The sequence below is a fragment of the Populus euphratica genome, unplaced genomic scaffold (assembly GCF_000495115.2).
Source record: "Populus euphratica unplaced genomic scaffold, PopEup_1.0 scaffold23.1, whole genome shotgun sequence".
NCBI classification, from domain to species: Eukaryota; Viridiplantae; Streptophyta; class Magnoliopsida; order Malpighiales; family Salicaceae; genus Populus; species Populus euphratica.
In genome coordinates this window covers 1,012,956-1,082,357 of record NW_011499892.1, presented here as the reverse complement: position 1 = coordinate 1,082,357, position 69,402 = coordinate 1,012,956, and the positions used below count along the sequence as shown (strand labels likewise).

At 33.1% G+C, this 69,402-nt stretch overlaps 8 protein-coding genes across 15 annotated transcripts; 3 read left to right on the top strand and 5 right to left on the bottom strand.

Moving 5' to 3' along the window:
- Positions 1-10,858: 10,858 nt before the first annotated feature.
- Positions 10,859-17,918, bottom strand: LOC105131442 (uncharacterized). The gene is made up of 11 exons (XM_011034418.1): positions 17,416-17,918; positions 16,601-17,157; positions 16,414-16,482; positions 15,522-15,719; positions 14,365-14,496; positions 13,804-13,890; positions 13,262-13,702; positions 12,976-13,143; positions 12,513-12,740; positions 11,628-11,743; positions 10,859-11,287 (listed from the first exon to the last, which is right to left on the bottom strand). The coding sequence occupies exons 1-11, from the start codon at positions 17,915-17,917 to the stop codon at positions 11,005-11,007; spliced, it is 2,781 nt and encodes a 926-aa protein (XP_011032720.1). The 5' UTR covers position 17,918; the 3' UTR covers positions 10,859-11,004.
- Positions 17,919-24,949: 7,031 nt separating this feature from the next.
- Positions 24,950-28,553, top strand: LOC105131439 (uncharacterized). 2 transcript variants are annotated; one of them, XM_011034414.1, is made up of 5 exons: positions 24,951-25,078; positions 26,027-26,440; positions 26,539-26,622; positions 26,728-26,799; positions 28,071-28,553. In XM_011034414.1, the coding sequence occupies exons 1-5, from the start codon at positions 25,028-25,030 to the stop codon at positions 28,227-28,229; spliced, it is 780 nt and encodes a 259-aa protein (XP_011032716.1). In that variant the 5' UTR covers positions 24,951-25,027; the 3' UTR covers positions 28,230-28,553. The 2 variants fall into 2 exon arrangements, with proteins under 2 accessions (XP_011032717.1, XP_011032716.1); XM_011034415.1 differs by lacking the exon at positions 26,728-26,799 and having other exon boundaries at positions 24,950-25,078.
- Positions 28,475-30,270, bottom strand: LOC105131440 (GRIP/coiled-coil protein). The gene is made up of 6 exons (XM_011034416.1): positions 30,171-30,270; positions 29,908-30,075; positions 29,678-29,800; positions 29,271-29,501; positions 29,012-29,176; positions 28,475-28,948 (listed from the first exon to the last, which is right to left on the bottom strand). Exons 1-6 carry the CDS (start codon positions 30,216-30,218, stop codon positions 28,637-28,639), a joined length of 1,047 nt encoding a protein of 348 aa, XP_011032718.1. The 5' UTR covers positions 30,219-30,270; the 3' UTR covers positions 28,475-28,636.
- Positions 30,271-32,854: 2,584 nt separating this feature from the next.
- On the top strand, positions 32,855-35,575 carry LOC105131441 (chloroplast stem-loop binding protein of 41 kDa a, chloroplastic-like). Its single transcript, XM_011034417.1, has 6 exons — positions 32,855-33,321; positions 33,433-33,554; positions 34,149-34,251; positions 34,335-34,473; positions 34,674-34,951; positions 35,282-35,575. The coding sequence occupies exons 1-6, from the start codon at positions 32,935-32,937 to the stop codon at positions 35,462-35,464; spliced, it is 1,212 nt and encodes a 403-aa protein (XP_011032719.1). The 5' UTR covers positions 32,855-32,934; the 3' UTR covers positions 35,465-35,575.
- A 1,995-nt stretch (positions 35,576-37,570) lies between these two features.
- LOC105131438 (cyclin-P3-1-like) lies at positions 37,571-51,251 on the top strand. Of its 5 annotated transcripts, none has more exons than XM_011034409.1 (4): positions 37,571-37,583; positions 49,819-49,865; positions 50,092-50,494; positions 50,780-51,251. In XM_011034409.1, exons 2-4 carry the CDS (start codon positions 49,844-49,846, stop codon positions 51,036-51,038), a joined length of 684 nt encoding a protein of 227 aa, XP_011032711.1. In that variant the 5' UTR covers positions 37,571-37,583; positions 49,819-49,843; the 3' UTR covers positions 51,039-51,251. The 5 variants fall into 5 exon arrangements, with proteins under 5 accessions (XP_011032711.1, XP_011032710.1, XP_011032715.1 ...); XM_011034408.1 differs by lacking the exon at positions 37,571-37,583 and adding an exon at positions 48,791-49,289 and having other exon boundaries at positions 49,818-49,865; XM_011034413.1 differs by lacking the exons at positions 37,571-37,583; positions 49,819-49,865 and adding an exon at positions 48,793-49,289.
- LOC105131436 (RAN GTPase-activating protein 1-like) lies at positions 40,281-43,122 on the bottom strand. Of its 2 annotated transcripts, XM_011034407.1 has the most exons (3): positions 42,982-43,122; positions 42,813-42,855; positions 40,281-42,182 (listed from the first exon to the last, which is right to left on the bottom strand). In XM_011034407.1, exon 3 carries the CDS (start codon positions 42,169-42,171, stop codon positions 40,543-40,545), a length of 1,629 nt encoding a protein of 542 aa, XP_011032709.1. In that variant the 5' UTR covers positions 42,172-42,182; positions 42,813-42,855; positions 42,982-43,122; the 3' UTR covers positions 40,281-40,542. The 2 variants fall into 2 exon arrangements, with proteins under 2 accessions (XP_011032709.1, XP_011032708.1); XM_011034406.1 differs by having other exon boundaries at positions 42,813-43,122.
- Positions 51,252-51,534: 283 nt separating the features above from the next.
- EMB3129 (GTP-binding family protein) lies at positions 51,535-55,319 on the bottom strand. Its single transcript, XM_011034405.1, has 9 exons — positions 55,105-55,319; positions 54,886-55,017; positions 54,668-54,784; positions 54,162-54,305; positions 53,995-54,081; positions 53,334-53,449; positions 52,649-52,830; positions 52,480-52,537; positions 51,535-52,174 (listed from the first exon to the last, which is right to left on the bottom strand). Exons 1-9 carry the CDS (start codon positions 55,243-55,245, stop codon positions 52,051-52,053), a joined length of 1,101 nt encoding a protein of 366 aa, XP_011032707.1. The 5' UTR covers positions 55,246-55,319; the 3' UTR covers positions 51,535-52,050.
- Positions 55,320-56,262: 943 nt separating this feature from the next.
- Positions 56,263-62,087, bottom strand: LOC105131434 (ARM REPEAT PROTEIN INTERACTING WITH ABF2-like). 2 transcript variants are annotated; one of them, XM_011034404.1, is made up of 20 exons: positions 61,732-62,087; positions 61,447-61,604; positions 60,925-61,097; positions 60,713-60,833; positions 60,554-60,628; positions 60,370-60,464; positions 60,182-60,257; positions 59,961-60,068; positions 59,305-59,433; positions 59,126-59,194; positions 58,894-58,953; positions 58,619-58,742; positions 58,376-58,515; positions 57,940-58,003; positions 57,729-57,808; positions 57,319-57,383; positions 57,116-57,233; positions 56,892-57,016; positions 56,460-56,530; positions 56,263-56,404 (listed from the first exon to the last, which is right to left on the bottom strand). In XM_011034404.1, exons 1-20 carry the CDS (start codon positions 61,961-61,963, stop codon positions 56,397-56,399), a joined length of 2,091 nt encoding a protein of 696 aa, XP_011032706.1. In that variant the 5' UTR covers positions 61,964-62,087; the 3' UTR covers positions 56,263-56,396. The 2 variants fall into 2 exon arrangements, with proteins under 2 accessions (XP_011032706.1, XP_011032705.1); XM_011034403.1 differs by having other exon boundaries at positions 56,263-56,530.
- Positions 62,088-69,402: the final 7,315 nt, after the last annotated feature.

Here is a 69,402-nt window from a genome sequence, read left to right as displayed (position 1 = left end):
AAACATAAAAAAGAACAAATAAAAAGAAAAATGATCAAACCTCAAAAAAAGGTAACCAAGTTGTTGCAAGAAGGCCTGAAAAAAAAAACTAAAACAAATAGAGCAACGTTGATGGAAGCAAAATACACAAATGCAAAAGAGTTACATATGAAACATACATATGGGAGTCATTTCTACCTATCTTATTGTTTGAAAAAAAAAAACATAAAATGAAAGGAAAAGAGAGAAATCAAAAGACAACTTGAGCAATAAGCCTTTCCTAAAAACCAATCAAATAGTGTAAAAAAAGCAAAGATCTTAGAAAACATAAACCTGAAAGTCAAATGAAACGAGAAAAAAAAGTCTTAATGTGTTGACCAAGCCGATCGAGGTTGTTTTTCATTGCTACTCCCTTCCCCTCCTTTTGATCTAAGATCTAACCCTTACTCTCAGGCTTGCAAAAGGGATTGAAAATCATCGACCCTCTCTGTCTCTCTCTATCTTTTTTCATGATTTATAAGACTTGTAACCCCCTTTTCAAGCCCTTTCTTTTGTCCTCTCCACCATTCTCTTCAACAAAAGAAAAAAAATAAAAAAAAATATATTGATACAGTAGTCATGTCCTCCGCACCCAATTCTAGTCTTTTAGAACAACCTAGCAACCTAAGAAGATGTAAGCATAAAAATGTCAAAATACTATTATAATCCAGTAAAATAATTTCATGTATATAGTGAAATAATCACTGTTGTTACTAGTTTTTTTATTTTTAATTGTTAATAAATGAAACTATCAAAAACAAAGGTACACAATGCAAATAAATAAAGAAGAGATTGAATTCAATGCAACAATTATATTATTGACACTGTTTATCATATTTATACAAGAAGATTGTTATGTTATAGGTTGTTTACAATAAAAAGGATAAAACTTTGCAGATCTCCTATTCTAAGTAGGAAACATAATTACAATAAAAAAAAACTAATATCTACATATCTTCTATTTTAAATAGGATACTTTGATCTCCTAACACTCCCCCTTAAATTAGAGAGTAAATATCTTGCACTCCCAACTTGCGAACCATAGGCATAAAGATTTCTTTTCCAAGGGGCTTGGTCAAGATGCCTACTAATTGATGTGCAGAATCCACATGTCTTGTAGTTACATATCCATCTTGGATTTTATCTCTAATAAAATGGCAATCCATTTTAATATGTCTAGTTCTCTCATGAAAAACTGGATTGGCTGCAATATGTAAGGCAACTTTATTATCACAATACAATAGAGCTGATTCTTAGAGCAAAATTCCCAAATTCCTCAATAGATGGCGGAGCCATGTCAATTCACAACAAGCTCCTATCATTGCATGATATTCTACTTCAGCTGAGAAGAGTGAGATTGTTTTCTGTCGCCTTGATCTCCAAGATATCAATGATGATCCAAGAAAAAAACAATCACTCGTTATGAATCTTCTAGTGAGTGGGCATCCTACCCAATCTAAGTCATAATAAGCCCTCAACTTGAAGTGACTATTTGAGGAGAAGAATAATCCTTGGCTATGTGCCTTTTTTAGATACCAAACAACTCGAAGAGTTGCCTCCATATGAAGTTTTCGTGGTTCTTATATCAATATACTTAGGACATATACTGCATAAGTTATGTCTGGCATCAAAACAATCAAGTAAATTAATCTGTTAACTAGTCTTTTGTATTTGTTCGGTTTTTATAGCAAGGTGCCTTTGTATGATAATTTCAACCCTCGTTCTATAAGAGTATTAATCGGGGCAACACCAAGCAAACCTGCATCCGCAATGATTTCTAATACATACTTACATTGGGAAATAAAAATTATATTTTTGGAAGTCGAAACCTCAATTTCAAGAAAATATTTTAAAATGCTAAGGTCTTTGAGATGAAAATGGTTATGTAGAAACTGTTTAGTTGCAACAATTCTAACAGGATCATTCCCAGTGATTAGAAAATCGTTAACATATATTAAAAGAGTAGTAAAGAACTCACCTTTTTTGCTAGTGAATAGGGAATAATCAACACGAAATTATATATAGCCAGGAGAGCAAATAGCTTCTAAATTTTTTGTAAACCATTAGCGAGATGCTTGTTTCAGCCTGTATAATGACTTATGAAGGCGACAAACAAGATAGCTCTCCCCTTGTCACCGAAGCCCTGACAGTGGGGATAAGTATATTTCTTCAGCTAAGTCACCATGGAGAAAAGCATTGTGGACATCCATTTGATAGAGAGATCAGCCATAAGATGCGACTATGGCAAGTAAGCAGCGAACAAAAATGATCTGAGTAGTGGGAGAGAAGGTATCATGAAAGTCCATACCTTCCAATTGTGTGAACCCCTTGACAACTAAGCGTGCTTTGTATCGCTTAATAGAACCATCAGAATGTTGTTTAATTGTATACACCCATCTACAATCAATTAGTGTCTTGCCAGTTGGGAGTGGCGTGAGAGACCAAGTACCATTTTCTTGAAGAGCCTGCAATTCAATATGTATAACTTCCTGCCATTCAGGGTGAGCATTATCTTCAAAATAAGATTGGGGTTCTGTGATAATATGGAGCTAAACAATAAAAGATTGATGTGCAGGGTATAACGATGATAGAAAACAAAATTAGTTAGTGGGTAACGTGTACCTTTGGTCAGACCTGGTAGTAAGAAGGCCAATTAATAGGAGTAAATGTTGGAGCATAAGTAATCATAAAGCTTGGTTGGTGGGCCTATGTGTTGGCTGGAGTGAAGAAGCATAGTGGCATCAGGGGTGGGTTAGGGAGGCTGATTGGATAGGGAAGGGTGGGGGTGTAAGGGAGGTTGATCAGGTAGTAGGGAAGGAGGAGCAGAGACGGAGAGTGGGGATAGGTTTTGATGATCAATTGGGTTGGTAAGTGGCACATATGGGGTGAAAGGTTTAGAACGATGTGTATATGTGTGGAGAGTGGACAGAGGTTAGGGAGATGATGGATTTAGGGCAAATAAAGGTGAGGAGAGAAGTGGTGAATCAATAGGAACAGGGGAAAAATGTGAAGGTGAAGGAAAACTGGAATTGGTATGTGATGGGATGGGATATGCATGGATGTAAGGTGGATGAACCAAAATTAAAGGAATTGGTTTCCTAGGATATAAAGGGAATAAGATCGGAAGGTATGTGTGAAAGAGAGAAGGTCAATATGGATTGGACAGAAGCATATGGAAAAATATTTTCATGAAATCACATATCATGACTGGTGAAAATTTTTTTAGTTAATAAATTGAATAATTTATATGCCTTTTGACCGATGGGATATCTGATAAAAAATAAGGGTATAGAATGATTGTCAAACTTGTGAGAAAAATGAATATTGGTAGCATAGGCTAAACAACCAAAGACACAAATATGAAAAAAAAAAAGGTGGTTTTGAGTAGAGAAGTTTGAAAGGAGTTTTGAAAGAAAGGTGGAAGAAGGGAGTCAATTGATGATGTGTATTGTATTAAGTGCACATTTTTCTCAAAAGTGAATGGGACGGTGAGTGTGAAAATTTAAAGCTCGGGCTACTGACACGACGAAAAGATTGATATTTTCTCCCAAGTGCAGGAGTGTCGAAGTAATAAATAACCCGGCAAGACCGAGGTCGAACCACAGAGGGGTTAATTATACAAATTATAAACAACAACAATAGCAATAACAACAATAGTAACAATAACAACAACAACAACAACAATAACAATAACAACAACAACAACAACAACAACAACAACAAAAACAACAACAATAATAATAATAATAGTAATAGTAATAATAATAAAGAAAGAGAAGAAGAAGAAGAAGATGAGAACTTAGAGATGAAATATTAATGTAAGGATTAAACGATGATATTAACAAATGTCAAGGTTAGAGGATCCACTAATGGTATGTCAAACAAGTATAGTATAAACTCTTATTATTCAATTGGAAACCACACACAAAAGAGGTTCAAATCAGATTATATATTGTTAACATGATTACATTAGTCATCTTATTCGATTAATGCTAATACTTGTAAATCTCGTCAAGCATTCATGATTATAACTTATGTTAACAACAAATCAAGTTCTTGTCATAGCTCAGGTGTCGGTTATACCATATAGTATGAACTATGAAAGTGCCAAGTATTTGTTATACAAAGTGTTATACAACATAAATCAAGATTAGTCATTTAACAAGCAAAGTATTAAAGAGTAAATAAGATAACAAATACAAAACATGTTAGTATCAAACATTAAAGTCCATATTAAGTTTACACTATATTTATTCTTACACCATTAGTGTAACCTTGTCACCTTGACATAATAAACTTAGCTAGACATAATGAAAGAAAGAAAAATAAATAAACAAAATAAGAACATAAATAAGATAAAAGTTAACTAAGTAAATAAAAGGAAATGAAAGGCATAAACTTGATATTAATGAAAGCAAAGCATAAACATTACAAAAAATACAAAAAGAGAAAGCAAGAGCATGATCTTGATTTGGAAACCAAGATGCCTAAATGCATGGAAAATGCCTCCTTTTATAGGCCAAAATTGGGAACTATTGATTTGATGACTAATTGATGAGTGGGTGGCCAACTCTTGACTTGGTGACAATCTTTATCTTCTCTTGTCTGCCAAAAACGTCATTGATAATGTCAAAATTAGAGCCACTTGAAAACATGAAAGTTGTAGGAAATTGTCTCATCTTTTTTTGTGTAAAAAATTCAACTTATTTGGACTTCTAGAACTCCAGATATGGGCCAAATACTGAATAGTGCTCAGGCTGGAAGACAGATTCGGACTTCTTTGTTGTTGCTATAATTTGGACTTGAAAATGACCTTTTTAGATCTTGGGCTCCATATGAAAGTTGTAGACCTATGTCTTACCTTTCTATCTATATAAAATAGACCTAAATCTGAGATCTACAACTTTAGATATGACCCAATTACCAAATAGTGTTCCGGTTTGGATTGCACCGACATCTCTTTTCTAAGTTTGGTCATCTCTTTGTCCTTTTAATTTCAGTTCTTAAATTTATCAATCAATCCTTTCATTTATGTGATAGGCCTGTATTTAAAATGAACATTTACCATAAATTAAAGGTATCTTATATTATTAGATATATTATTATAAAACATGATTTAGTTAAGGAGTTATTGATACTTCAAGTGCAAAATGATGACATAAAACCTTGATAAAAAATGCACTTTTAAGTACTAATCAGCTACCTATAAAATGTGATGATGTTTGTGTTCCACAATCCCATTTTGTTGGGGTGTGTAAACATAAGAATGTTGAAAGATGACACCAATATCTTAAAAAAAAAACGGAGTGAGAGAAAATCACCACCATTATCATTCAAAAAAATTTAATGTGAGAGTCATAGTGGGTATGAACGTAGCTAAAAAAGCATTTTAAAGTGATTGTGTTTTATTTTTATGTATTATTAAGAAAATCCATATGAAACATATATAATCATCAACGACAGTAAAGAAGTAATAAGCACAAAAAATAGAAGGGTGTCGATAACAACCTCAAGCGTCACAATGAATTTTTTTGAAAGGTTTTATAGAAGAAATAATACTATGACTAAAAGTTAAGTGACTTTGTGCAGCCAAAGAACAAATAGGGCACACATCATGGAATTATACGGAAAAATTTTAAAAATTCATGGCAATTAAATTTAGGCGATGAGGTGATATATGGCCAAAACATTTATGCCAAAGATCGGTTGATGAGATGGTAACATTGCAAGCTAGTAAGTTTTTTAGCAAGGTAGATTTGATCATAGATTTCTTCGGTGCTAATGCCACCAAGTTGTATAGTCTGTCATGTTGTTTGCACAACTAATCGTCCTTCTTGTAGCTAGATCCTACAAAATACACTAATAAGGAAAAAAGGTTACTGAACAATTTAGTCCTTTTGTCAAATGACTTATTAACATCAATCAACTTTGAATGTGGGTACACAAAGCACATTATGGAGATAATAAACAGAATTCAAAGGCAATGATCTTTTAGCAATGATTTTGGCCTTTTGGCGGCTAAGTAGTAAAATTGAAGACAAAGAACAATTTTTATCTGTACGTAAAAGTAACTTTGATGAAGAGGAAATATGATATGTTGCCCCGCTATTACTAATCCAACTACGAGAGGTCACTTTAGGCAAACTTGGCTTTGTTACGACACATGCTTAGGAGCTAGGTCCTTCATTTTCATCATTAAGAAGTGATAAGAGTTGCTTCAATTGAGTCTTTGAGATGCCAACCACTAATTTGCCGTTTTTTTTAGAAAAATCCTCTGACATATGATTTGCTACAGATTTGTTGTTGTTGCCAAAATGTTTTGAGCCTGAATTATGTCTCGTTTTGGGATGGCGAGCTGGATATCCGTGTAGATTATAACATGTTTGAACCCAATGGCCTTGTTCTCCATAATTGGGAACAAAAAAGGGCATCCTCTTTTAGAGCCATTATCTTGGTTAGACGTGTGTGTAAAAGTCTCTGGTTGCGATCGAAAGTCCTGCGTCCCATATGATTGATAAGAACATTCAAATCTTCATGTGCTTGTTAATGGGGTGGTCTTGCCATTATTGTTATGGATGACCATGGCAGCACTATCAACAGAGTCATTTATAGCATGCATTGAGTTTAAGAGACGTTACTTCTCTTCTTAAAAGATGGAGGAATAGGTTTGATGAACAGTTAGAAGGGGATTAATTAAGAGAATTTGTCCACGAAGAGCAGTATAAGAATCATACAACCCCATCAGAAACTGCATCAATCTTTGTTGATCTTGTTGTGCTGCATGGACTGTGTTGTTATAAGAGGCTAATTCATCCCACATGCCCTTCAATTTTGTATAATAGGATGAGATAGAGAGTTGGTCTTGTCGAAGACAATCAATATCTTGCTGAATCTCAAAGATATGAGGTGCATTATGTTGAGATAATCGGTTATGAAGATCTTCCCAAACTTCTTGAGTTGTAGAGTGGTAGATCACACTATCTGAGATCTCTAGAATGATAGTGTTGATTATCCATGAGTGAACCATAACATTACATCTAGACCAAACCACATAACTTTTAAGATCAGTCTCCTCTAAAGGGATTTTGATTGAGTACTTGACAAAACACAATTTATTCTTGAAATTTAAAGCTAGAGTCATAGTCCTTTTTCAAGTTGAATAATTGTCCCCATTTAAAGGTTTGGAAATCAAGACCAGACCTGGATGATCTAAATGATGAGTGAAGCATGGATTTGAGAGATTTGTCGTTAAGAATTTTATAGGAATTTTTAGGTTTGGTGTGCCGAGATCGGTAATTTTCTTATCAATGATAAAAGACAATAGTAGTGTTTCATTGTTGATCATGATAGCTAAATAAAAAAGAGTGCTACATGAGAGATTAGGGTATAGAGAAGCTGTAGGGTTTTAGTCTACCTCTACTATCATGTAAATAAATAAAGAAGAGATTGAATTCAATGGAGATTATATTATTGACACTGTATGACATATTTATACAAGAAAATTGCTATGTTATAGGCTGTTTACAATAAAAAGAATAAAACTCTGCAGATTTTTTATTCCAAGTAGGAATAATTACAATAGAAAAATTAATGTTTACATATCTCCTATATCTTCTATTCTAAGTAGGATAGAAAAATTAATGTTTACACAATAGAAAAATTAATGTTTACATATCTCCTATATCTTCTATTCTAAGTAGGATACTCTGATCTCCCAACACAGAATAACTCTCATGTCCTCTGTCATCAGGGCATCAAAAATGCATTTCTCTTGTGTGTGATATATTAGAAAATGGAAGTCCTCAGAGAGCACGTTGTCATCAAAAATGCATTTCTCTTGTGTGTGATATATTAGAAAATGGTAGTACTCAAAGGGCACGTTCTCTCTTCAACCTTTCGATATCTGCTAACGACAAGTGCATTCACTCTTGAAAACAAAGACTGAATTGTTCTCTTCATGAAAGTTCTTCCCATTAACTTCTTTAAGCTGACATGAGCATTACAGGGCTCTCTAGATTTAGAGAGAGCTTGTTTTGCAGGTTATGTTTTTGGCTCGACTTGACATTAATTCCAAGTTTGCAGCTAAACATCAAGCCCTTCACATTGCCAGATACAAGAGACCTCAAGAGAAGAGGAAACCAGACCTCATCAGTCATGAACTTTCCCTTTAAATTTAAGAAGTGTAGGATTCGCTTTTCCAGTGAGAAGAACCAGTTGGTAGAAATTAAACACTAAACTAAACCTACCTTCAAATGTCATGTAAGGCAAGCGGTCCCCCAACTTTTCTTTCAATAATTACAATTAATCATGATGCTTGCTTAAAATGCAAGCCTCGATAATAACAATTCTGTCATGTAGCATTAGACAAATTATGCTGCAAATGTAGGACTTAGGACTTTTCTATGCGTCGGCCAATTACTATCCTGTTTAAGCATATGCTAAAGACTGTACGGACTTGTAAACAATTCAAGTTTTTGTTTTCGAAGCAAATAATCTCCCGTGCACTAATTAATTCCCTCTACCCTTTAGCCTTTATGGTTCATAAATTATTATTGTTTCAGTCTTTAATTATTACTTACCATAAGCAACATCAATGATAGAAATCAATAACTCTAGCACCACCTCATGCCCAAGGCACCAACCATCATAGGATGTTTCTGTCCTGTCAAATGCGAGGACAGTCAACTACAAGGCATACCATTGTCAAACTAACTTAATCTAGCTTTCCTCTTGCAGCCTTAATTTCTTAGATTTTCTAGTTAGAACACTTTTATTCTACTGGTAGTGTTTGGTTAGAATAAAAAAAGGCGGGGATAGTGAAGAAAAATCTTGGGACATCAACGAACGCGGTGTGGAGAGGCTGGATGGATTATAAAAACATGAAAATGGTACAATAATGCTAGAATACCCATCACCAGCCATAACTAGAATAGGTGATGAGCAATGATAATGCACCTAGACATTTCAACAACGCTTCAGGATTTAAAACCATAATTAAGACAGTACTAGCCCACTTGCCGCCACTAAAAGGCGTCTACATGAAATGCAGCTTAGATAAATCGTAAAGCCTTATCCAGCATTCATGCCTTGTTGCATTAGCAGAAGATAGGCAATGCAGACTGAAGAGATCAGATAGATTGCGTCTAATTTCCCCACTAACAGAAGCACAAGGCAAATGGACATGACACTCAATGGAGGAATTCAAAACTCGTCATCAAGCGAGAGACATTAAGGAGTGACTTCTACTTTTTCTAATAAAGGAAATTTTTTGAAGAGCTCCTATCTTTTGTGTTTGGTCTTTGTGTATATTGTTTCCCTTGAAAAGCCAAAACGTACAGTTGTTGCAGCATGCACTATGGCTATTCTTTTTCCCTGTTAAGAGAATCGATAATTTAAGGTGAAAGTGACGGGCTCCATAGATTAGAATTTATGTACTTGTTGCAAAGAGACATGTAATTGACATATAGAAATGATCCCATGCTAGGTCTTGTCACCCTAATCTATCTAACAAAAGGATCAAATGTCATGCATGACTCATGAATACTTAGTTAATGAAATGCCCTTCAAGGGATCGTATCAAAATTATTATATGATATCATTGTTGCAACCATCGTTACCTTGTTGAGATACTGAACTATACATGCATTGTTTTTTAATCGAGAAATTAAAAGCAGTTTCCTGTTGAGCAAGGCTAGATACCAAACCCAGCTAATAGCATGAAGGAGATAAGCTTAGGAGTAGTATTTATTGGCGGTCCTTAACAAAGCCTTTTTCATTCTCTGAAATCCAACAAAGGTGTCCACTGTGCTTTAGGCCTCGCTAGCAGTGAGTTTGACAGAAGAATATGTGCCCTTTACATTCTCTCTCCCAGCCATCAAATTTGCTTTCGCGATCATCTTTTTATTTCAGATGGGGGAAGTAAAGAGTCGACTCTTGTAAACGGAAGGCAAAAGAGCCTATCGCCTCGGCCCCAGATGCACCAAGGCCCAGTGTGCCTCTGATTGTTTATTTAACATTTTTAAACACGCATGTCTATTTGTCCATTCCTACTTCAACTATATATTTACAGACAAAAGACGATGAGGAATCAAATTCATGGCTTATTTATAAAGCATGCTTGACACCAAAGATGCGCACTCTCATCCCTTCCGACCATTATAGTAGGATTGCCTTTTTTTCCTCCCAGTGATCATGCTAGTGTCCCTTGAAAAACCTCTGAAGAATCACACGCAAGGTCTGCGGAGATGTCATGAAATCAATGGGTGATATATTTGTTAATCACGAAAATCAATATGAGAAACCGACATCAAACTTTATGGATGGTCGGTCGGTAAGTAGATATTGTTGTTGACACGCTATTGTCCTACCTGATTAAACATTTCCATGAACATACAACTGACCGTCTATTTTTCCAACTTGTGATGAGAAGATGTCGAGGTTTCTCAACCCAGGCAAGCAGCAACCAGTGCTTTTTCACATTTAACGAAAGGTCATAATCTGAAGTTAGCCGAGCTCTTGTGGAAAATTATGGTCGGCCATCAAAAATAAACAAGATAGAACAAACTATGATAGATTCCCGTTGCTATACATCGAAAATATAGTGATTCTTTTCATCCCTGAAAAAATACCGTTGGGGATGGTTAGTACACCTCGTCTCAAACAACGTGATGAGGAAGGAACAAAAGGACCTGCCCGTTGTTTTCTGTGTTCAATGAATCAGGCAAGAGTAACTAGCTGCTGATCTGAATTCACATGGTAACACCCATTCTCGATGCATTGCATCAGGTAGATGATTAGAACAATTTAGATTCCCACTATTTCACAACATTCCACAGCAAGATTAACAATCCATAAACAGAAGTGATTACTAACATGGAATTACCAAACGGTGTTCTTATTCATACATATCAAAACTTCACACTTGCTTCACAAAAAGAATCAGAGGGAAAACTGGTAAATAATGAAACTTAAGATTTTACCATGGTTTCATGATAAATGAACATTCTGTATTTCAATGCGAAGTGTTCTAAGTTTTTTATCAACATTTGATATTTCTTCTTGAAGATCTAAAAGTTTGTCCAGTCTTTCTTGTGCTGCATCTTGATAAGGCTTGCCAATAGTTTTTACAAAGTTTTCCAAATTTCCAACAGTTTCCATGAGATCATTCTGCATGGCCTCTTCAACTTCACGTGCGAGGCCATCTGCAATCTTATTTACCTTGTCTACAATCGCTTGCCTACGGACTGGGAAAGTGGAAATTGCTATGAACCTATTATAAAGCAAAGATATTGAATACCTTATTGCATGTTTGAAATATGGAACGATATTCAAAAATATCATTAGAGGAAACAAGAACTGCATGCTGATAACTTGATATGGATCAGAAAACAAGGATTCATGCAGACATGTGCAGAGTGAAAATATGAGCAACTAGCCATTTCAAAATTTAGGGGAATAACCCAGAAAATATGTCATGTTGGAATGATGTCTTCATAGAATTTTAGGATATCAATCATGCAAATACTGCACAAACTGAAAAATATTTGCAAATACACTTCAGCAATAAAACAACACAACAAAACAGAAAGAAATGCAGGCAGAAAAATTACCCTCCAGCAGAACAAAGGCCGAGAGCAAGAAGATCTTCTAAAGTAGTAGGCAGTACTGATGTCAGAAGTGAGGCAGATAAACCAGCAGCTCCTAATCCGCCAAAAGTCCCCAAGAACTATGACCAAAGAGAATACATTTGACTTCAGGCACAATGACTCACAAATTGACTAGAATGAAAACGGAACTGACTGGACAAAAAGTCTCGCTGCACCTAGGACGAAAGTTATGAGGAATCTCGTTGAAATAGCATAAAAGTGCTGATACTTCAGTTTACAAAAGAATTAAAGGCAGAGCCACTTTCTATATACCTTTTTACCTTCTATTTATTTTTTCTTTTTCGATTACATGCCTCAGACTTTTTATATTATAACACACAATACACAAAATGCCACCAGAAATTAACTATGGCTATAAGGTGTCATTCTGAAATTGCTTCCAGATAATTTTGTTATTTTGTCCAAGGTTCCACTGAGGCCACCAGAAATTACTCAGGTTACAATGTCCCATTCATAAATTCCTTGCAGACAATTTTGTTATTTTGTGCAATACTCCACCTTCGTTAAAATCCAAAAATACACCAGTGCACACCAGATTCAGCACTCATGCAAAATAAGTTATAGAGAATGGAAAAAATCAGGTGTTATCAATCTCTCATAACACTATGTTTGTTAGTGGGAAATTTGTCGATGGTTAAACAAAATATATAAGAAAACCAATATGATCATGAATCTTCATAAGCATTCTACTGTATACATGTCTTGACAAAGACTATATCAGACTGGTTAACTGTTATTGATGCCAGCTTTTGCTCAAACAAGGTTACAAAATTTTCTGACAGCAATTTAAGAGAATATGGCACATGGCCAAAGAAAATTAGAACTAACCGCTTCACGTATTTGCTTTTCAAATAGCTTGGAAGTGGCCCCGGCACTGAGGTTCTCTATCACTCTAATGCTGAGGTCAACTTCTTTCACCAAATCATGGGTCTCTAAATGTATCTGGGAGGTTGGATAGGTAATTGAAGTCCATCGTTTTTCAAATTGTTCTTTGTATAGTTTTCCTCCATTAGCACTATTTGATTGTAACCATTTCAGGTATTCTCCAAGCAATTTCTGTATGCCAAAATAAAAATAACAAGAAACAGCAAAATGAGCGACCAAAGCCAAAGAACTCTAAAGATATGCAGTCACCAAGGTACCGAGGAAATATTAGTGGAAAGAAAGGTTTTAGTGGATCTTAAAAAATAGCACTAATATGTGCAAATTACACACTTGACAATATACAGCATAGCACAAGTATACAGCATCATCAGCACAGTTCCTAAAAAGGTAAGAACTATTAACTCACTTGTGCATCTGTAAGTGCAGGACCAATTATATCATTTTGAATCTTTAAGGTGGCTGGCATTGTAGCAGACTTTTCCCCTCTGAATATATATGACGCAACAAGATCAAGATTTGATAATTGTAGGGTCGATTCTATGAGCTCCAAAACACGAGATTTTGTGGCATCAATCTGCAATTTCATCCATCAGCACAGCACATAAACTGACATCATTCGTGAAAAATTACCACTAATTTACATCTAATTCATTACTGTGAGTGGTTGTACACATATTCTCTGGAAAACTTACCAGTGACATAGTTTTTCTTCTCCAAGAGATGCTATCATTTTCCATCTTCATTGCATACTCTTTCACACTATCAATCAGTTCTGTTGCAGAGGTTAGATCCTGTTTGGCTAATTGGCTATCTTGTTTCACAAGAGTTTCACAGGTAGAAAGTAGCCGTTCAGCAATTGCAATTGGGGTTTCAAGTTTAAGCCTTATTCTTTCCATTCCTGTGGTTGTTGAGGCATCTAAAAAACTATACAAGAACTGTTCAAGTTCATAGAATCTAGAGATTTTCAAATGAGATTTTGAAACTGATAATTCTGTGTAATCTTTTCCAAGGTCAGAAGAAGCTGACAGTTTTGCTTCAAGAGCAGACCGAGCAGAGATAGGATATAATATCACATCATTGGTTTTCAGCAGTTTCCTTGTATTCTCCTTAATGAACAACATAGCTTCCTCGAGCTACATAAAATCACAGAAACAAAAGTAGACTCTTGTAAGTAGCTTGGATATTGCAAACTAGGAGACACCAACAAATACTATGGTAAAAAGTTATGACTTACCTCATTGGAATTCCTGTAGAGGTCAGATTTATTTAACACGAAAACAACTTTCTTCTTCCACTGTTGAATATAACGAAGAAAAGAAACCTGGAAATAATATCAGGAGTGAGACCAAAATTACTTCAGGAAACAGCAAATCACTGGCTGAGATGCTTTAACCACTAAGAAAATGAATTTGATATAATGCTGGAATTCTTCTAGTCCAAAGTGAGGGCCTCCCAAAACCATATCTTAGAGTCATATCATCATATGCATGTGCCAATGGTGGAGCAATTTCTTTGGATTTATATCGCTCCAGGTCACATCTATGCTAGGAATTTTCTCTGCAAAATTCACTTTCAAAACCAATGGAGGTACCTTCAACTAAACCTCAATCTTATTTGGATGGCATCAAGAAGTCAAAGAAGCTTTAACGCATTTCTTACTTGCATTTCCCTAGACAGTTAAGTATAAAATGTAACAGTCAAGGCTAAAATCCATGGGCCAGGGCATTCAAATCCACTGTGTTTTAGAACTGTAAAACATTATAGATTGCTATGTCATATTCACAATCATGCATACCTCACTTTCAGTTAATGGCCTGTCAGCAGAAATAACAAAAAGAAGCAAATCTGCACGAGGCACAAATTCTTCAGTAAGACGCTGTTGCCTTTGGAGAATGACATTAGTCCCTGGTGTGTCAACAATATTCATCTATTTAAGAAAGAAAAGAATAATAAAACGCATTAGTTACAGCATCCAGAGGAGCTGTAGGCTATAGCATTAAGTGGATTTTTTATAAAGCAACTCATGAAATGGAATATTATTATGATGTAACCACTTTAGATTGGAATATTATTATATTTTAAGAAATCACAAACTTTATAAAACAGAGTGAATGAACTAACAAAGATGTAGGATTGAATGCTTTTGACTTCTCTAGGTTCCCTCTAACTATGCAGTGCAAGAACTTTTCCTTACGCTATCAATGTTAAATGCATCTGGGTTTGCTCTTCCATGCAGAATGTGGTTATTTATTTATGGCAGATTCAGCAAATGGACCAGATCATATGACGTTCCCTGTCTCCAAAATTCTCCTGTGACTCTAATACCTACATTTTGAAGATTATTAGGCTTCTTTTTATGGCTTTTAACATTCCAGGAATTTGCAACTTATTCAGTCCCATCTAGGAAAATTACCATGGTGTGGCATCCTTACCAGGGAAAACTAACCATTAACTTTGACTCACATTTAAGGGGAGGAAATGTGAATTGCATACCAATCAAACCTAAGAGTACGACGAGCCTGAATGGGTTCCCTGAATAGCTCCCACTGTTTAATTGGTGCATGGAGCCCACCAATCAATGGTGGAAGTGATTCAGGGAAAACATTTGGGTTCCAACTTTAGGGGCTTTTAGCATTACTCCAAGTCAAATCGTTATGGAAAGTGCAATTAGGCAGAAAACAAAATATCAAGTTGTAGAAACAAACCTACATACGCAATTGGCAGAAATTGCACTATGTAGACTTCTTATGAGATTAAGCACATCCAAAAAAGTTGCATTAAAAAGTGTATTGCAGCTGAATGTTAGCTAAACTAACTACAAGCACAAACATTTCATATGCAGAAAATACCTTGCAATCTGATATGAACAAGATGATCCAAGTAGACATTTATATAGAACATCTCAGAACTGAATTCAAGAGTACACATGAGACGAGAGATGAAAAGACTTACTTCTTTAAGAATTGGAGCTGGAAGGTAGCATATATATTGACCATCCGGATGCCTTTCACAACGTTGTTGCTCTTCAGAATCACTCTTAGAGTAGCGTAAGAAAGTGATCTCATTTGTTGTAGGAACAACACCCTCATTAAGGTATCTTTTTCCAAGAAGTGCATTAATAACAGTTGATTTCCCAGAGTTAAACTCACCCTGGATGATACCAATAAAGACAAACAGTCAAGGAAGAACAAACGCCTATGGCAGCATGTTCATACAGATAATGGCACAAACAACCAACCAATCTCAATAGGAGTCTCAGTGTTCTTTTCATGATAACAAACTTATCGTTTGTTGCAGAACAAGATTTCAAAAAAAAACAAAAACACAAAGAAAAATCAAGGGAAGCAAAAGTGAAGAATTTCAATACCAATGCCTTTCTCTGGAAGGGTATTAGTGCATCATTTGCACTTACTAATGCTAAGTCCAACCACGATAGAAAGGATAGATGAGAAATTAGAACAAGAAGTGGATCCTTAGAAAGTATGAAAATCATGATGACCCATAATTTTATTGAACAAGGTATGGAAAAATAATGAAGCTAACACCTAAAGGTCAAAATGAAACTGTTTAATCAGCTTGTTCGTAAAATTTTTTGAACAAAAATAGAAATCCCGAAACATGAAACCATGTTCTGATCTCATGCAACATAGAAACGAAAGTCATGGCATAGACTTGAAATGATTGTTTTCTTCAATTAGAAGTAAAACAAAAACTACAAAAAATAATTGAAGGCCATTGATTTTAAATCCTTTCAAGTAAAGAGGAGGGATTTATTTGAAATGTAGAGCTAATACCAATGTATATCCCTGGAACCAGAATTTGTTGAAGTTCAGCACACAATTACCACTATAGCCAGTAAAAATGGCTCGTCAATCTGAGAAACCGCATCAATGAAAAGTGAAAGCTCCCCCATCTGTCATGCAGAGCCAATGCCCTTGTTCAGGGTTAAAAAGAAAGAAAGAAAATCAACACGAACGTAGAATTATCACATGAACAAAATCCAAATATCAAGTTTTTAAATAAAAGATCACCAGAGGACTAGCTTTTTGGATAACATCAATAGCTTCAAGCAATATTGATCTCTCTTTTTCTATGAGCTGTTTTTCTCTATCCTCCAGTTTAACAAAGCCTGCCACCGTTGTTTTTTCATGAATATCATTTTCCATATCCATAGATTTGAGCTTACTGAAGCTTTCAAGGTCATCCCCAAAGTTTTTACCGGTTTCACTCACAGTGTCAAACATCTGACTCAAAGCATCATCGCTAAATAACCTCAAATCTTCCAATGATAGAACTAAACCACTAGCACCAGTTTTCAGAAATTTTGATGCCCCCACCGACAATGTGGCCTCCCCGCGTGAAGCATTGAGGACAAAGATTGGTATCTTCACATTCCCGAATCCAGGGCTCATTTCTACATCAAAATCTTCCTCTGGGCCATGAACATATATAAGAAAATCAGCACCTTCAGAATTAGACGCATTTAATGCAGCATTTGGTGTCTGCACAATCCTGGCTACCAAAGGTAGAACAACCGATTCAGTTCGAGAACCCATCATCATATTTCTTGCCACAATGGCAGGAAGCCCTGTAAAATAACAAAGAAACACATTACCTTTCAATGCCTGGATTATTTCAAGTGCTCATACATTTATTAAACCAGAATGAACACAATTCTCTACAAAATCCATTTCGAAAATTAATTCGATTTTTAATACTACTTAAAACAAATGCAATTAACGAAATTATGTCTGATAATCACAAAGTTAATTTAAAGGGGCAACGAAAAATAGAGAAAAATTATAGAAACTAGACTTAAAAAGTGGATAAATGAAGCAAGACAGACCTTCATCAGACAGCACAACACCACTAGCATTAACAGCAGTGGCTATATCAACACGTTCTCCGATCAACAAATAAGCACGATCTCTGACCACTGAATTCACCAAACAGGCCGCCTCGTAAAGGCTCTTCCCGCTGCCACCACCCCCGATGCTGCCATTGAGAATAACAATCCCAACCGACTTAGACACAGCCTTATCAATCAAATCCAACGCCTCACTTCCGCCACGAATGACATCCTCCGGGTCCAACTGGAGGACGACGTTGGGGACTTTAATTACGGGGCGTTTGTAACCGCCAGGGAAAAGGGTTCTTGGTTGTTGATTTGACAAGTTTTGATTGGCGGGCTGCTGTTGTTGTTGGTTGTTCGGGAAGGAGTGAATAGGGAAATGGTGGGTTCGGTGAGGAGGGGGTTTGAAGCGAGGGAGAGGAGTGGAAAGGTGAGGATGGAAATGGGTGAGGAAAAGGGAAGGCTTTGGGGAGTGGAGGGAGAGGAGAGGGATCATGGATGAGGAAAAGGGAAGGCTTTGGGGAGTGGAGGGAGAGGAGAGGTATCATGGAGGTGGAAGAAGAGATTGAGAGAGTGAGATTGTGTGAGACTGGAAGGAGAAAGAGGAAGCGGCCTATCTCTTGCTATGGTTTTCTGTATCTTATCTGCTTGTCTTGCGTGCAAGGAAATGAGTGACTCCGGAAAGTTTGAAGACTAAAGGCTTCAACCACCTCAGTCCTTCTGTCCTAACCCCGTTTTTCATGTGGATTCTTTGTAAACTTTCTTATTTTTGTTTATTTTTATAAAACTTTATCAATAAAAAACATTTTTTAATTAAAAAATAAATTAACTTGTTTTTTAATAAAATATTTTCCATAATATACTTTTTAAAAGTTATAAAAAAATAAAAATATATAGTTATTTATTAATTATATCAAATTTAATCCTTAATTTTTAATTATTATATATTTTATTTTGAATTATATTTATTTTTTTATTTTATCCCTTAAATTTTAATTTAATTTAATTTTTATATTAATTTTCATATTTATTATTTTTATTATTCTTTATTATTTTTTAAAATGAATTTTATTTATTTATTAAATTTGGTCATCATCATCCTTTTTATTATTATTATTTTATTTAAAAATAATTTATAAAGTTAAATTATTATTTTTAATTTTATCTATTTTTATTTTTTATTTATCAGATTTCGTTTATTCTTTTAATTTATTTTTATTTTATTTAAAATAATTTATAAAATTAATTTTTTTTAATTGCATCATATATTATTTTTTTTTATCTGTCAAATTTGAATCTTATTATTTTTATTTTATTTATTTTATTTAAAATATTTATAAAATTAATTTTTTTTTAATTTCATTTTTCTTTAACTTTTTATCTATCTGGTTTCATTTTTATTTTTTAATAAATTCATAAAAATAAATTAAAATACTAATAACTTATTTCTCTTTTCTAACGCATAAAATATTTTTTAATTTATTTTTATGATATTATTAAAAGTAGAAAAATTCACTTTTTTATAATTAATTTTCTGAAATAAAATTATTTTTAAGCAAACAATATACCTAGTTTTGATGTTTTGTCCATAAAAAATTAAGTATGGATTCTCTAATTATATACGATGTTTCAATTTACTTTTTTTGTTTTCATTTACTTCCTCTAATTTACACTTTCATTGTTGTAAATAAAAACATCTACCCTTTTATTATGTTCTAACTTCAACAATTTTACCCATGAGCTAATTTTTTTATCATCCTTATTTATTTTATTTAAAATAATTTATAAAATTAAATTATTATTTTAAATTTTATCTATTATTATTTTTTATTTATCAGATTTTTTTATTCTTTTAATTTATTTTTATTTTATTTAAAATAATTTATAAAATTAAAAAAAAATTCAATTTCATCATATATTAATTCTTTTTATCTATCAAACTTTGTCCTTATTATTTTTATTATTATTTATTTTATTTAAATTTTTTATAAAATTAAAAAAAAAATTCCTTTCTTCTTTAACTGTTTATCCATCAGCTTTAATCTTTATTTTTTAATAAACTTAAAAAAATAAATTAAAATACTAATAACTTATTTCTCTTATCAAACACATAAAATATTTTTTAATTTATTTTCATGATATTATTAAAAATAAAAAAATTCATTTTTTAATAATTGATTTTTTGAAATAAAACTATTTTTAAGCAAACAATATGGCCTAATTTTGAAGTTTTGTCCAGAAAAAATTAAGTAACTATGTTTTAATTTACTTGTTTTGTTTTCATTTACTTCTTCTAATTTACACTTTCATTGTTGTAAATAAAAACATCTACCCTTTTATTATGTTCTAACTTCAACAATTTTACCCATGAGCTAATTTTTTTATCATCCTCATCAGCTATTTATTGCAATTTCATTTATGTGGATTTTTTTCTTCTCTCGTATTTCCGCTTCACACCTCATAAAGCCAGAAAACTTCAAATATAAACAGGATTTTCACTGTTGCATTGTAGACTAACTATGCTGAACATGGGCTTTTCTTTATGGGTTCAATGTTTTCTCCCATGTTAGAACAGAAGATTTTGATACTTAAGCCCAGGAAATATGAAAGAAATAGGTTGGTCTAGCCTGAATAATCATGGTTCTAACCATTCAGGCCCAGCCCAAACAGCCATCTGGACTAAAACCTTTTTTTTTGTAATTTTTTGTTTTGTTTTGTATGCACCGCAGACAACACCAAAGACAAATCCTAACTTGTTTATGCAAATGCGCAGGAAATGATTCGTTGAAAAAATAATTAGGGCAACTAAGGTAACATTGTTGAAATTAAGAGAGTAAATTGAAACGATGTAATATATATTGTAAAAATTTCTTAGAAATTAAATCACATATAAAATTAAATTCAGTTTCACGATTTAAATTTAATTAATAATTTATTATGTTTCTTATGTATGAAATAAAATGTTAAATTACATAATTGAATTCAATGATATTATTCGAAATAGATGTAGAAATAAATTGAATAAAAGATCTTGACTATTTGTCCCTTATTTCATAAATCATTTTTTTCTACAAAAAATATTTTTTATATTTTAATCTATTACCGTTGTAATTTAAATTTTTTTGAGATCATCCTAAGATTATCTAACAGAGAGAGACTAGCCATTGGAAATTTCAAGATCTCTCGCAGTTCTGTGGCCTCTGAGACTCCAGCTCAAGTGGCAAGCCATGCATGCATAAAAGTATTCTTTGAGGCATCAACTTTCGAGAGTGAAGGATAAGGGAAGACCAACCATCCATGGCATCACAGCTTTCAATATCTCAGATTCTACTACTCCATCAGATGCAGGTGGAAAAGCTTCCTCGATCAATCTGATGTGCTATCATCACAGCAAGACCCGACAGGGATACATAAATTATTGATATCCTGGAGTTTGCTCTTGCATCAGAAGAAAACTAGTCTCATATAACTTTCTAAACCTAAATCTCTGTTTTGTATTAATGGAAGCCCAATTTTAAGTCTCTCCTTCGGTGCAGACTAAATCCTAAGTCTCCTTTTTTTTAAGCCCTTTTTTTTTTTTGTTGTTGAAGAACAAGAGCCTGGAAAAAAGTGGGAAAAGAAGAGATACAAGTTTCGGTTTCTAGAATGAAATAAAAAGAGGGATATTTTTGAAAAATAATTTGAAGTGTTAGCTTGCATTGAATTCACTGGGCAAATAGGTCTCCTTTTTTTATCTGCTTTCAGTTATTTTTTTATAAATTAAATTATATTTGCTGGTCTCGTAAGTGATTTGTTGGCAAATGAAAGTTATTAATTACTCTTTAAATATCATAAAATTTTATTGGCATTGAATGTGGTTGGGTTTTTTTTTTTTTTTTTGAAGACGTGAGAAGAACAAAATGAAAAGAAAAGACTTGTAGCTGAATGAGTGATTTTTAACAAATGAGGCACGAATAGAGATTTTAAGTGGTAAAAAAGTTACATCACATTACAATCGTTGCCATGGTCTCCATTCATATTGATTTTGCCAATAAATATTCATATCTTTTAGCGTTATTGACGAAATCTAACTAGATTTTTTAAGACATTTATTGGGTGGTATATAATATATTTAAAAGTATATTTGATATTATAATAGATATTGTGGTTGCGGTTTGAAAAAAAATATTTTATAAAAAATATTTTTATTTAAAGTTGGTTTGGAAAAATATATGTTTAGTTGAAATTGAGGTTGAACAGAAAGTAATTCAATATATTTGGTTAAGAATACTTTTCAAGTTAAGGTTATAAAATAACTAAAAAAAACATATATTAATATTGATGGTTTTTAATTAAAATATCATATATTTAACTACTACTATTACATTATGAAATAAATAATATTTTATATAAATAATTTTTTATTATTATATTAAATTATTTGTAATTTCACCACGTACGAAATTCATCCGACAAAAACTACAGTTTTCATAGCTCCTCGAGTGTGCAACAATATTATGTAAATATCATCATAAATAAAATTGGAATTGAGATCAAATTTTGCAAATGTTATATTATCATGCGATCTACTTCTAATATAATTATGTAGTGTCATTGAACAATAGTAAACACTAGTTTCTCAAATAAAACACAATATTTTATAAAAAAATTTGAATTTTTTTTATTTTAATAGGTTAGACCTAGACATTGGGTGTTCAGTTTTGGGCTCCGCCCAGTCCTATCATGATCAATGAAGAAGCTCTTCACTGTTCATGTGAACAATGGAGTGCTTACAGAAGATGAAGCAGAAGAAAAAAGGGAGGGGGGAGGGAAAAGGAAAGAGCAGTGGTTGGCGGTGAAAACAATGAAGACCGGTGTTGAGCCAAGGCAGCTGCCATGAACTGTGCCCTGTTGTACTTTATTTATGGTCTTCTTCTTTGAACAATGGTGAATGCAGCATATGAAGCAAAAGGAAAAAAAAAAAAAAAAAAAGAAAAGGAAGAGCAGTGGTTGGAGGTGAGCTGAGAAAGTTGCTCTCCACTGTGCTTTGTTTATATTTCAGTTATCACCTTTTACTTCTTTTTCTTCTTCAGTGTCTCTATAAAATAATGTATTTATAAATCCAGTTGCAATAAACAGGAGAAACGTAGCATTGTGAAAAGCATGTAGAAACTACTTCAACAAAATGGAATTCAAAATGCAGATGATGGTGGGGTCATGCATGAAAATTATGACTCATTTTGTAACCAAAGGATATATTGCAACTACTAACAAAAAACAGCTACTGCAAATGCTGAGCCAAACATGCTCTTACTATTTATGTTCATATATTTTTAGATTTGAGTTAAATTAATAAAAAATACATATTTAAATAAAAATAAATTTATTTATTTAAAGATACTAAATGATATTTAAATCATAAAATTTTAAAATTATTCAAAAAACATTATAATTTAGATGCTTATCGTTATTGATTAAGAGCCTGATTGCAAAAACGGCCCAATCGGTAATATAATTAAATAAAAATATTTAAAAAACTTCTCTTAAAATGAAATGAAATATTTTAATTTACATTTATTTTTCAACCTCCCAACTTAATATCAATTTGCATCAATAATTTTTTTAATATTTATTAATATATATAATTCTAGATTTCTTTTATTAAATTTGCACACAAGTTTTTACATAAGAGTTAAAAGTGTCTTTGATGCTACTATACTTTAAAAAAAAAAATGTTAAGAAGAATTCATCTGACTTCAGCAAAGCATAGTCAACTAGTTACTCTTTCCTTTTGCTTTATTCCTGTCCTAGTAATAATAAAGTTTGCCCCTTCACTAGATTTGGTCAAATAAGCTGTTTTTTTATGTTTTTATTTATTTAAAAATATAATAAAAAATATTTTTTAAAATATTTTTTGTTTAGAAATGTTTTAAAATATATATATATTTATTTTTTAAAATTTATTTTTAATATTGATATGTTAAAAAAATTTAAAAAATCCAAAATATTAATCTAAAATAAAAGAAATTTTTTTTTTTAATACAGTTAAACTGTAATACTAAATAAATAAATAAATAATATTGGAGACTATGGTTAATTTATTGGTAAAATCTGAAGGCAATTTAAGGGTTAAGTAAGATAAATAAAATAAAAGATAGAAGGACAATGTTGTCTTCGTATTACAAAAAAATAAAATAAAATAACGCGGCTAGAGCCACCCCAGGAGAAGGAAAAGATATCTTGCTCAGATCCAAAACCACAACAAGGAGAAGAGAGCGCCATGTCTGCCAAACAATTAAAAAAAAATCTAAAAATTAATTTTTTTTAGATTATTTTGATGCGTTAATTTTAAAAATATTTTTTTAAAAAATAAAAAAAATTATTTTAATATAAAAAATATTTTAAAAAGTAACAATAATTATATTCCCAAACACATCCGTGAGCCTATAAGCTTTAATAAAAATAAGAGATACATTACTTATTTTATCCAAAAGATTTGGACTATAAACTCACCTCCTCTCCTTTTTGAATAAACAGTGAGCGGTGATTTTTTATTTTTCTTTTTTGCATTTCCTTTTTTTTCATTTTCTTCTCTTTCTCTTTTTTTTCATTTTAATTCTTTTTGTTTAAGATCTTCATAAATTATTTAATCATGCTACGAGGATATCACATTTTCAAACAAGACATCTAGATATATTAATTTGTACTTCGTTTATGCTTAATTTTATAATTATTTAATTTTGTTATTATATAAATAAATAATTTTTTTAAAATAAATTTTTAAGTATAGTAGAGTTTATAACTCAATTTGTGGATATGTTGGATTAAGTCACAAAACTCGAATCGATCCAATATCATTGTTTTAATATTAAAAAAAATTATTTTTAATTTTTTAAGTTAAAACATGTTTTTTAATCCGTCATTTAGATTTCTTTAAAACCTGTTAAGTTGACTAAGTCATATATAAAAAAATTTATAGGGCTCAGAAAATAATTAATAGCATCATACTAGTTGCTCTCTAAACTCATCTTGAAGAAAGAGATAAACACAAAAAATAAAAAAAATAAAATTATGACTCATTAAAAATATTTTCATTTAAGATTTCTTTTTTTTATTTGTATTTTTTTTAAAAGAACTTAAAAAGTAATTACTAGGATGCTATTAGTTACTTTTTAAATACTATAAAATTTCTTAATAATATATAAACTATTTTTACACATTTTAATTTTAAATTCTCATTATACAAAAATTTAAATGAAAACGTTTCAGGGATAATTTAGTAAAATAAGTTTAATAATAATATTAAGGCTTCGTTTGGTTCGATAGTCAAGCTATGTTTTTGAAAAAATTAAATTTATTTATTTTTAATTAATTAATTAATTTTTAAATTTCTGTTATTAAAAATAAATTTTAAAAAATAAAATAAAAATATGTTGATTTATTTCCGCATTAACGTTTTCAATTTCAGAGTTAAAAAGGAGAAGAACTCGAAATAATAATAATAAATAAATAAACAAATAATAAAAGAAGGGAATGACAAGAAAGCAGGCGGGACCTTATTTTACAGGCATCCAACCCCTGCTCCCCCTTCTGCCTCCAAAGCATTTTTGCATGTGAGAGAAACACAATGGGAAGGAAACCTCATGGTCCTCTGAAGCTCATAGAAAGGGCTAATGTGGTAAGTTCAACCATCATCAACAACAAGCTTGGCTTTTTTCTTTTCTTTCTTTTTGCCCCCTTTAGACCAAGTGATTCAATGTTTTTTCTTTTTGTTTATTCAGTTTGTCCGTACTGTTTTTCATCTATTCTCTTTCTTATTTCCAAAGATTGTTCTCTCTCTCTCTCTTATCAAGTGATTCTATGTTTGTATTTGCTTGTTTTCTGCTTGTTTTCAGTATGTATTGCATATACTCTGGTTTCCCTTGCTGTTCCCTGAGGAGCATTCTTTACCTCTGTTTTCAAAAAGAAAATGAAAAAAAAAAAGAAAGGACAGTGTTGGGGTTGTCAGGAGAGGAATATTTTTGTTGAAGTCAGTTTTTCTCTGTAGCCTTTGTTTTTGTTTAAAGTGCTCATCTTTTGAATTGGATATTGTGAGACAACAAAATCTGTTGATGTGCAATGGCGGCCCTTCGTATTTTTTTATTTTTAGCATTTTGCAGTTGCTTGGTAATCATGATTGAGGGTTACAAAGTCACAACTCAAAAGGGTGGTTGTTATGGCTTAGTTTAGCTTATAATGGCTTGTGCTTGTTTATTCCATGATTTTCTTTTATTAATGTTAGTGGTTTTGAATTCCAAGTCCAGCCACGGTGGGATCGGTAGTATTCGACAGCATAGCCACCTGTGTTGGAAATTTCAAAAACACAAATGTGGTATAAAAAAAAGCGTGTGTGGTATTGAGGAAATTTCAAATTCTAGCCTCATTGTAGATGTGCAAGGCTTTAAATCCCCACCCTTGTAATGATGTTTTTGAAAATATTACCATTTAGCGTTTATAGTAGTACGATTCTAGCATAGTAGGAAGATTTAGCTTCCATGTTGTATGTGTTGTGAAATGTCCCCTGGGTTAAACATTTATAATACTTGCATTCAGTTTTAAACTGATAGCTGTTTGATTTTGATCGAAGGATGAAAGTACAGTTCCTTCTGTTCCGGGCATGCAATTGGAGCCAAATAATAGTAATCCCTCCTTGCAACCTGAAAGCTCAAAACAGCCTGCAAATTCTACCTTGGAGGGGGTGGAACCAAACCTCCAAATGCAATCACACTTTGCTAAATCATATTCAAGAAAAACAGCAAGGCAAACCTGTGCTAAGGTTAGGAGATCAGAGCGTCTTAAAAATTCAGTTGTGTTCACTCACAACCAAGATCTTGAGCATGTCATTGAAGAGATCACTCTTATTGGAGGCGAGGAAGGGGATGGCCATGCAGACACAAAAATGTCAGAGCATACTTCAATGGGCAAAAACTTGGAAGAAAAAGTAGACTATATTCTGGAAATGTTAGAGGCACAAGGAAAGACCGCAGATGTGAAATTTAAGGTATTAAGTTATCACCTGTGATCTACTTAGCTTTCTCGCTCTGTATATCTTTGCCATTTTTTTTACTTCATATGTAACACTTGTTGACGTTGGATCAGGCAACCAAGAACTCCTTTAGTGGGAGCTGTAGTGGTGGGGATGATATTACCTATAAAAGTTTGTACATTGACTCCCAAAAGAAGGTTATCTTTCTCCAGTGGCATGTTGAGAGTCCTTTCTTTTGTTATTTTATCTTACGTATTCTTAATTTATTTTTTCGGTCTGTTTTTGGGTTATTTGATTGGTAGGTTGAAGCCTTAATGGAAGAAAATTATCAGCTTAATTTGAAGTTTCAAAATGCTCTTGGCAAAATAGAAGCAGTATGTTTTTTTAGACCACTTTATCTTACTGATATTCTGTCCTTTTTTTGTCCGTGTTTTTCTTGGACTTGCTTTATAAGTAATGTGAATGTTGAGAGTTATTCTCTAGAAGCATTCTATATTTCGTATGCATTTAAGGAATAAATTGAATGTTTTCCATTGCAGTGACAATGTTTCATCATCTATTGATGAGCTCTTGTTGACTTGCTGAGTTAGAATGGGTGGTTCTTGTGTGTTGGAATTTTCTATATTTTTGGTAGTAGTTATTTGTGCAAAGGCTTGGGGCAAACCTTGGGTCATTTCTTGCCAAATCAAAATCGAGGCAGCAAGGTGTAGGTTTTACAAATTCTTTGGCTATTGTTTTAGAAATAAAGCTTCAATTGCTTAGTCTATTATCTCCTCACCGAGTCTATATCACTGACAACATGCCAATACTATAAAGATTAAAGACTATGGTTCTGTCATTAAAGCTCATGAAACTGTAACAACAGTTTCTTCTTTCCACATGAACTCTTTATGGTTTTCCTCGAAAATGAAGTCATGTCTTACACTTTCCGTACTTCTCCTGTCCCTTTTTTTTTGGTATTCTTAAATTCTTTTTAATTAATGTCCTATTAATCTTTTGCTCGAGTCTTTAATACATGTATACCAGAAGCATGTGAGAGATCAATTACAAATTTGGGAGAAATTCATTAGTTTGCTGGCATCGTACTTGTCCCTCTATGCTTTCCACACCAACCCTCTGTGCTTTTCCTTGAATCACATTGTGGTGTCCCTCTATGCTTTCCACACCAGCCCTCTGTGCTTTTCCTTGAATCACATTGTGGTGCATTCTGAATTGCTTGCTTTTTTTCTTTCTTTTTTTTTTTTTTTGTAATTGATCAATACATGGGTTTGGGCCGCTTTTGTTCTCTTTATACATTTTCTCTGTTTTTGTTTTTTCGAGGCAGAAGTGCATTAATGCTGAGGATTGAAATTGTAAAAAATTTACTCAAACAAAACACTTCAAAATCCATCTGGCTTCACAGAAGAAACGAGTTTCTTTTTTCCTGTGCATGTTCTGTATGACTCCAGCTGGAAAATTTGATGCATGTGATGATGATGAATAGGTCATTTTAATTCCTTATCTCCTAATTTTTTCTTGATACGCGATGTGCTTGTTTGGGTTATTTTCATAATCAGACGTACATGATGGAGGGAAAGGGGGAAAAACACTGTTTCTTTCATCATGTTTGGCATTATAAAGTTGATATGGTTTTGGTTTTCTGTAGTATGAGAAGGGGAATAATCCTATGGCTAGTGATGTGCTGGAGAAGTTCAATGAGATATTGCTCTCAAGCCTTTCAAAAATCCCTGCACGGGAAGCTGGTCTTGAGCATAGGACTCCTGCTAAGAGAAAGACACTTGACAAGCAAACAAGAAAGAACTGATATTCTGAAAGTCAGTTTTGCTTTGATGGAACTAGTGGCCCTTCGACAGAAACATCATATGCTTACGATCACTTATTTTGTATCTATGCTCACTTTTGAGGTGTCTTTTGTATCCCTAAACTTTTGAGCAACTCTCTTACTGTGAGCAACTTTAGACAGTACAGTATTGATGAACTGAATTGATGCCTAAGAATGGTTTTCAAAGAAACTGAACAGTTATGATGGGTGAAGGAAATGGAGAAACAAAATAAATGCAGTACAGTACAGTATGTATATATATATATATAGAGGGAACAAAATTACACCAATTTTAACCCGTAGAGAGACACAAGAAAATTTACAGTTCAAGTGGAACTAAAGTACCCTGATCAAATTACTGACAAAACCGGTGACTGCCTTTATCGTCTTTACTTGGTCATCCCTGCTTCTTCGTGACAGGATTCATCAAGAGAAGTGGCGAATCCAAAAATATTCGGAGTTGTTTTTGCAACTTCACTGTCATCTTCATTGTCTGCCGCTTCCATCATAGAGGATGTTGGAGAAGAAAAGTCCAAGCATGTTCCACGGATAACTTGCTCATAAGATGCAGAGAGATCTTGTGTAGTGATTTGGTGGTACTCTACAAGCTGGTGAAGGCATTGGTTTTCCCGCTTAAGATTAGCATTTTCATTTCCTAACCTGGATTTTTCTGCAAGCAGTGCTTCCATCTGAAGCCTCATCTGCAATATATAGGGCATATCATTCAAGCATCACATTTGAGTAATTGCACATTAAGGACTTACCAGGTCATCTTCTTCTGGTCTAGTCCCATCGCAGAATCCATCTCGAATCCTCCTGTTTTCCTCCTCAAGCAGAGCGCATCGCTCTTGCATAAAACAGAAATCAGATTTTATAGACTTGAGTTCCCTTGCAAGCGCAGCTGCTTTTGTTGCCATGGAAACTGCCAGCTGCAGAACACCAATGAACAATCAATTGCAAATAGAAAAAACACTTGACAGCCTACCACAGATCAAGTATTGCATTAAGTAGGGATAAACCTACATTTTTGGCTTTCTTCAGCTTTTTATCTTCGAGACCTTGTTCATTCTCCTTGTGAAAATCATTTCCTTGATCTTCTGATCTATCATCTGGATCAAACTTCCTCTTCAATCTTGTCCTTTTCCCTTCTTCAATTTTTCCCTTTTCTACATCTTCTTGCCTGAGCTCAGAGTTCTCGAGCCTACTGTGGAATATTTCTCTCAATGTGGGTGGTTCAGCTAGATATCTAGCTCCCTGAAAACAGAGAAAACAGGGAATCAAGTTCAATAATGTACAGCTCTGTAGCTAGCCCAGTAAATTTGATTGTAAATTATCCGTAAGCAAACAAAATGGACTTCTTACGGGGATAAAACCCAGTTTGACAAGTGCGGAAAACAAGCTGTAAAAGCTTAAAACGAGTTTCCATTTACCTGAAGAGCGTTGTCCAGATTATTTGAGAGCTGAGAAAGATTTTGAGCAATGGAGTCAAACCCTCTTAACAGAAGTAAGGAATCCTCCTTCATTCTCTTTGCTCGATCCGATTCACCTACTCTCTATATCACCCACCAAAAAAACAACCCGTATGTGCTCAGGCTACAAATAAATCGAAACAAGAATAATCATTGGAAAGAAAAGCTGAAGCTTTAGAGTTAAAACTGACCACATTGGTGCTCAAAGAAGGATCAAGATTGAGCTGATCTTGACCGATCGAGACACTACGGTGCCGATTCTCAAGAAGGGTGTCGATCCGGCCACGGAGAGAGCTCCAAAAACGCTTATCTGATGCCGGACAAAACAGAGGAGAAGAAACTATCAAGCTTGTGGACTCCTGCACAAGCAACCAATTTAAACAAAAATAGAGAATTAAAATCAGCTAAAAAGAAGAGAATGAAGGAGAAAGGGACGAAAGAGGAGCTGAGCTACCTTGTTGAGGCTGGCAGCTGGTGATGGGGAACCCACTGAAGCAGCCATGAGAAAGAGAGCTAACGGCTAGTTTTTAAGGAGGAGAGTATCATGATGAGGGGATTTAAAGGGTCAGGTCTGAGGCCAACGTTCAAAAATCTCTGAAATCTCTTGTAATTTTTTAATGATCTTGTCTTCGTCTTGTGTTGCGTATCTAAAGAGTGGACCCGGTCCCCTCCTTTGAGATCCTTAAAGCATAGTTTTTAAACCCGGTCCGGTGACTGATCCGGTTCAAGGCCTGGGTTCCGGGTTTTGATCAGATCATCGGGTTTTGACCGGGTCGAACGGGTCTGCCGGATCAATTTCTATTTGAAAAAAAATTCAAAACGACGTCTTTTTAATAAAAAAATAAATAAAAGTCAACGGGTTACCACCGAGTTTTTCCGGGTCGTCCGGGGCACGCCGAGACATGGCTTACCTGATTTTTTCATCAACCCGGCCCGCTACCAGCCGCGGGTCAGCCGGGTCCCGGGTCAACCCGCCGGGCCGGGCCGGGTTTTAAAACTAAGGCTTAAAGTGGTTTTGCTTTTTTAACGCGCCAAGTGGGCTCTCTCTTGCTCTCTCCTTTTGATCCAACTAGCGGCTGTGATCTGCAATTTAAGAATTTAAGATGGATGAGACGGAGACAAATATTTTTTTATTTTATTTTTATTTTTAATATTGCTATATTAAAATTATTAAAATTATTAAAAAATAAATTTAATATTTTTTAATTCAAAAATACTTTTAAAATACATGTAAAAATATAAACAAAAGTACCCTCACACACAACCTATCAACTTATCAGATTTTTAGTTATTATTATTTAAGTTACAAAAATAAAAGGACAATGTAAATAATATTTTTTAATTAAAAGAAGTACCTGATTTATAATTATTTGAATGTATAAATTAGTTTTACTATTAAAAAGTAAGCAGCAAAAAATCAAGAAGTGACAGAAACAAAACATAAAGAAAAATCCAAAAATAAAAACATATTTTATGGGCACTTACAGTCAACTTAAGGGGTAATTACTAATTACTGATATCATTCAACAAAACAAGATATGAGTAAAAGATGAAAATCAGTGCAATTTGCGGGGATTTTTCAGAGTATTATGAAAATAATTACCAATACTGAAAGAAATCACATGTAGAATCACAAAAAATGATAAAGAACATTTTCACTTAGATTCATTTTTTTTATTCTCTATTATTTTTGTATTTTTCTTATGTTTATATCTTTATTGTAGAATAAGTATTGATAATTACAGCTCAATTACTCTAAAATTTATCTAATTTGTGTTGGATTTCTCAATCTAATGGCTGCTTATGTTTTGAGATTTTTTATTTTCGTTTTAAGAGATAGTATTTCTTTACTTTTTTGATGATTTATGATTAAATTTATTAATTTTTAAGTAATTTTTTTTAAATTGAACCCTAGTTTAGATCACAATTATTAAATTTAAACCGAATTGACTAGTTGATTAAGGATTTAGTTGATTTGATAGCTAAACCACTCTGGACAAGATAAAAAATCAGGATGAGCAAAAACCTGGTTGACCTGTGACCCAGTAAAATTAAGTTAAAACTCGTTTATTTTTCAAATATTTTTTTTAATTAGTATTAATTTGTTCTTAAAATCTCATAATTTTGTGGACATAATTTTTTGGAATCAACAAGTATTATTTTTGATAGAGTAACGGGCAAGATTGATGTATAAATTTAATTATAACTCATTATTCTCATGAACTGCTATCTAGACCTTTATTTGGAGCAATAATACACGCAAATATTCCTTCTCTCTGGCCAAAAACAAGAGTAATATGACGAAAAGGCACAGAAGCATTGTTACAGAAAACTTCAATTGATAAGTACTTGCAAATTATCAATTATCATTATTTCCCACTTCAATTAAAAGCCCATTTTCTTATAAAATATTGTATCATTAAAATCTTATATATATATATATATATTGATCCATATATTATACAATAAATTAAAATTTTGTGAGGATAAAAAATAATTTGTATTCAGTTGCATTTCCACCCTGCCCTTCATTTTTTTTTAAAAAAGTGGTATATATGTAATAAAAATTAATAATTAATAATATATATATAATTTATATTCACATGTTTTTTTAATTTTTTTCATATAAAATATTAAAAAAAATTTAATTTTTTTTTTTAAATTGATTTGGGTTGACCCGGGTTAATTTATGTAACTCAAAACCTAGTTTTTTAACCAAATCAATTTTAAATCGGGTCGATAACTTGTTTGTTTTAAAAAAATTTAAAAATTAATTTTTTTCATGTTTTAAGAATATTTTAAAAAATAAATTTTGTTTTTGTGTTTTAAAAATATTTAAAAAATTAAATTTTTTTATGTGTTTTATTTCGAATTATTTTTTATTTTTTTATATATTGATGTTAAAAATAAATTTTAAAAAATAAAATAAAAAAATTATTTTAATATATATTTTTTAAAAAAAATATTTTAATAAACATCAGGCTACACTACATCCCTCTGTTGCTCAAAGAAAATGTCTAAATATTCCCGCATGGAATTGATTCTCATCAACCCGAACCAATCATCTCAACGGTAACATTCAAATTACCCGGGAAATTAACAGTATTAAATAAATGAAAAGCCCGGCCGTTACCTTTATCTCTAGTTGCCAAATAAACTGCTGGTTCTCAATTCTCAAACAATCAAAAACACCAACTCGGAAAAGGCAACAACAGTCTATGGCTACTCTTGCTCCTTCATCCTCCTCTCCCATATTCTCTGGTCCATCTTCAAAGCTTTCTCAACCTTCCCTCTCATCCTCATCACGCCTTTCTCTTTCTTCTTTCTCGCAGCTGTTTCCTCTCTCTTCTTCTCTTTCAATATCTCCTTCCTTTTCTGCTTACCCCGCATGTTCAAGACGCCTCTTTGCCTCTTCTATCCCTGTCAAGGCTAGTGCTGCTGAGAAAAAGAAGATCCTTATAGTTAATACGAACGGTGGTGGTCATGCAGTTATTGGGTTCTATTTTGCAAAAGAACTTCTGGGTTCTGGCCATGAAGTCAGTATCTTGACCGTTGGTGAGGAGGGTTCAGACAAAATGAAGAAGCCTCCATTCAGTAGATTCTCAGTAAGTTCTAAAAATCAATATATACAGATACATGTGGATTATGATCTGGGAAATTATCTTCTTAACTTTGGTTTCTGGAATTTTTATGGGGCTTGGTTTTTGCTTTTGAAGGAAATTGTGAGTGCTGGAGGAAAGACGGTATGGGGGAACCCAGCAGAGGTAGGGAAGGCTGTGGAAGGAGCAACATTTGATGTGGTGCTGGATAACAATGGAAAGGACCTGGATACTGTAAGGTTTGTTACTTTAATTCTTGTTGCTAGATGGTACCTAACATTCAAACATGCAGGCAAGGAATTTCTTGTTAATTTGCAATGTGGTCCACTGTAATCAGCTCAATAATTCAGTAAGTTTTAGTAATTTATGATTAGGGACTAAATAAAAGCAATCTGCTAAGGTATGTTGGCATATTTTTGTTTGGGAATGACCAATTTGCACAGTACTCGATGGTTTGTCTTGAAGTTCATTAAAATGAACTAGTTTCTGAGCTGATTACAGAATTTGATACTTGAGGATTTGTGGGAATTAACAAGACCCCCATATACTTCTGCATAATGCGTAGCTATGAGAGATTGGAGAAATTGAAGAGTAAGAAACTGGAGTATGAGATTTTGAAGATGACAAATTAGTTCATAATTCGAATAAGCAAAAACTAGAGTACTTATAGTTCCATTCTTAAGGATTAGGAATTTTGGATGTTTGCAACCACTGTTTAACAATCATACTACAGGAAGTTATATTCTTACAAGTACTTATAGTTCCATTCTTCAGTGGTTCTGTTTCCCCCAATTGTACCACTCTGTTGATCACATGTCTTTCTCCTTGCATAGGCCTGTAGTAGACTGGGCCAAGAGTGCTGGGGTGAAGCAGTTCCTGTTCATTAGCAGTGCTGGAATCTACAAACCAACCGATGAGCCTCCTCATGTTGAAGGGGTAACGTTGTGCGCTATTGATCCAATAGAACTGAAATGAATTGGACTTTCTCCACTTTAACTGAAAGTTCTACCTCATTGCAGGATGTTGTTAAAGCTGATGCTGGTCATGTTGGGGTGGAAAAATACATAGCAGAGATTTTCAGTAGTTGGGCTATATTCCGTCCGCAATACATGATTGGATCTGGCAACAACAAAGATTGCGAGGAGTGGTTTTTTGATCGTAAGTACTAAGTAGACAGTATTATACAATGACACGCTGTGGAGCCAATACGGGCCTATAATGCTCTCTGTTGATTTAGTTTCATTTTAATAGCTGCTAAAAACTGTTTTATGTCTATGGTTTCATTTACTATTGGATTTTCTCCCAACTCTTTACCTTTCTATCCATAAGAAAACCTGATTTTGATCTACTGTGAACAGGAATTGTCCGAAAAAGGCCAGTGCCAATCCCTGGTTCTGGGATGCAACTGACTAACATCGCCCATGTTAGGGACTTATCCTCTATGCTTACTCTAGCTGTGGAGAACCCAGAAGCTGCATCCGGCAACATATTCAACTGTGTAAGCGACCGTGCTGTGACCTTGGATGGAATGGCCAAACTCTGTGCACAAGCTGCAGGTCTACCGGTAGAGATTGTGCATTACGATCCAAAAGTTGTTGGAATTGATGCAAAGAAAGCTTTTCCTTTCCGAAATATGGTAATGGCTTATTTTCCATCTCATCATAAATTAGGTGCTCAATTACTTCTAGCAGATTATTTGTCCACCTTGCATCATCACTTTAATTTCTATCAAACAGTTTTATCTTCTCCTGCTCACCCTGCCCCGCCCCTTTACGCACCTATTCGTGGAACAATAACAGTAATTTAGACAGTAGAAAACAACAAATGATGTGTTTAAGATATAAGCATATTACACAGGTTGCTGTAGAATGTATAATAGAAGCCGTATACTTAAGGTTTTTTTCCCTAGAACCTTGCAGCTGTTTGAGCAATTTAGATAACCTTAGTTGGTACGTGTATTGTGCAGCACTTCTATGCAGAACCACGAGCTGCCAAGGACATCTTGGGATGGCAGGGCACCACAAACCTTCCTGAAGACTTGAAGGAGCGATTTGACGAGTATGTAAAGATTGGCCGAGACAAGAAGCCAATGCAATTCGAGATTGACGATAAAATACTTGAGTCGCTGAAAGTTCCAGTTGCTGCATGAATTTGAATCATGATATTTTATCTACCCGTTGCAGATGGCTGTAGGAGATGCATTTTATCTACCAAAAGGAAATTACTAAATAAATAAAGATCTTACTATAATTCTGCATTAGCGAAAGGTCTACTACATCAAGGTTCAACCAATTGGTTGCACTGCCAAAAACAAATAAACATTCAATTTATATTTGCAGTATATCTTCATAAAAACCACAGAACTCCATGCCTTAACAGAATTAAATTCACAAACATTGAAATATGAGGCTTTATCTATTACAGTTTTGCTTCTAAAGAGATTCTGATATTCTGCCAGTGGCTAGATACATGGGAACCAGGTTATTAATCATCCTCTTAAATCCTCATTAAAGGGTCTGGGAAAGGAAATAACAAGTATTTAGCCAGGATAATTTTCTCTGCACGCTAATACCATGGTTTTAATCAAAGGTAGTAATGCAAACTTTCAGAGTAAAATCAAGCAAACCAGTACGTGTAATGAAACAAGAAGCAGTGGCTAACAAGTACTAAGGTAATGGATGGAAATCTTGTCTAGAATAAGTGAGGACCACACATTCATTCGGCAGTCAGCGGGTGGATTATCTTGCCTGCACCTAGAATAGAGTAGACCACGCATGGATAGAAGGCTTGCTAGTACCTGTAGCATTCTATGCATATTTTCAAGTTCAGATTGTATTACAAAATGTCAAGATAGGAAGCATGAACTATTGGTTTCGGAAACATATATACACAGTAAAAATAATAAATTTAAAATTATTTTAAAATCTCAAAAATCTCAATAAATAAATGTAGAATTTTTAGGATTTATACTGAGATTACTTGAAATCAAATGTTTTTTTTTTAATATTTAATTTAAAGCTAGATTATTGCACATGACAAGCTATCCAAGTATCCAAGTCTTTAAAAATAATCCACATAAATTATAATTGAGAAATCTCTCAATTTTTTTAGTAAAGAGGGATTAATATACCTTAAAGTGCTAGTTATATTTTTTTATGTTTTAGGTGTTTATGTATTGTATTTTTTTCATCATTTTTTTTCTTAATAAATAAAAGGAATAACATTTTATTTATAGAGAAACCTAAAAAATCATATAAATAAAAAATATTAATTTGCATCTTAAATATATCATATATATTATTTTATGATAATTTTAAAAATTTATTTAATGAAGTCCCTTCTTGATTTTTTTTATAGATCTAGAATTATAATACCTTATATTAATTACATTATAATCCTCAATTTCTAAAATTTATTTACAATTAAGTTATACTTGATTAATAATCATAGTTTAATTTCTGATCAATAATTCTAATATGTGTAACCTATTAGATACACTAATAAATTGATCCAAATATAAATTATAATCCTAAATAAAATAAGAATAAATAATTTAATTTATTATCAATTCAATAATTAATTAATTTATAACTGAAGATTAAGTACAATGTCCAACAACATGTCATGATCTTTCAAATACTAGGAAAGTCATAAATAGTTTAACTTAACCTTTCAGTAACTAGTTTCTTCGTGTAATTATTATCATTTCATCAAAAATATTTTGATTTAGAAATTATAGCATAGAGTATGTCTGATTTATCAAATAATATTAATTCTCAACATTATAGTCATTGATTCTTTAAATAAGATTTTAAAACTCTTTTCAAAACTCATTTCATATTGATCAAAGATTTCACAATCAATACAATTTAAATAATGAATAGACATTTTTTCTAATTCATTTAAAGTAGTGAATCATTTTTTGATTACATAAATATTTTTATATAATTTATGTTATATCTAATATATGTCTATTTGTTATCCTTGATTAGAAAAATATATAGCATAATCAAAATATAGCGTTCCATATATAAGATAACTTAGTGATCTTAATTCTAAAGATTACTTACACAATCGTCACGTTAGCCTTTTCATAAACACAAGTGATCTCTCTATATAGAACTCTCTTACGACTTAGTTCAGTGTATATATCATCTAACAAGTACTTGCATATTAATTTCAGGTATCCTTTATATCTCAATCTATAAGAGCAGCTTCATCATTTCATAAGAAAAGAAATATAATATGTATTGGTCTCAACAATTCTGGTTAATATTTAATCTTAATATAACAATGATCGAGATCATTTATGAACAATGCTTTGATGCAATATTAATCTCATAATTATAATAATTTTATTTGTAAAGTATTTTTGTTCTGTGAACTTTATCTTTACTCTAAATCCATTAATTAAAATTAGGTTCATTAATATTAAAGATAAAAAAAATATTTGTATTAATGATAAATATGTTTTACATAAATAAAAGCAGTACAACTCAATTGATTACATGGCATATTCACTAACATGAATTGAATCAGAAAAGAGAAAAAACATCTAGTACACATTAGCAACTAGAAAATGAAAGATAAAGTATTGTTTGCATCAATACAATATTGTTTAGCAAATTTTTTAAACTAATCCAAATTCCAAATACATTATGTAAAATACAAAACTGTGAGGGTTTTTCATCATAGCCTATCCATAGTGAAATGTATCTAAGGTTATAATGAAATTACCATTTATCTTTTAATTTTTAAAGTTTTTCTTGAGAGGTAGGATGATGTTTGCACACAACTAATTTGTCATTCTTAATTTGTTTAAGATAGCACTTCATTGTTATTTTTTTTAATAACAATGCAATTATTGTATTGCCCTTAAAGGGTAAACAATCAAAACATTTGATTTAGGGGTTGTATATTAATTTCAATTTTATCATGAATAGTTGAATTACGCAAATATCCTTACTATGAAAATTTATTAGCATTGACTTTAGAGGCTTAATTATCATTTTCTAATGGTTTTTTTATTGTTATTTAGTTCTATGGGTATTTTTATTTTTTTTATAATTTTATGGACATTTAATTACTTCATTACTCTTGCCATTCAATTTTTTTAGTATTGATTTCGAGTGTTTAGTTGTAATTTTATTAGGGTTTTTTTGTTACTGATATTTAGTCACACGGTGTATATAAAAAAAAGTTGTTGGCATATGTCTGGCACACGTCAATCACTCATTTGCTGTCGGACAATGCGTGCAGCTAAAGATGGTAGTTGAAATCAAGCTCCCACCACATCATTTGATGTGTCTCGGCATCCTCTTCCTCTCTGGGTGACGTGTGTATAGTATTAAGGCCTAATTTAATGTCATTTGACTTTTATTGTTTTTCTTTCTTTTCATTCTTTTTCTTTCTCAAATTGCGTTCTAGACATGCAAAAATATTATATCAACCTTTCAATTTCTTTTTCTTTTGATTCAGTTATTAATCTTTTTTTAATTGCAATTGTTTTATTTACAATGATTGTTTCTAATTGAATTTTATTTTTTTGATTCCATCTCTAGTTGTTTAATTTTGTTAGATTTTTATCAAATTTAGTCTTCATTCTTTTAATTGTTATTTTTTTATTTTCAATCATTTTCTTGATTTATTTTTTTTTCAATTTCATCCTTGAATATTTCTTTTCATTGAATTTTTATGTCAAGTTTGGTGCCATTTCTTTTAATTTTTATTTTTAAAAATTATTTTCTTGATTGATTTATTTTCTTTTTAATTCCATCTCTAAACATTTAATTTTATTCAGCCTGGTCTCATGACTTAGATCATGGATTTAAAAAATTAGCCCGAGTTGACTTTGATTTTTTTAAAAATATTTTTTTTCAAATATTTTTGCCAATATTTTTTTGCTTTTCTATTTATAGGGTCATTTCAATTTCGTATACTAGGTCATATGTTTGATTTATTCACCCGGGCTGGCTGTAGGATTCACTCAAGGCTTTTTTTTATGTTTATATGATATCGGCAAGTGTCTATTTCTTACATTTTTCTAATGTGTTCGGTCTTTCATAATATTTTTTTTTATGGTATGAATTTATTCAATCATTTTATTTTGTACTATCGTTTAAGCTATTGATTTTTTATGGTGAATTTATTTTTTATTTATTAAATAAAAAAGTTTGGTAAATATAATCAGATAAATATCTCATCTTTAAAGTTTCTTTCTTTGTAATAATTAATAATTTTTATTTATTTACATGAATGGTTATCAATTTATTTAGTTAAATGATTGTATAAGCTTTTTAAATGATGCTTTTAATTTTTCATGTAAAAAACATATTGGAACAACCTGCATACTTAATTTTTTAAAATAAAAATTATAACCTACATGTCAATTTCATGATTTTAATGTTTTTTTAGTTTTTTATTTTTTATATATATTTTTTTAGGAAAAAATATTATTTTTTTATTCTTTACACTTGGCCAACTTATACCATTCTTTTTGTTCATTTTTTTATTCTTTTATAATTTTTATTTTTTTATTTTTTCTACACATTTTGTTTTTGAAAATTTATTCTATAAAGACTAAGAAAATATCATTTTTATGTAACAATTGCAATATTATTTTATTTTTCAATTACATAAAAAATTAATTTGAGATCTTGTATGTTTTTATTAATACATATAATTTTTATTATATTTTATTATATGTAAGTATAGACTTTGTAATTTATGGTTATATTTATTACTTGATGTAAAAAAAAAACCATATTAATAATACCTACACATTAATTATTTTGCATTGAAAAAAAAAATTCAACTTTTAGCTAGATGGGTTAAATAAATGCATTAACACTTTATTTTTTGTATTTATTAATACAAATAGTTTTTATAGACTTTTGATTTATAATTAAAAAAAAAATTAAAAAATAAATTTGAAAGATTTATTTTTAACAAAAAAAAAATATATTCAAAACCCTGAAAATGAAAAGCACCGGGGCACATGACTAGTTAAAGTTACAACTAGTAAATTTGCTAGTTTGATATGTTCATGAAAAGACGCACTTTTCCTGCCCTGGCTTACAAAGGATAAATCTATTACCCTAAGCTAATGCAGCAGGACTGCCTTACGAGTTCCGCAGAAAAGAATGGTAATCTAGAAATATCCAGAGTCCATGGATAAGTTTCAAATCGAAAAACTCTAAAGCAGCAAGCTACCTGCAACGAAAACTACTACTCTTCATGCTTGATTTCTAGCCCCTTGAGTTTTGATTCTAATTCATCTTCATGTTCAGCATCTTCGTCCTCTTCTCTTGCATCCTCATCAAGATCTTCTCCTTCTGGATCATTCTCGTCCAATTTTCCAAGCACATCAGGCAAACTCTTAAATATATCCTTCACCTCATCAATCCCTTCATCAGATATGTAATTACCATTGATATTTAACGATTTAAATCCAGGCTTATGCACAACAGCCTGTGCCAAGAGCCTTGCCCCAGCACGTCTAATTGCATTAGTGCTCAAATCAACTTCATTTAGCTGGCCATGACCGGCTTCAATTGCCTTGGCAATCAAAATAGCACCTTCATCCTTCAGTTCATTTTCAGCAAGATTTAATTTGGTGAGAAATTGTTTTGCCACAATACAGGCAGCCAAAGAAGAAGCACCCTTGGCTGTAATGTCATTCCCAGCCATATCCAGAACTTCCAGTGAAGGTGCAGATTCTTTCAACGCATTAGCAAGTGCTTCTGCCCCCTCATCCTCCAAATTAAGATAACTGAGGTAAACTTCAGTAAGATCTGCAAATGCAAATAAAGACTTGCTCAGAGCTATACCAGCTTCAACACCAAACATATTATCACGCAGATCAAGCTTCCTCAAATGGCTACATGATCCAAGAGCTTCTGCCAAGGCAACACCCCCTTCCAAGCCCACCCTTGTTGAAGAACATCGAAAATCCTCTAACAAATTGGATTGTTTCAGCATCTCAGCAATAGCAGCTGCACCTTCATCTCCAGTCATATTATTGTGAAAATGAAGGACCTTAAGTTTCTCAGTTGAAGGAATTAGCTCACAAACTGCACGTGCAGCTTCTTCTGAAATACCATCATTTATTAAGTAAAGCTCCTCCAAAATATTCTGGGTTTTGAGAAGCATGCCAAAGGCCCTGACACCCTTTTCGCCTAATGCATTGTTTGAAAGGTTCAGATATCTCAATTTACAACCTTCTAGGGCTGAAGAAAATATACCCATGACTTCAAGAGCTTCTGATTCCGGTCTTCCAGCAACACAGTCTGACAGGTCCACTTCTGTCAATTGACCCTTTATGGACAACAAGATGGATTCTGCGACATGGGCTGCATCCAAGCCAAAGCTTCTATTACTGAAACATATCCTAGTATACAAGTTTCCTGGCACCTTGAGGGGTTTTAAGAGTTCCTCAGCCTCCTCCCCACTAATAAATTCCCGCCGGCCACCAGATATATCAAACAGATTCGCAACAGCAGCAGAAGCTTCATCAACTGTCTTCACCTCTTCAACTTCCTGTGTTTTGGGCCCCCTTTTAAGAACCTCCAACATAAGCCTACTAGATTCTTTAGCATAGATCTGCACTGCAGAACTTCCATCACCATCCGGCTCTTTCTCATGGTGCTGGTTTGCAGCTGCAAAAGCCATCTCTTCGATTTTCTTGGCACCCTCCTCAGCCTCCTCTTTGTTCAATAACCCATACTTTCTGGAGATAAAGGATGGAGTAATGAAGTTCCTGCTCATCCGTTCTACAAGCATTAGCCTGGTACTCTGACTAGGAGGCCACAATTTGACAGACATGCGATGTTGGAAAGTTTGTGTCACAGAATCCATGTTGAAGTATCCTGGAAATACCCCAGAACTATGATTTATAAATCCATACCACAATAAAAAAACAAGCAAAACACATAACAGTTCACAGAACAAGCAGAAGAAATTCCAATACAAATATGCTTTCTGCATCATTTCTTATATTTTTTGTCCACTATCTCAAAACGCATAACATTTAAAGCATCAAGTGGATAAAATCTTCACATTGTAAGTTATCACTCTGAGGCTAAATTTCAAATTGCAAATTAGTGAGCACCGCAATAATTATTCGAAATGCCAACAAATCAAACAAATAAATAAATAAAAACCAGTACACAAATCCCTTTGAGGGGCATTCTTCTCTAGCATTGATTGATGTTCTTCCTCAATGGAGTTAAAGAGTATAGTACCAAGAAAAATAACACGGATTAATAAAAGCAATGGCTTGTTAAGACTTAACTAATGAACTCCTAGTTGGTCAACAAATACAATTCCTAGTCAAAACAACCACATTGAAAATCCACTAAACCTTAATTTAAGGCTTAACTGATTAAAAATTGAGATACCACACGGATCTACGAATCCAAAAAATTAAAAAATAAATAAATAAATTTTGTTCTCCTTAATTTCTTTCGAGGAAGGAAAAGAAATGTCGAGGGAGTAACCTGAGACGAAGCGAAGCGAGCACAAGTCGAAACCCTAGATTTTCTGAAGAAACAAACAAGAAGTGAGAAACTGAGAATTGAGTAACTGACTTTTTATTTATTTATTTATTGGAGATGAGAAAAATCAGGGGTTAAAATTTTAAAATAAGTGGAGGGAATCGAGGGATACGAGAACTGTAATCATCAAACTGTACCGTATAAGGAGAATAAAATAAATAAATAAAAAAGTGAGCGTGCGGGAGTTGGAGGGAAATCATGCTTCGCTTAAAAATTAATATCGGGAAAGGCGGAGCGTGGTAGGTTTTCTGTTCTCTTAAGATGACGATAATATCCTCCGTTTTTTATTTATTGACGGCCTTATCATTTAAGGCCCAAGGAGCTGTTTGAAATTGATGGGCTTGAGCCTTCGAATGTCACTTCTGCTTCGGCTCTTTTTTATTCACTCAGCCCCTTTTGTGGTCTGTAGTTGCTAGGCTTGAGCATCGGAGCCTGTTTCTTGTACGCCGGCTAAGCCCTGCCACCGTTCCAACCTCAAAGCATTTGGGCTACTATGAAGTAAATGACTCTTTGTTAAATGGGCTCTTGTCAAGTGAAAATCTTTATTTTGAAAGGAAAACGCATTCCTCGTGATGAATTCAGGTTGGATTTTGGTTAATCTATCTGCGAATATTCATCTATTGTCACAGATCACACAGAGAAATGCTGGGTCGCATGAGACAAATTAAATTTGAAATTTTAATATTAGCATCTTCAAATCTGATCATTGGAAGGATGAGAGTGTAGGTTATTGGAAAAATTGCCTTCAATGTGAAGTTGTGGACTATATCAGCCAGATCTTCAGGTAAATGTAGCCTAGATAAGATGCAAGGCAAAGAGCCATGTCTCCTGCGGGTGAAGAGAACCTCGAGTTTTCTAAGCGACTTGAAAGAAATAACGTTGGATCTCGGAAAACAATCGTTCAATGTATGGACATGGGACTAGTACACTGTATTTTTGTCCGAAATCATGTTGGACTGTTGGTTTAGAGGTAGCTGGTGGGTACATTTTCCTGCAGAATTCAATGATTTGTTGAAGCTTTATATTACTTTCGGAACCGACACTTTAGCAACATTGAACAGTATGGTCTGGTTGCAGCATACACACGCCATGCCTAAAGAACATTGGCGGGTGGGTGACATGGACATGCCAACAACACATGGCATGTTCCTCACCGATTAGATCTGGCTAATTCAAGATTAAGAAAGGGCGTTGCAACTTGCAGTGCATAAAGAAGCTGATGCTTGCGATATTCGTCTTGTGGTATCTGGTAAAATGAGAATTTTTGGTAGCACGAGGAAATTTCAAAAACATGATGAAATGTTGCTTTGCATCTACGGGGTAGCTGCCTGCAGCCCAAATCACACTCGTTGTTCCTGTCATGTGAAGGAACATTTGGTCTCCTGTGGATGGAGAAATAAGGTGATCATGAAAGTTGAGAGCCATCAAGAATTTTGACTCGTGAGTCGTGACTCCACTTTTACTGGTGGCATCTGGTCCAATTATACTGCTGTGATGACCATGTTAGCCTGGATATTGAACGGTGAGCATGATCCGTTTAGTCGGGAATATATGGATAGATTTTAGGCATGAGAGGATTGTCTGCGTTCGGGAGTTTCAACTTTTTACTAATTTTCACGCCAAATTTATGGAGACCCGCAAAGAAAATGGATTGTGCATTTGGATTTTGAAAGTTTTTGTCCAATCAAGTTGCAGATGTGAAAGCACTCCTCCAGCTGAATTGCAATGGTGGAGTCCAGTCAGGAGGGAAAGCAACCCCACCTAGTCACCATACCACTAAAATCAGTCTCATCTTTTGTCACACCACACTGTAAAATACTATCGAGGGAAATGGAATTCATTCACTAATGATGGGATTACAGGTCCCACCTTTGTTAAAACTAAATACTTAAAAGATATATATATATATTATTAACGAAAACTAAAGGTCCGGAAACTGCCGTTCACCCATTGCATAACTTTTTTTTATTGATTTTTTTATGTGATTTATTTTTAAATTTATTTTTGTTGAGATGGGGTTCTCAGTGTCACCTAAGTTATTTTGGTTTATAAATTTTGTAGAATGTTTAAATTTTTTATGGTTTATTTTTTTTTTACATGGTTAGAAAAATTAGCTAAAGAAAGAAATTATGTGATTAAAATTTATAAAATAATAAAAATTTAAAAATATAAAAAAATCATTGTTAATCTATACACATTGTATTGCGGATTATAGTGTTTTGCCTCTCTTTTTTTTGTTTGTTTTATTGATTTTTTGTCATGATCTTTCTTTAAATATTTGTTATTGTTAATTTTATTTTTTTTAATATTATGGTGATTAATAATTTAAATTCATAATTTGTTTCTTTTTATTTGTCATTTTGTAGAATTAGCGTAATTTACGGATTTATTGACGTAACCTAAGTTGTTCCGGTTTAAAGATTTGATGGGATGTTTTTTTTATTAAATTTAAATTTTTTATTTAAAAAACAATGGTTTATAAGAAAAGTCATGTTATTAAATTTTATAGGATTTATGGACCTGATCATAACTTTAGATAATTGACCTGGTTCAAGGTGAATTTAAGTTTTTAATTTATTTTTATTTTATCATTGGATATTGAATTAATTGATCATTCAAATTTGTAATTGGTTTTGTTTCACTTTCTTTAATGTTATCATAGTCTAAAAGAAACATTGGTATTGTGTTAGTATTTGATTTTATAATTATTTATTTTTATTATCATATAATTAAATAAAAAATAGATTAAAATAACAAATTATAATCTTTATGGAATCTGTAACACAATTCATAGGTTTGATGTGCTATTCTGGATTATCCAATTTACAAGTTTGTTGAGTGTACCCGCCAACTAGATATTTTTTTTATATTTTTTTATTTAATATTTGACTGATTGGGAAATAGATTGTATAATTTATTTTTACTTACTTTCTACAAGATTTTTACTATCTTAAATAAATGTCTATTTTTAGGTCAATATTCAATTTTATAAACATTTTATTTTTATGATATAATTAAATAAAAATATATAATAAAATTATTAAACTCAATAAAGCCTATAATCCTAATCGAGTGATGATCAATATCGATCCAATTTATTATTATTTTAATTTTTTTTTAATTAAGTATTATTTTTATCGGTTATTAATATTTCATTTAAATCTATGAAATTAATTAATTTTAATTAAATTAATTTTAATATATTTTAATTAAAAACTTGAATAGTTAAAGAGTTTAGCTATGGATTTTAAGATGTATTTACTTGGCCATATTTAATTATATTATTAGTAGAATCTTCGTCTTTTTAGTATTTTTTTTTATACTAAAAAAAATCGGATCTGCGCGAGAAAATGACTGCCATGTCATTATAATATTTCGTCGTGATTTAATAAAATAAACAAACAACCTTTCATTTACAAAAGAAAAGAAACCCAAGACGCAAGAGTATTCACGCGCAGAAGATACGAGGAGTTGACAAATAAACCCTCATTGTCATCTCCCATGCTTACCTCTCTTTTTTAAAAAAAAAAAAACAAATAAATAAAATTATGGCGCCTGGTGTAGGTTGAAAGGACGAGTTTGTAAAATATAGTTTAATTACAAAAATAGTAGGGATAAAATAAATAAATTATAAAAATAGAATTGTATTTATTAGTGATATAAATATTTGTCTCTATATTTTATTTTATTATACTATATATCATATAAAAACATCTGTTTTATTTTAATATGTATTATTATCAAATTTATTTATTGATTTTTTTTATTTTAGTTTATATTAAATGTTTAAATTAATAATACTGTAATAACTCAAATTGGTTTAGTGAATTGACTCAACACCTCAACTAATTCAAGTTTAAAAAAATAAAATAAAATAAACTAAATATAACTTAATCAAAAATCCAAATCAATTTAAGATAGAACACTTGTAAAAAATCTATCGATTTATTTTTATAGAATAGTAAAAAAAATGTTGCTTTTATTTTTTAAAAAAATTGGGTCTTTTAACCCATGACCTAAGACTTGCCTCAAATTGACCATTGAGTTGGGTTTTAAGACAATAACAATAATAATTTGTATACATGTGTTGACCGGGTCAATAATCAAATCAACGTGTGACTCGTGTCTTGTTCGGGGTCAATCCTCAGATAAGATTTTTAAAAATATTAGTTAAATTCAAATTGACATTCTCGACACATAACCCGAGTCTTGTTCCAAATCGATTACCAAGATGGGTTATTTAAAAAAATTAGGTTAACCCAGGTTCACCGTTTCGACCTGCAAACCAGGTCTTGTCCTAAATCGACTCTCATGTTAGATTTTAAAATAACGATAACAATCAATTTTATCCATGTATTAACTCGAATCAACTCAGGTTGATTATCCCGCCCCATGACCATGGCATTTCCCCGGTCGATCCCTGAATTAGATTTTAAAACTATTATAATAACTATTTTGATCATTATATTAACTAGGATTAATAATCAAACAGATACGTGGCTTGTGTTTTATCTCGAACAGATCCCCTAATTGAGTTTTAAAAATATGTTAATGATCACTTTATTTCTTATGTCAATCTGGATTAATCCAAATTGATTTTCTTGACTTGTGACACAAGTTTTTTTTTTTTTTTAATCAATCTTTGAATTAAATTTTTAAACTATGATAATAATGTTTTATATCACTGTATATCTTAGTTTGATAATTTTGAAATATAAATTTTATATTTATCTCGAATTATGATAACAATCAATTTTATTCATGTATTAACTCGAATCAACTTAGGTTGATCATCGTGCCCTGTGACCATGGCCTTTTCATCGGTCGACCCCTGCATCAGATTTTAAAATCATTATAATAACTATTTTGATCATTATATTAACTATGATTAATGATCAAACAAACATGTGACTCGTGTTTTATCCCAAATAAATTTTCTAATTGAGTTTTAAAAACATGTTAATGATTATTTTATTTTTTACATTGATCTGAATTAATCCAAATTGATTTTCTTGAATTATGACATAAGTTTTATTTTTGAATCAATCTGTGAATTAAATTTTTAAATTATGATAATAATTTTTTTATTATTGTATATCTTGATTTGATTATTTTGAAATATAAATTTCATGCAATAATGCTCTAGGAATAATAAATTTATCTCTTGAAACATGTTTTCTTGCACTTCCTGTTTTGAAAATATATAAATTCATTTAAAAAGTATCTCATAGCAAATTTATTTTTATATCTTTATCTTTATCTTTTCAATTAAATATATTTTTAACTCTATTATTTTTATTTTGTAATATTACGACAACAACCAAATATCATATAAATACAAAATTAATTTAGCTAATTACTCTGGTATGACATAATATATATAAAAAAAGCTATTTGAATTTCAAATCATTTTTTTTTAGTAAAGATTTGAACCTTCAACGTGACCTGTTTAAGTAGATCTCTTTATAATCTACATCAACTGAATGCTATAAAAATTTAAATTTAAGCTTCCATCTTCTCTCAATTGTTAATTTTTTTTTTAATTCCACTCCTATCAATGATATTATTTTTCGGGCCTCGGGAGGCTTTTGCACCTATGAAAAGCTTTCATGATTTGTTTTCTTATATTCCAATAAAATTGAAAGTAAACCCATTTATCAAATAACATAAAAAACAAAAAAAATAGTATTATTTTAAAACAATCACCATTTATCGGTATTTCTAGTCTTTAGACTAAAATCATATATATATATATATATATGATTTTAGTCTAAAGACTAGAATCAATATTTTTTCAACAGCATAAAATAATTAGCTAATAAAAGATAATCAATCTTGATAAGCACTAATCTTTCAAGAAAATACCAAGCACCTTTTCTAACACAGACAAAAACAAAAAAAAACAAAAAAAAAGGGGCAAGAGAGAGATGTCTGATTTCTATACTTGTAAAAGAAATCTAAGTGAAAAACGGCTGGTCCTCCTGCCTTAAACCAGAGTAGAAGGGCAGAGAATCCAAGAAGGGCTTTTCTTTCCCCTGGCAAACCTTTGCCCACCTGCCACCTTAACAATGGCGACTCTTTTCCATTCAATATTATAGCATAGCATGTATAGTTTTTACACAGAGAAAGAGAGACAAAGAGCTACTTGTTTCCTTTCCATGTGAAGAGAGAGAAAAGAGCGAGCCTCACTTACTTGTAAAGAATACGCTAAATATATTAAACAAACACGATAAAAAAACTATCCTTTTCCCTGGTTAAGGAGAGGGAGAGATGGCGGAGAGAAAGGGAGAGGATGGCCAAACTTGATGAAACAAGATTCACTGTAATCTCTCTATCTCTTTCTCTCTTCTGTGTTCAGTGTATCTGCTTCGTCCTCCAGGCTTTTGTAGTTCTACAGAGAAACATCTCCTCAAGAATTCTGTAAGGTTTCTATTTGATTTCTTTCTCTTCTCTTTCTGCTTTGATTTTATTTCTTGTTTTCTGATTTGGGCTTTTGATGAATATGTGTATTTTTTTCTTCTCTGTTGCTTTATTTGATTGCACAAACAGTGCTTAACTTCATCGGTTAATTAATTGTAACGGTTCTTTCTGCTTAAGTACTTAAATCAAGGTATCAGTCTTAAAGTTTTTTCCTTTACCGCCAAAAACAGTGTTCATATTCCATATCTTGTGAAAAAGGTGAACTGGGTGGCCGTGAGATCTGGACTTGGTTCATGAAGTATTGATCTGGCTTGCACCCAACCATTAATTATGGTCTCAACTTGTGTAAAAATTGGGATTTTCTAAATGTTAGAAAATCATTTTGCTATGTGTTTTACTTGCAATTCCAAAATATTTTGGTTTTGTAATATTTTCTGGACTGAATGTGGGTTGCTTGCCTCTGATTGAGAGGAGTACAAAGGAGAGATGGTAATGAACTGTAATTATCTTATCCTGTTTGGTCGCCAAGAGAAGAATTGAGGGGAAATGCGCACATGGGATGCAAGGGATTAATTGGTTTCTCTACTAGAAATCCTGAAAAGCTTAAGAGCTGTTGTCTTTACTTTACATGACAATCAAATGATTATGAATTCCTTCACTTATCTTATTTTCCTTCCCTTTCTTTTTGTTCTTCTGTACCTGCTTCTTCAAAAAGTAAATTGAAAGACTTTTAAGTTTGATGCATCTGGTAATTTCAATGATAATGAACTTATGGGTCTTAATTCAATGCAGTTCGTTTCAGACATGGAAACTCTTTCACCTGATAGTGGAAGCATGGACTCGGATATCTATCGAACCTTGGGACTCGAGGAATTAAGAAAAGGAGTTTTCAGGTCTCCTAGGGTTCTAATGCTTCTTTCTTCTCTACTTGATAGATCTGTTCAAAAAAATGAAATGCTACTGGAGACAACGCAGATCAAAGATGTTGTTACCATATTTCATGGCTTAAGACCACCTACTGTAAGTATCCGGAACTATGTTGATCGAATCTTCAAGTACTCTGCCTGCAGCCCGTCTTGCTTTGTTGTTGCACACATTTATATGGATAGATTTCTCCAGCAAACAGATATTCATTTAACCTCCCGTAATGTTCACCGGCTCCTGATTACAAGTGTAATGATAGCAGCAAAGTTTGTAGATGATGCGTAAGTTCCAATTCTCTAATTTGTTTTTGTTAGATTAGATTCCTACAGGCTGTGTACATCCTGCCAAGTTATAACAAGTACACATGACTTTCGAGTGGGGTACTGTATATAGGAAATTTCTGTGGTGTTTAGAATGATGTCTATTATCTGCTAACATTTCTAAGGTAGTCTGATAGCAAACCTGTCAGTCAACAATGAAAATAGTCGTTACATGGGAATGGGGCTCGATTTGCATCTTTTGATGCTTTGGGTTCTCTAAACCTAATGTTCCCTTTGCTTTTGCAGATTCTTTAACAATGCCTACTATGCCAAAGTTGGAGGAGTAAGCACAGAAGAATTGAACAGGTTGGAGATGAAGTTTTTGTTTAGTATAGATTTCAGACTTCAAGTAAATGTCAATACATTTGGAAAACACTGTTATCAGCTGGAAAAAGAATCTGCCGGTGGGCTTCAGATTGAACGGCCAATCCAAGCATGTAGAATTAAAGAAAATTGGTCAAGCAAAGATGATTCAACTGCTTGTTCTTCCACGATTGCAAGATGAAGATGCCAAACCATCTCGATGTATCATTGTAATCTCACTCTTGTCTGAATACAGTCAAGTCAGAAATTCTGGATATTGAATTTCGGTGTAGGTACTTTAATTGATTATTAAAGAGACAGCATTCTTGCTTGCTCGTTTTCAGATTGCCATTACCTGGTGAAAGTTGTCCCATATTCTCAATATTGGGATTTATGATACCTATTTGTTTCCATAGTTTTTTTTCCTCAACAGTTTGTAGGCATTTGCCTGCAAAAGTTCTCCTGTACATGTTAAAAAACCCTTTTTTTCCAGTAACAAGGAGTTTTGTCAACAAAGCTCGCACAGGAGCTTCAAGACTGCTGTGCACCCTCAAGCAGCAACCCAGAGCAGCATGTCAGCCAGCCTGTCTCAAAGAAAATTTCGAGCACTGTGTCATCACATCATTCAAAGTTCACACCGCAGTCCCTCGACTTCTGAACCCGAAACGGCAAATAAGCAACGAAGAGCAGCTAGAAAAACAACAAACAGAAAGATGCGTTTGTATTAACTGCCATGTGTCATGTACAATAAAATGGCACTTTTTGATTGAAATCCCAAAAACTAGAAATTACTACTACATGCTATTGCCAAGTTTAGCTGATTGGCAAGCCTTTTAATCAGAGTGCAATATACAAGCACATGCTATATTTTAATTTTGATTCACAACCTAATGGGGCAACAGGTTTAAATAGTACTTGTCTGCAGACAACAATTGTCAAGAATTAGATATAACCAAGTAGATTACAACAAAAGGCTGGAGATTTTCCTTTTCTATACAACTCCAGTTTTTTTTTTATCCCTGCCAATTTTCTGAGTTGTGCTATTTGATTTCCGCAGAAGAGATTTACAGTAAATCTTTAGTTATCCCTTCACTCAAAGTCAAGATCAATTTCCACAATATTCGAGTGCTGCTCAAGCTACCTTTTGGCACTCTCGAGGCATTAGCCACAGACTGAAGTATCAGCGGACATTCAAAACAAAGCCACCATCATCATCACCTGGGAGGCCTCTCCAGTGCCGCCCAACCAAACTTCCCTTTTCGAAAATCAGACAAGATGCGAAAAGCTGCTTGATGGGTGTCCCCATTGAACAAGTGAACTGAAAGCTTCTGGACAAATCTGCATTCAAAAATTTACAGCAACAAAACCGATCAGGAATATTTATGCAATGGAATGTCCGGCTACTTGCCTTGGCAACAAGCAAATAAAAAACTGCACTTTTAATGGGATGAGTAGAGTTTCATCTGCCCAAATTGCAATTGGTTTGTGGGGTTACGGGTTATTTGCTTTTTTCAGTAAGTACGCAATAAAAAGGTATGGTAATTTAAGTTTCCTAACCGAGCTTTCTAAGCCCTTCGAGCCTCTTAGCCGCGTACTTGGGTCATATCGCAAATATAGAAAACGATGGGCTGTGTAAGACATACATTTTACCACAGAAGTCATCAGCATCCATCTTGTAGCGGTTATTAAGAGCTTTTGCACCTGACAGGCAACAAAAGATGGTATTAGAAGCCATCGTTTCTTTTCTTTTCTTTCCTTTTGTAGGCGTTTATAGCAAGCAGGAAGTTGGAACCGTGAACAATGCAATCATACCCACTGTTGGGAGCTTTGTCAGAATTTGGACAAGAATTGCAGCAACATCAGTTACATCATAGGATCTCTCTCCAATATCATCACAAATAGCAAGCTTTATAGCAGCTGATTGATCACTGATCCGCATTGGGATTATTCCAGGAGAGTCTAGCAGCTCAAGGTCATTCCCGAATCGAACCCATCTTCCAAGGAGCAAGGAAGAGACACAAAGAGAACATAACATGTCAAGCATATAACTATAGCCATTATTTCTTTCTCATATCACACCCAAAAGAGCAGGTAAATTATAAGCTTGAAGGTCTCTTTTCTGTTAGATTTATAAAATCTTCAAACCTTGCAATGCTAAATCTGTTGTCATTAAGGATGCTGAGGTTCTAATTTTCCAAACACTAATATGTCTACAAGATTCTCAGTACATTAGAGATCTGTAAATTCCTCAAGGACTGCATCTGATTCAGGACTTGTAAGTTTAGACTTTCCCTTGAGTCCGCCGTTTTAGTTTATGTTTGCTTCTATTTCACATTTTCCACAGTACTGATGCAAATTAAATGAATATGTAGTCACATACTTAACTTGTTTATAACTCCAGGTTAAAACTTATGCTTTTGATGGTTCCATTTTAAATACCTTTTATTTATAATTTAACATTCTTGATGATATTTAAGCAAAATAAATAAATGCATACCTTAACTCTCTTGTAACTCCAGGTCTGGGAGCTGCTGGACACATTCGACGCTTCAGTAAACGGTTGATCAAGGATGACTTCCCAACATTTGGGTACCCGACTATTCCAGCTCGAACCTGTACAATAGTGAAATAAATTTCATCAAAGTTAATGATATTCTTTTGCCAAGCTTCAGAAAATTAGGTTTCATGGATAGCTATGACTGAAAACAATGGTAATAAAGGATCAATGTCTCCCAAAAAAATATTTTTTTTTACACTGACTATCTATTCCTCTAGAGAACACCCGCAAATACAAAGTTTACCTCTATAATACAACCTTGGGATGAAAACAAATCCTTACTATGACATTTCAACTATATTTGTCAAGATTTGCTTTGGAAATCAAAGAATCAAAAGGAAGGTGGTCGAATGGCATGTTCCTTTTTGGATAGTAGTTTTAATGATATAGTTAAAATGATTTCATGACATCTATAATGGTCATACATTATATGACATGGGCCTAACAGCATTTTTCTAATTCAAGTGAAAAGAAAAGCAATGAGACTGAAATTTCAAACTAAAGCTGACAAGGGGCCCAATTCATGTAACAAGCACGTGAACTTAGCAGAAAATTTAAGAACAAAAGATTGGTACTGGCTTGACTGAGCTAGGAAACCCACGGGACGAGGAAGGAGTCCTTTTTCTCTGCGTTTGACATTTACACTTGCTGCCAATGACTTTGCAAACCTGCTCAGCTTCATGGTACCCTGTATTTCCCACATAAAAAATTACTCTATGACAAAATGTTACTAAAGAAGCTGAACGAGAATTTCTAGCCTATACATACCATTCCAAGTTGGCCATTGGAAAAGACAACTTTTATTCCCTGTCTTGCAAAATAAGTAGCCCAGGCATTCCGGTCTGCCTTAGATATCATATCTTCTCTATTCAAGACCAAAATCCTTTTCCTATTTCCAAGCCACACGTCCATCTACCCACACACACAAATGAAAAAAAGGAAAGGAAAAGGGAAGAAAGAAAATTCAGAGCCAAGAACTACACAGTCCTAAAGCATCAGCTTACTGGATCGTTGAGAAACATCAAAAGCAAGGAAGGGAATTGAATAAAACTATCTTCAGTGATGATATATATACATGTATAAAAATATTTCTTCATGTATCACAAGGACCAAAATCTCATAAACCATCTAGCACAATTACTTTCAATTGGACCAAACAAAACGAAAACATGATACTTGAAGAAAAACACGAAAAACCCAACAAACAAATGACACAAGCAGACTTAAAACTTGGTTTTGTATTACAGCAATGGCTTGTAAGTGGTTAGCCTAACCTGTGGATGGGTAGTAGACAAGGGAATTCTGGCATCTCGAACTTCAATGACAACATCCATCAACTTGAGTTGCTCTTTAAGTTCTTTTTCCGTTTTCGCAATATGACCTGGATACCACTGCCCCAATTTCCAGCATTCATTTTTCTTTTCTCTTAAAAAAACTAAGCACTTAATGAACACGATACTCAATGGCTAAAATTGACAAAAAAACCCTGTACCTGAACAGGACGCAGTGGTTTGGTCCAATGATAAAGATCAGTTTCAAAATCGTTCCAGTCGGTCTCTTCTCCTCCTCCACAAACATCATTTCCACTTCCTTGCCAACTTGGAGTACTTTTTCCACCAACAATCTGCTCCAAGCCTTTTAATTAATAAAAAGAAAGGAAAACTTTAAATAGAAAAGGAAAAGACGGGAAGATGAATTAAGAGATTGTTGCCTGGATGGTGGGGGGTGGAGAAGAGAGAGAAGCTGGTGTAACAAGTGATGCTCTAGTTGGAGGTGAGAAGTGAAGAAATGGCGGCCTCTTGAACCGGACTGCTGGATTAGGCAACCATAGTCCCAGGACCTCTACACCCATGCCTGCCTCCCTTGTCTTCTGCTACTAATAAAATGAACCGCTGTGTTTGTTTCTTATCTTGTCCTTTCCTTCTTAGTTATCCTCCTCTCCTTACTTTCCTCGAGACGAGTTATTGTGGATTGGACTGGGCTTTCTTTTTTAACTTGACTGGTCCATAATTTTAATTCAAACAGATAATGGGCCGCGTTAACGAGCATAGTACAATCTTAAGCACAGCAGTGGTGTGCTAGGTTTTGTTTTTAAGAGTTTTATTTATTTAAAAATATTAAAAAATTAATTTAAGCACAGCAGTGGGGTGTTAGGTTTTGTTTTTTAGAGCTTAATCATTTGATATTGTAGTAGCTTTATTTTTTATTAAACCATAGCCGAAAAAACCAATTTATTTAGTAAAATAGTTTCTATTTTTTATACTAGATTCTGTATGTAATTGCATTTTAAACCTTAATTTTATAAAAACTAGAATAACTTATTTTTTACATATAAAAATCTATCTCACAAAAGTTTATAACAAACATGTATTTTTTAAAATCATAATTAAATCTATTTCTTAAAACCACAATAATACTGAAGAAACTATTAATTTGATCAGAGTGCTTTTCCACGATATTAGTTTGATGATTTTGTGTGATTTTAATAATATGCAGTAGTATCCTATCAATCCATCGGTTTCATCATTAATGCATGATAAAAAAAACTCTTTTTTGTTTGTTTTAAAACAATTCTACACAAATTTCTTGATCATTCATTGTTCAGCGATAGAAAATCCACACGAAAAGAGGAAGGAGTGAGAACTGAAAAAAAGACCTTTCAAGGAAAATAATTGCAAATAAATGCTACCGGTGAAGACAGTACGACGCCTACAGATTCAATTGCTATGTTTGGGCACATCCATTAGCATCCTGCTACATAGACGGCTACTTTACTACCATATTAGGCTGGCGGAAGATCTACGTGTTGCGTAGTGACCCAAACCACCGATTATTTCTAGATGAATGAATGATCAAAGGAAAAGTAAGAGAACGAAAGGGTGGGATTTGCAAGAACATGGGACTTCACTGACTGCTTATGCAAAGAAGACAATAGCCAACTTTCCCCACACTAGCTCGACAATTTGAAGATTTATGTACACTCGTTGCCTTCCATCATAATGGTTAGTTGAAATATCAAGATCCAAGCTGAATCAATCTACAGTTGGTCCCCTCAAGATAGATTGGTAGGCTTGCTTAGTGCTTTCTCAAAGTAATTGCGTATCTCGGGCATAATGCGTTGGATCAAACTAGATGACCTGCATATTTCAAAGTCGAACCTGCCCATTAACCTTCGAAAAGGATGCCTTATTTGTAGGGGGGGAAAAAAAGAAACTTTAAAACCCATTTATAACTTAACCGGGATATGTTTGAAATTTATGTTGAAAAGATACTGAAGACACTTCTTCAGATTTCAAAATACGCATTTTAAAGAGGTGTGAATTCCAAATCGGAGCCTTTTGTTCTTAAGAAAGCTTTTCACAATTGCTCTCCATTTGCTTGCCCGATCCAATTAAAACAAAGCCAAGACCTCAGTCTGCTTAACACCATGCAAATTCCCAAATACTAGAAACTCATAACAAATCTTGGGGAAGGATGTGCATTGAGAAGATAACATACCATGGCTTGGTACATAACTTGTCGAATTGTTCCAGTATGAACAGAATGCATGCTTCCCTTAATGACATAGCATTGAAGCCCTCGGACAACTCGTACATGAGAGAAACGTTTTCCACAGAAATATCCTATTGTGAGACATTGAGAATTCGTCAGACAACCTCTCAAGCCATCATGTGCTAATAGTGTTTACTCATAGCACCCATTGACATAGTAAATCAGTTAACCTGTGCAATGGTACATTCACAGAGACGCTTGAGGCCATCCAAAAGATACTGGTCAGCAGCTCTAAGCAGATCCTGAGCAATATTTATATTGACTTCCACTGATCCTGTATATATGAACCTAGAAGTGCACGAGGAAGCTATCAGAATTCTAAAACACATTTGCTTTAATATCTAAGATAGAAAGCTTAGCTTAGAATTCACACCTCATCATCAATTCAAAAACATCCCATCTAATATTTGGGATCTCCACATCTTTAGCATTCCTTTCCTGCGTGTCATGTTTTAATGTGATTAAATCAAGCATCCGTTTACCATCTTCTCCTACAAAATTCTTTTCAACTGGAATATATTAACTGAATGCAAAAGTGCAAATTATTGCACAGATCAGTTTAATCAATCTAATTGTAGTCCTTAACAACCCGAGCAGCTCCTCAATAACAAGAAACACTTATGTGAAGAAATCTGATGAATGATGAACCCTCGGAGATAATACATGACAGTTGGGTAAAGGTGAATAGTGCATGCATCAGTAGAGAAGGCAAAATGACAGAGTGGAGCAAAGCTATTTGTAACTAAAAGCCAAAAGAAAGTTCTTAAATAAGTCAATTCTCACTCTATAACCCCCGTCAAACATCGCACGGAAAGCATCCGAAGAAGCCAGCAGACAAATTCGGTGAGCATAGAACCGTTTGCCTGCCAACAGCAAAATTACACTCAATATTAATGTTAGCAAATATCCATAAACATACAAACCATAATTTATCATGACATAAAAAGACATTTTATCAAACATAAACTTGCTGCACAATAGAAAATTTCAGTACCTTCAACTAAGAATGTAACATCAGACAATGTAGGATTGTTAACGTACTGCTCACCCAAATACACCTACGGAAAAATAATAAGTAAGAAAATTATTTTTCTGCTGTTGTTTATAACCTCAAAATATGGGCTTAACAATGTACTCAAAGAACAGGATAATAACCTTGAAACTGAATTATAAAAATTTAACAATTGCTCAAGAAGAGATTAAAAAAATGTTTTTGAAATAATAGGATTAAAATAAAAACAGAAAGTGGCATGGACCAAAGCTCAATGAAATGGAATTGCAAGTCAGAACCAACAATCTATAAAATGATGAATAATTAGAGGTCGACCACACAATCTGTTGCTGGAGATGTACATCCTGCTGGTCAAACCTTACAAACATGGTAGGAGTCTATACATGTGGAAAGAAATCAACATGAAAAGGAGTTTCACCAGTGGGGTAGGAGATAGAGGGGCTGAATCCACAGGAGAGACTGATGTGGCTTTGGTAGCCAACTTGTACAAGGCCACTGAGCCCTCACGTTGCTGTTTCAAGCTTCCAGACTCGAGAAGCCCCAGCAGCAAATCTAAACCTGCAAGACGCATTTAGAAACAAACCATGAGAAACTTGTCCCGTATAAATATAACCATCACATATAGAAAGACCATACAATTTGGCAGATCGAAAAGTTGTACCATTTTTATGAAGAAAAATTACTTTTCGGTCATTAGGACTACAAAGATGAGCAAGAGCCAAAGCAATTCGTCTCTGAACATTCCTTTCTGAAACCCGCATCAAATATAAGAGATGGTTCAATACCTGTTCAGACAACCACAATCAGTGCACTGCTGATAACAAATTGTACCAGGAACTTATTTCTAAGTTAATATATCAGGCAAGAAAGACAATTTTAAGAACTAACATAGGAAAACAGTGATGAAAAATATCATTTACATATATGAGAACCTACTCGTCCATGAATCTTCTCCTCTAGCCTTTTCATTGTTTTCGCAACACAATCCTTTGTTTGCTGCAAAGTATCAGATTATAACAATAAGATCTGGAAAAGAGTACTGCAATAAACTGAATAAGATTGGGAAGAAAGTAATAATCTACCAGCTCCATCAGTGTGAGAGGTTATTCAATTTTTAGCACCAAAAAAAGTAGCCAAGGAAGATCAGATATAACACTATGGAACATACTTGTACAATATATTCTCCATCTTGGAGTTTCTGGAAACCCCCAAACTTGATAAGATCTGCAACGTTATCCTACAAAAGAATCCAAATAAGTTCAAGTAGATTCCAGTGTTGGATAAGGATGTAGGGACTAGCAGTACCAGACTATTCTTTAAGCAATGAAGAGACAAACTTAATCATACCTCATTATCAACAAGACCATATAGGGTAAATGCAGCATTATGTTGGAGAGGTCCACTTTTTGAATCAAGGAGCCTAAGTAATGGGACGATGCCACCACTATGGGCAATGCCTGCTTGGTTGTGCGTTTCCTGAGATTACAAGGAAATAAGGCAACTAAGAAGATGTTTTAAGAAAGTCCAGAAAGTAAATAACCCTTGCAAATCAGACTGCCTTGTTTATAATATTTAATCATACACAAGCAGTTACCATTCCATGGAGACAAAAGTTTGTCTTACAGTTGATTAGGGTGTCATTATTTTTACTTCTACTTCCTTTTCTTTACCTAGGGACTACAGAGATGGATCAAATTCTAAACCAAAATTTCCCGTTTGTGTAGTATGGTTTGCACAAAGCCTGTTTCAGGATAGAAGCAAGCAGTCAAAAAGAGGAAGAGGATGTGTCATAAAGAGTGAAGAAGTCCATTTCTTGATAAAATAAAAGCAGAAATGTCTGTCAAAATAATGAGTCCCTTTGCTGCTTTGATGCTTAGAGTTGCTTTTTGTGCAGTCTATACTACAAGCAGACATGCACACGCAGCATGCTCGACAGACAACAAGATGTATATGTATGCATGTTTTAAATAAAGCATGACTCCACGATAGGATCAAACAATAACCTGTGCCAGCCTCCCAAGTGCAAAGGCTGACATTTCTTTGAGCTGCACATCTGAGGACTCAAGCATATCAATCAATGGCTTCACAGCTCCTCTCTGAACAATGTGCACCTGCATGAACCTTGTTCTAGTTAACTTTTAAAAAGAAATGAGTATCAAACACATGGATGCACACGTAAGGTCAAATCCTTTAGGCCTTGAAACAGGAATGGTATTCAGTCTACCTTGCAATCTGAATCAGCAGCTGCAAATTGCCCAACAAACAAAGCTGCCTCTCTTTGGCTTTCTGAACAGGAAGAACTGCACAATATATAAATTAAGAGGGATATCCGTGAGGATCTTGCAGCAGACAATTATATTATGAAAAGAGTGACTGAGCAAGAACAGGCAACAATGTCCGGGTCAGCAATACCTTAGCAATCCAATTACAGGTTGTAAAGCACCAGCAAGAAGAACTGCTTTCTTTATGTGTGGGGAAGAGTGAACTAGGTTTCCTATCACACCAACCTGACAACGATCCCTTGCACGGTCAGTTAGTACATAAAACTATACAATCAGAATGCAAATCCAGCTGAAAAGTTGAGTTAAGAATTAACCGCTTCATAATGTATAGCAGTATCCTCTGATCGAAGCATTATTACAAGAGTGGGTAAGGCATTACATTCTACAATCTGCAAATTTGCTCTTCAAGTCAACAATAGAACCCATACCACGAAATAATGCTAGTGGATGAAGAAAAAAAGAATCCCCCCTACCAGATTTTTGTTCTCGTCATTTTTAAACGCAAGGGTCCGCAAGGCACCTGCAGCTGCTCTCTGTACCTTATTATCAGCATGATCAAGCAATTCAACCAGAAAGGGAATGGCACCTTCAATCCTGAATACATAATCAAAGATGCCATAAAATATGTATAATAACAATTGAAACCATACCCAGGAAAAAAAGAGAGCTATCCATTTAAGCAAACCTGACACGTGTTTTAATGCCACTATTCTCATGGGCAAGGTTGGTGATTGCATCAGCTGCTCTCTTAACAACACCATTGACTGCTCGAGAGTTATCAGCACTCTTATGTCTCTTCAACAATTCCACGAGGTGGGTCAGAGCTCCAGCATCTACTATTAGTTGTTGATGCTCCGGCTGATGAACGGCAGATAAGGGAATCATTAAATCAGGAACAAATTAAAGAAAGGGTAACATTTTCATGTAGTAAACAGAAAGTCTATCTGTAATCATTTTCAAGCAGAATAAAGTTAAATGACATACATTGTAAAAGAAAATACGATTTGCTAATTACAATAAATTTTATTATTATATTCCATTTATTGCAAATTTATTTGTTTTATCCACCACTGTGTGTTCCGCTAGCTGATTGCCTGATTAGTGCGTAAAAAATAAACAGCAAGCTCAAGAAACCTTTGAAATAATCATGCGGCACTATAATGAGAATAAGAAAACAACTAGCGTAAAACAATCAAATTAACTTTACTTTTACTGCAAGAAGTCCAAGAGCGTAAGCACTTCCTTTCTCCACTTCATGTTCATACAGTTTTGGGCCATTTTCTCCTCTCAGAGGTGGTGGTGTTTGAAGGTGCAACACCAACGCAGGTACCGCACCACAATCCACTATCGTATCCACTACTTCCTCTACGAAAAACGCACCCAATAGTTTCATCTTAAATATGGAAAAAGAAAATGATAATGATAATAATAATAATTCACCATATTGAACAATTATTTTATAAAAAAAGATCCAAAAAAATAAACAAGGTACCGTTCTTGGCAATTTGAGAGAGGGCGCTAGTGGCGCGCTTGGCGGCGGCGCGATCGGCTTCAAGAGAAGAGAAGGTGGAATTGAGGATATCAACTAGCGATTGAATACTGGACGTAAGTTTTTGGTGAGTCTCAAAGCCGTCGGTGGCGGGAATCTTCTGGCGGCTTTGATTTTCGTGTTCGAAATCCTGCTCCAATTTTCTCTTCAAGCTTTTCCTTGTCGGGCGATCCATGGAGAGAAATGGATGGTGGTTTGGGGACGAAAAGAAAGGCGTGTTTGTTAGGTTTCTGTGATTCTTTGTTGAGGCGAAGAAAGGAGTGGGGAAACGGGGATGGATTAAATAAAATAAAAATATAATTCTGTTTATTTATTCGGTGAGGTGTAATGAAGACAGGACCCGCGAAATCTTTCCGTTTTCCTTTGTAAATCGACAAGTGTAAAATTGCTGTTCCCGCCTTTTATTTCTAAACATTTGAAATTTTGGTTTTGCCGCGGGAGTTGTATCCTTTCACTGGAAAGAACAAAAGGAAACGATGCCTGCCTGGGACTGCTAGGCTGGTTAGTGGTGGCTAGGACTAGGATGCCTTGGGCTAGGCTGGTTACAGGTAGCTACAGTGGGATCCTTGGGCTCTGCATTGATGGACCTCGCTTCCATCTGAAGCATGAACTTCCACTCTAACATTTCGTTCCCCCCTCGCCGACGACAAACAATTGCGTTGCAGAGGGGGCAAAATATATATATATATATATTGCTTACAATAATTATTGTACTGCGTTTTATTCGTTGGACGTGATTGCAACTGGGTAGAGCTAAGGACGCCAGTTAGGAAGCATTAAATAGGGTTTTGATTGACCCGATGTCTACGATTTTTTTAAAAAAAGATATAGATTGGTACAAGTTTTGGAATATTTTAAGATATAGATTGGTACAAGTTTTGGAATAATGATATCAGTTGTAAAAGTATTTGAAAAATAATATAATTTAAATATAATTATATTTTAAAATATTAATTTTTTAAATAATCGACTGTTTTTAATAGCATTTGTTTAGTTAGAACCAAAATGCATATTTTATGCAAATTAATTACTCTTGATAAAAGTTAATTGTTAATTTTATAAAGATTTAATTGTCAACAGATAATATTCAAGATCGAATGACTGGGGAAAAGAAATGAGACAGGTTGATGTGATAGAAGAGATAAGGAGAGGAAGGGGGGAGAAAGAATAAGACACCTGGACATATTGGAACTCTAACAAGACCTTGAAATATCACAAAATAGGGTTTTAAATAATTATTAATTAACTTTGAACAAAACCTCTTATCAATTATGATCTTACTGAGTGGTTTTTTAATACGTGGTTATAATCATTTTCTCAAGTGCTTTCTAACAATACCGTGTATGTCGACGATAGAGTTCAATATCTGACCTTCTTTTTTTTTTTTTTGTTCCCTCGTCCTCCCCCCTTCACGTAATCTTATCTATATTTTCTCCATGGTTATTGGATCTTAAATCTCGTCTATTAATCATTAGATTTTCATGAAATTTTAGATTGATTTTTGTATATATTAATTATTTTAAAATAATTGTTGTTCTCGAGAATAGCTGTGCTTAAACTACAAATTGTGTTATTTTCCTGATAATTTTATAACACGTGTCATCTCCCCAACACTTTTATTTAACTTATTGGAACGGCAAGGGACCTGGTGTCCTACAGGAGCAAAAGTTTTAATCAGTTGGGAAAAAAATAACCTTGCTTTGTGTTTTATTGTTTCAATTTATGGACTCTCCATTTGGTTGATGTTTTTTTTCATTCTTGTTTACTTGTTGAAAAATATTTTCAACCCGTAAAGTTTCATGTAATGTTTTATAAATAATAATTTATTTATAATATTATCCAATTATTTCAACCATCATTTTCATTTTAATTGGATCTTTTAGCGTTTACTTGTTTTGAGCTATGGCCTGGAGTTCGGTTTGATCAGGTTAGTATAGGGTCCTTGTGATATCGGTGAAATATTTCAACATTGGATTAATGTATGGTTTTGCCCAAGAAAAATACAATCTATTGTTTGTTTGAAATAAAATTCAAAGGACTTGAATTGAAACACGGGAAAACAATCCAGCCTCTTTTCCCTAAAAAAAAAATAAATCCCTTTTGGTGTTTTTTTTTCCTGCCTCTGGATTTTGGCCACCTTTCTTTCTGGTCTATGTAGTTTTTCAATCATGTGCTTTGATCCAGTAGTTCATTTTTCTTCACGTTGATGTCCATGGTTGCTACATGGGAGAGAGATGGTCTCCTGAAAACACTAAAGTAGGAGAGTCGTTGGTTGTTCAATTTTCAGCAACCAAAAAACTTGTTCTTCGTCTTAACAGGCTTTAGTCAGCGAGAAGAGTTTTACTGTAGTGTTTTTTTTGCCTTTAATCTTATTGAAAAAAAATGGATCAGAGTTGATAAATATATTTTTTTCAATTAGGTTTTGATTTTTAAGGATAATTTTATGGTTTTTGAGGTTTATAACTGACTAATTGATACTCTACAAGTGGTTAAAATGATTTGAAATGAGTTTTTCAACCACTTTGCTAGTAGTTAAAATTTGAAGACTTGTACAACACATTATTTGCTTTTATTTTATTTAAAAAAAATTAAGGGATAAGCAACATATCATTCACTTGTTGGCCTATTCTAAAAGAAAAAATCTAATTACGTTAAATTGATTTGATAGCCTTATGTGCTTATTTTTATTCTCTTGTCAGCTAAGCTAACCTAAATGTGTAGTCTTTTAAACCTATTTTTTATATGTATAGTCAATCCTGTAATTAAATATATTCAACTGTATAAAAATATGTTTGAGATGCCCTGCCCGTCAAAGTATTCATTAAATTAAATTAATTATCATTTATATCATTATCTAATAAAATGGATCGGGGTTGATAAATATATTTTTTTTCAATTAGGTTTTGATTTTCAAGGATAATTTTATGGTTTTTGAGGTTGATAACTGACTAATTGATAGTCTACAAGTGGTTGAAATGAGTTTTTCAACCACTTTGTTAGTAGTTAAAAGTTGAATTCTTGGACAACACATTATTTATTTTTGTTTTATTTTTAAAAAAATTAAGGGTAAATAACATGTCATCACTTGTTGGCCTATATATTTTTTTTTTAATCTAATTATGACAAATCTGATTTGATAGCCTTACATACTTATTTTTATTCTGTTGTTAGCTAAGCTAATCTAAATATGTAGTCTTTTAAAAATGTGTTTGATATTGTGGTAGCTGTTGTGGTTGTGATTTGAAAAAAGTTATTTTATAAAAAGTACTTTTAACTGAGGTTGATTTGAAAAAATAGATGTTTGGTTAAAACTGTGGTTAAAATTGAGATTGAAAAAAAAATAATTTAATGTGTTTGGTTAAAAATACTTTTGAAATTGAGGTTATAAAACAATTTTAAAAAATATATATTAATATTAATGATTTTTAATTTAATGTTATAAATTTAACTATTGTTATTACATATATCCGACAAGAACTATAATTTTTATAATTTTTTAGCGTATAATGAAATTAGATAAAATATTATCATTAATAAAAATCACCCTAAACTAGTTTTTTTTAACAAAAATAGTTAAAAAAATTAATAATCTCTATATATATATATCCACGCAGTGAACAGTACAAGAGAATTGCACTGTTCATTATTTTAAGTGAACAGTGCACCACTTTGCACTGTTCACGTAATTGCACTGTTCAATGAACAGGCAATTGCGTGAACCGTGAAAAAGCAAGTAATTCTTGCTTTTCAAATTCTACGTTTTCAACGCAGAAAAAATATGGATTTAGTGAATAGTATCCCTCCATTTTTTCTAACCAAACAGTTGCAACTGAGTTTTTAATAAAAACACAGCCGCAGCCGTAGAGCCTAACGGGCTCTAAACCTATTTTTTACATGTATAATCAATTCTATAATTAAATATATTAAATTATATAAAAATATGTTTGAAATGCCCTGCCCATCAAAGTATTCATTAAATTACATCAATTATCATTTATATCATTATCTAATAAAATATGCTTTCAAGATTTACATGTTCCGGTTAAAATTATAGCTTTTTTATACTGTTCAACACTTTTCTGTTTACAAATCACAATGCTCTCTGATAATTCATTACCTTTTTTTTCCATGCTTAATCCAATTAGCTTTTTGTTTGTGTCCATAGTTAGGATCGTATGATTATAAAAAGCGTCATTTAACCCATTTGGATTCATGGGCCGTTTAATGGGTTTGGAGAATTGTCTTTTAAACATTGTTGTCTTGCAAATACAAGGGGGGGAAAAAACACTGAGTATTCTAGAAAAATGACATGTAATTAATGTCTCGAAAATACAAGGAAAAAAAAAAAACATTTAGTGTTCTAGAAAAATGACATGTAATTAATGTCTTGTCTGGAACCATGAGAAATACACGTCGTGACTGGTAACATAATATCAATTAAATATCATTTTTAGTAGTGATGATACAGTTAAATATCACGTTTCATAACTACGATATCAATTAAATTCTAATTAAATTCCAGTAGCCATCTCATGTCAATCCAACAACAAAACTCCCCAACATACAATACAAAAAGGTTCCTATAAGATTTATCACTAAATTGCATAGCAACTCTAATTTCAAGTACTCTAATTTCGAATGGTTATTTTTTGGGCAGCAAAGCTAGCATAATCATATGTAAGAATGGCTAATTTGGTGTCTGAAATGACGATGAAAGTTTAAACCTGTCAAGATGCTAAACTTGCAAAACAAATAGTTGATTCTGAAAAGAAAATCTTAATTCTAACTGGCTATAAAAAACAACTCGTTCGGTTAGTTGTGTTGGTGTCCAATAAAAGAGGGGTAACGTGAGAATATTTGTATTGGAACTTGTATGCCTGCTATTATTATTTTTGTATTTAAATTGTTAAAGCGTGTGGAAAAAGTAAAGAAGAGAGAAGAAAAAAAATTGGAGAGATGTTCGATTAAAGGCCCAATCCTCTCCTTTATTTCACCCCTCCTTCCCTCCTCTTTCTCTCCTCCTGTTTTTTTCATTGGGCTTGCTATCAACCTGGGCTTAATTGGGCTTGGATGGTAAACTGAACACGCTACAAACTTGGCCTTGTTGGGCCAGCTAATTGGCCTCGTTGGGTATGCTACCATGATTTTATTTTTTAAATATGTATTAACAACTTGTTGGTGATGGATGACGACGTGAAGAACAAGACTTTAACAAAAGCAAAAGCTCAAAGAAAAAAAAAAACAACATGAATAAGTGGCTTGATTCGACATTACCTAATTTTACTTTACATTGCTCAAAATTTAATTATGTGAGAATTGACATCTGAGAGTGCAAGTAGTGTACTGGGTGGGTAAAGAAAAGTAAAGTCAATGGAATTGAAAGCACACAAATTTAAAAACAAAAATACTAAAATGCAAAACAAAACAAAAAATCTAATATCATATTCTGGTCTAATAATTTATTTTGTTTATTTTAAATATTTTGTCTTGTGAGGGGGGAGAGATTCACCTGAAAATAACAAGGAGAGAGATAATAGCATGTCAAACTACTCTCCAGCGAAGAAAGTTATTGTTTTTTTTGTGTCAATGGTCTTATTTAATAAGAAGATTTTGATGGTGATGTTTTTATTTTAAAAATCTCTAAAAATAAAAATTAAGCTCTGTTTATATATCTTTTATTCCATTGATTTTTATTTTTTTAGGTGATCTTAGAGTGTTTTGTTGTTATTAGGTATAAATAGATCTTTCTATATTTTTTGGCATTGTAATGATGATTAGAATCTGGGTATGTAATTCAATATATAACAAATCGTCTATTCTTGTTTTAAAGAGGGTGTCCACCCTTAAAAAAAAAGAAAAAAATAGCTTACAATCAGGCCTTGTGTCCAAGTACTTGTGTTTTTTTTACGGGCTCAGTGCACTAGGTCACCCAGTTCCTACATCTACATTTTTAAATTTTTTAAAAAGAATTTTCATCATTTGAATTGTTTTTCCCCCAACTTCATCTTTAATTAATTGGTTGATTTTTATATTTTGTTATTTTATAATTAAAAAATATTATTAAACCCAGTAAAATCTATACCTAAATCACAAGTTTTACAAATTATTTGAAATTGACCCGGTTCATATAATATATCATGATATTGATATTAATATCATATTTCAAGCTAAACTATAATTTTATTAATTGTCTAAATAATATTTGGATCCTCGTTACTAGAATATTTTTATTTTTTAATTTTTATTTTTATTTTATTTTTAGATTTATAATGATTGTCTAAATAATATTTGGATCCTTATTTTTATTTTTTAATTATTATTTTTATTTTATTTTTAGATTTATAAAATCATCTTGATCATGTCAAGATAACTCACATATAATTAAATTTAAAATTCAGAACTAACCAAAAATCAAGTTAAGAATTTTTAAATTTTACCCACTAAACTAAATTTAATCACAATATTAAAAAAAAATCCCCCGCGACTTATATATATTTTTACTTTCTTTTTTTTTTTCCAGCAAACCTGCAAGCCAAGACTAGTTAATGCTAAAATTTCAATCTGACGTCTGATCCCAATCAAGGCACAATACTCGGCGTGCTAATGAGAAGGGCTAAGCAGTTGGGCCGTAAAGATATAAGTGGACCACAAAACAAAAAACAACCCATAATCTTAACAAAAGTCCTAAGAAAAGGTACTCCTCAGCACAGCCACCCCAAGCCCATAAATCCAATAAATTAGCAATGGACAACATCGAAATGGCCCAAAACTAATCCAAAATCATAATAATCTGACAATGTTAAACAGATCGTGCTGTGGTACAGGGATCAGGCTATGCTTTGCCTGTGCTCCCAAGTTGAAACTGCGCTGTGTCGGCTGTGAATCGTGATGATATACAAGTAAAGCTTAAAGGACACAAAATAAATAAATAAAAAGGGCCAAAGAAGGTTCCCTTGGTGTTGACTGTAGACATGACCTCAGATTCCTCTACCAGCGCATTTGCAGCCATTTTTAAGTTCTTTAAGTCTTGTCCTCTTCACTCTCTCTCATACAATTAAATGACAAAAAAGTCAATCAAATCTCATAATGGCCACTTGGCCAGGTTTTTGTCTCTGAATAATAATAAGGGAATATCTGATCTTGCCACACACAGCTCTACCGAAACTTCACGGGCTCCTACGCCTCTATTAATTTCCCTTACTTAAATTTACATCCATGGATGCAGAGCTAGTACACCTCTCACCTGGCTGTGGAAGTAGCCACGTGAAATTGTACTGTTTCCCTACGTGCTGCTGGTATCCCAAGTGCCATTAGGAAAGACTCCAGTATGTTTCCTGCAGGCAGCCAAAAATTAAATATCCATGTCCTGACTCAACCCATATCGAAAGCATAATCAAAATCTTACAAAATCTACCCTACTTGAACTGCCAAAATATTTTCATCGTATGTACTTGAAAAATTAATAATTAATAAGATCCTATAGGCTATATGCGAGGTAGATTAGTGGTAGTAAGCGTGTGGTGGCGGGAATAGCTCAGTGAAAAGAGCAGGTGGTTTCTGTGATGCCTGGTAGTGTTTATCATCTAACATGCTTAATCAATTCATTAATACCCT

Bases quoted from the DNA above. Each gene is read 5' to 3' on its own strand.
- LOC105131434 (XM_011034403.1), bottom strand. From the start codon at position 61,963: ATGGATCGCCCGACAAGGAAAAGCTTGAAGAGAAAATTGGAGCAGGAT. The intron at 60,629-60,712 runs GTAGGGGGGATT...GCAAATTTGCAG, and splicing joins ATGACGAGAACAAAAATCTG to ATTGTAGAATGTAATGCCTT. The intron at 58,004-58,375 runs GTGAAACTCCTT...ATTTTTCCGTAG, and splicing joins CTCTATCTCCTACCCCACTG to GTGTATTTGGGTGAGCAGTA.
- LOC105131442 (XM_011034418.1), bottom strand. From the start codon at position 17,917: ATGATCCCTCTCCTCTCCCTCCACTCCCCAAAGCCTTCCCTTTTCCTC. The intron at 14,497-15,521 runs GTAAGTCTTTTC...TTTCTTAAATAG, and splicing joins CAGCTCCAATTCTTAAAGAA to ATGAATATTGTTGACACACC. The intron at 11,744-12,512 runs GTTAGTTCTAAT...CTTTGGTCATAG, and splicing joins AAAAGCAAATACGTGAAGCG to TTCTTGGGGACTTTTGGCGG.
- EMB3129 (XM_011034405.1), bottom strand. From the start codon at position 55,245: ATGGGTGTAGAGGTCCTGGGACTATGGTTGCCTAATCCAGCAGTCCGG. The intron at 54,306-54,667 runs GTTAGGCTAACC...GTGTGTGGGTAG, and splicing joins TGTCTACTACCCATCCACAG to ATGGACGTGTGGCTTGGAAA. The intron at 54,082-54,161 runs GTATGTATAGGC...TGGGAAATACAG, and splicing joins CCAATGGCCAACTTGGAATG to GGTACCATGAAGCTGAGCAG.
- LOC105131441 (XM_011034417.1), top strand. From the start codon at position 32,935: ATGGCTACTCTTGCTCCTTCATCCTCCTCTCCCATATTCTCTGGTCCA. The intron at 34,474-34,673 runs GTAAGTACTAAG...TACTGTGAACAG, and splicing joins CGAGGAGTGGTTTTTTGATC to GAATTGTCCGAAAAAGGCCA. The intron at 34,952-35,281 runs GTAATGGCTTAT...TGTATTGTGCAG, and splicing joins CTTTTCCTTTCCGAAATATG to CACTTCTATGCAGAACCACG.
- LOC105131439 (XM_011034414.1), top strand. From the start codon at position 25,028: ATGGGAAGGAAACCTCATGGTCCTCTGAAGCTCATAGAAAGGGCTAAT. The intron at 26,623-26,727 runs GTTATCTTTCTC...TTTGATTGGTAG, and splicing joins ACATTGACTCCCAAAAGAAG to GTTGAAGCCTTAATGGAAGA. The intron at 26,800-28,070 runs GTATGTTTTTTT...GGTTTTCTGTAG, and splicing joins CTCTTGGCAAAATAGAAGCA to TATGAGAAGGGGAATAATCC.
- LOC105131440 (XM_011034416.1), bottom strand. From the start codon at position 30,218: ATGGCTGCTTCAGTGGGTTCCCCATCACCAGCTGCCAGCCTCAACAAG. The intron at 30,076-30,170 runs GTAGCTCAGCTC...TTGCTTGTGCAG, and splicing joins CAGCTGCCAGCCTCAACAAG to GAGTCCACAAGCTTGATAGT. The intron at 29,801-29,907 runs GTCAGTTTTAAC...TGGGTGATATAG, and splicing joins CTTCTTTGAGCACCAATGTG to AGAGTAGGTGAATCGGATCG.
- LOC105131438 (XM_011034409.1), top strand. From the start codon at position 49,844: ATGGGATGCAAGGGATTAATTG. The intron at 49,866-50,091 runs GTTTCTCTACTA...AGTTCGTTTCAG, and splicing joins GGGATGCAAGGGATTAATTG to ACATGGAAACTCTTTCACCT. The intron at 50,495-50,779 runs GTAAGTTCCAAT...TTGCTTTTGCAG, and splicing joins GCAAAGTTTGTAGATGATGC to ATTCTTTAACAATGCCTACT.
- LOC105131436 (XM_011034406.1), bottom strand. From the start codon at position 42,171: ATGGATTCTGTGACACAAACTTTCCAACATCGCATGTCTGTCAAATTG.